General features: G+C 50.7%; 2 protein-coding genes across 6 annotated transcripts; both read left to right on the top strand.

Moving 5' to 3' along the window:
• The first annotated feature begins 7,431 nt into the window (after window positions 1–7,431).
• HDHD5 (haloacid dehalogenase like hydrolase domain containing 5) lies at window positions 7,432–36,549 on the top strand. 4 transcript variants are annotated; one of them, XM_025399910.1, is made up of 8 exons: window positions 7,432–7,502; window positions 25,136–25,339; window positions 26,623–26,735; window positions 28,592–28,685; window positions 30,594–30,627; window positions 32,520–32,694; window positions 35,339–35,527; window positions 35,713–36,549. In XM_025399910.1, the coding sequence occupies exons 2-8, from the start codon at window positions 25,232–25,234 to the stop codon at window positions 36,047–36,049; spliced, it is 1,050 nt and encodes a 349-aa protein (XP_025255695.1). In that variant the 5' UTR covers window positions 7,432–7,502; window positions 25,136–25,231; the 3' UTR covers window positions 36,050–36,549. The 4 variants fall into 4 exon arrangements, with proteins under 4 accessions (XP_025255695.1, XP_025255693.1, XP_025255692.1 ...); XM_025399908.1 differs by lacking the exon at window positions 7,432–7,502 and adding an exon at window positions 14,590–14,735 and having other exon boundaries at window positions 32,535–32,694; XM_025399907.1 differs by lacking the exon at window positions 7,432–7,502 and adding an exon at window positions 14,590–14,735.
• A 19,299-nt stretch (window positions 36,550–55,848) lies between these two features.
• TMEM121B (transmembrane protein 121B) lies at window positions 55,849–60,909 on the top strand. 2 transcript variants are annotated; one of them, XM_025399784.1, is made up of 2 exons: window positions 55,849–55,958; window positions 57,067–60,909. In XM_025399784.1, exon 2 carries the CDS (start codon window positions 57,148–57,150, stop codon window positions 57,820–57,822), a length of 675 nt encoding a protein of 224 aa, XP_025255569.1. In that variant the 5' UTR covers window positions 55,849–55,958; window positions 57,067–57,147; the 3' UTR covers window positions 57,823–60,909. The 2 variants fall into 2 exon arrangements, with proteins under 2 accessions (XP_025255569.1, XP_025255568.1); XM_025399783.1 differs by having other exon boundaries at window positions 55,895–60,909.
• The last annotated feature ends 4,978 nt before the right edge of the window (window positions 60,910–65,887 follow it).

Genomic DNA, 65,887 nt, shown 5'->3' with positions numbered 1-65,887 from the left:
GCTCACTGCAAGCTCCGCCTCCCGGGTTCACGCCATTCTCCTGCCTCAGCCTCCCGAGTAGCTGGGACTACAGGCGCCCGCCACCGCACCCGGCTAGTTTTTTGTATTTTTTAGTAGAGACGGGGTTTCACCGTGTTAGCCAGGATGGTCTCGATCTCCTGACCTCGTGATCCGCCCGTCTCAGCCTCCCAAAGTGCTGGGATTACAGGCTTGAGCCACCGCGCCCGGCCGGAAATATTATTTTCACATACATAATCTAGGTTACCTAATTTATTGTTTTGAGACAGGGTCTCACTGCCCAGTCTGGAGTGCAGTGGTGTGATCATAGCTCACTATAATCTTGACCTCCCGCCTCAGCCTCTCAAGTTGTTGGGACGACAGGCGCGCACCACCACGCCGGCTGTTTATTTAATAGAGATGGGGTCTCCTTTTGTTGCCCAGGCTGGTATTGAACTCCCGGCATCAAGTGATTTTCCTGCCTGGACCTCCCAAGGCTCTGGGATTACAGGCCTGAGCCACCTTGCCAGCCCAGTATGTTACTTTAAATAGCAGTCATCCTAAAAATAGCTTACCCTCCTCTGTCCTTCCCTTCGTGGAAAGGGTGTAAAAATAACATTTGGGGGCTGTAAATGCTGCCGAGATCTCTGGAGCAAGGTGGGTGCAGAGGTGTGATTTGGGTTTGGCTGTGCTCTGAAAAAAACCAGGCGGAGCTGCTGGTTTTGAATTTGTCCAGACTTTTTAGCCAATAGCCTCTTCCTCCGCCACTTTCCGGGGTGGGGGAGGGGTGGGACCCAGCCTTCCAAAACGCCTTTGCTGAGGAACCATGCACCTTGGATGAGGGCCCCAGCTCAGCCAGGCCACCCTGAGGCTAAGTCAGCCCTGGGTGGGGACTGGTGGAGGGACTACAGTTTCTTAGATTCACAGAATAGCAGAGCTGGGAGAGGCCTAAAGACCTTCTTATCGGCCGGGCGCGGTGGCTCAAGCCTGTAATCCCAGCACTTTGGGAGGCCGAGACGGGCGGATCACGAGGTCAGGAGATCGAGACCATCCTGGCTAACCCGGTGAAACCCCGCCTCTACTAAAAAAAATACAAAAAACTAGCCGGGCAAGGTAGCGGGCGCCTGTAGTCCCAGCTACTCGGGAGGCTGAGGCAGGAGAATGGCGTAAACCTGGGAGGCGGAGCTTGCAGTGAGCTGAGATCCGGCCACTGCACTCCAGCCTGGGCGACAGAGCGAGACTCCGTCTCAAAAAAAAAAAAAAAAGACCTTCTTATCTACGCGTTTGTGTTTCTGATGACTGATTTAAGGCCCAGAGAGGGTCAGTAACTCTTCCAGGTCGCACAGTGGGTGACAGCAGGTATGTGCTCGTCCTGGGACACAGAGCTGTTTTCTTCGCTGGTCTGGAGTGGATTTCGGGCGTCGGCACCTGCATCCCAGTGAGCTCTCGGCGCCCCTCACTCCTGGCTGAGTGAGGTCGGTCGGCCTCCATCCCTATTCTCCCCGGCTGCAGAGCCAGAGCGCACCGGCCTCCAGGGGGCGCCGCCTCGGGCCGCGCCGACCCTCCCGAGCCCTGCTCTCTCTGGCCGGGGGTCAGCCCCGGAAACAGCCTCAGTTTCCTGTCCCTTCCCTGCCCAGGAGCAAAGATGTAGGCGCCCAGGCCCCGCCCGCGAGCTCCCTTTGTCCGGCGTCCCTAGCGCCGCGCCCTGCCCCGCCGCCCCGCGGCTTGCGGATGGCTGCGGGGAAACGGGAGAACGCAGGCGGCGATTCGCTGGGGCCGGCGGCCGGCGGCAGGCGATGGCCCCAGGCTTGGCGCACCTGTGGAACTGCGCGGGCGGCGCGGCGCTGCTGCCCCCTGCCGGCCGCGCCCGGTCCCACCCCCGTGTCCACCCCGGCCCGGGTGCCCTCGGGGTCCCTCGCGTCACTGTGGGCAGCGCCAAGCTATGGCTTCCCTTGGCGGAGTGGGGTGGGGCCGCGGGACGGCACAGAGCTCCCCCGCCGCGAATACGCTGGTTTAGTTGCTTCCCACAGATCACACATGGCCTCGCCTGTTCGCAGGGTCCCCTCCCGGCCTCAACCCGCTGCCAGGCAGCATGGGCCGCTGGTGACTTTGGGTCATCCTGGCCTCTATGCGTTCAGAGTAGAGGCCGGGTGGTGGCGCCGCCTGTAGGCCGCCCCAGGAGGGGCGCTCGAGCCCAGGAGTTCTAGACCAGTCTGGGGAACACAGCGAGACTCTTGTCTCTTCAAAACAAAACAAAACAAAACAAAAACAAAAAAAGGGTAGAGCCCGTAGTACAGGATGAGAAGTAGCGCCTTAATGAATTTTACATTTTAATTGCATTTAAAATTAAAATGTGAATCTATATACAATCACATTTCAAAAATTCAAAAAGTATGAAAAGGAACACATTCGAAAGGCTTGTGTCCACCTCTGTTTTCCACCGTCCTCTTTCCCATCCCACCCATTCTCCCACCAGGCTTAGTTTCTTGTGTTTCCTTATGCAAAATAAACAAAAGCAAATATATATTGTTTTTCCCATTCTGATGCAAAAGGCAGCACGATATCCACACTGTTCTGAACTTTTTTTTTTTTTTTGAGACAGGGTTTCACTCTGCTGCCCATACTGGAGTGCAGTGGCACAATCTCAACTCACTGTAGCCTCTACCTCCTGGTTTCAGACGATTCTCCTGCTTCATCTGGACCACAGGTGCACACCACCATGCCCGGCTAATTTTGTATTATTATTTTTTTCGAGATGGAGTCTTGCTCTGTTGCCCACAGCTGGAGTCCAATGGCACGATCTCGGCTCACTGCAACCTCTACCTCCTGGGTTCAAGCAATTCTCCTGCCTCAGCCTCCCGAGTAGTTGGGATTACAGGGGTGCGCCACCACACCTGGCTAATTTTTGTATTTTTAGTAGAGACGGGGTTTCACCATGTTGACTAGGCTGGTCTTGAACGCCTGACCTCATGATCTGCCCACCTCGGCCTCCCAAAGTACTGGGATTGCAGGCATGAGCCACCACGCCCCTCCTAGTTTTTGTATTTTTATTTTTATGAGATGAAGTCTTTGCTCTTGTCGCCCAGGCTGACGTGCAATGGCACCATCTCGGCTCACTGCAATCTCCATCTCCCAGGTTCAGGCAATTCTCTTGCCTCAGCCTCTTGAGTAGCTGGGATTACAAATGCACACCACCACGCCTGGCTAATTTTTGTATTTTTAGTAGGCCAGGCTGGTCTCGAATTCCTGACCTCAGGTGATCCAGCCATCCCCCAAAGTGCTGGGATTACAGGCATGAGCCAACGTGCCCAGCAAATTTTTGTATTTTAGGACTTGAACTCCTGACCTCAGCTGATCCGCCCGCTTTGGCCTTCCAAACTGCTGGGATTACAGGCTGGAGCCACCACGCCTGGCCCGACAGAGTTCTAAGCATGTAGGAAGCATGCGAAGTTCACGCAAGTCCCTGGGCTCGGCTGCTAGCCTCCCTGCTTGGTACCTTGTGGCTGTTCTTCAGGAGGGCAGAGAGACGCCCAGCTATCTGCCCTCTTGGCATTGTGAGCTCCCTGGCCCATCCCTAGGCTGCACTGTACTTCCCAGTCAGGGCAGTGCCTGGACCCTCCAAATACAGCTCCTGCCACGGCCTCTCCCAAATCCCAGGGGCAAACGGGGCGTTGATGCACTTAGCTCAGCCCTCACACTCTCCTGCCACTGACCCTGAGAAGGGGCAGCTGGCACCAGAGAGTCTCTGAGCTGAACCTGGGCTCATCCTGCAAAGTCCTTCCTAGGGAGACTGGCATGCAGGCAAGGGGCTCAGCTCCTGAAGGCCCCCAGACGCCCATAGGAGGGGAGGGGATTCCAGGGACAGGCAGAGGGAAGGCTCCTGGGGAGTCAGTTGCCCTCCAGAGCCCAGGCTTACGGGTGGGTTGAGCAGATGGAGCTACTGCCCAGTGCTGTCTCCCCATGCCCTGACTCCAAGTGACCCCACTGACTGCTGCCCCTGTGGCTCCAGCCATGGATGGGTCCCAGCCTTTGACTGGCTGTACTTCATTGGGGTGATGGTTAATTTTCGGTGTCAACTTAAGTGGATCAAGGGACACCTAGATAGCTGGTAAAGCAGCGTCTTGTGAGGCTGCTTCCAGAGAAGACTGGCGTATGAGTTGGTGGGCTGAGTGGGGAAGGCACCCTGTCAATATGGGAGGGTACCATCCAATCAGCTGGGAGCCCCGATAGGACAAAAAGGCAGAGGAAGGGCAAATTTGCTGTCTCTGTCCTGGAGCTGGGACATCAGAAGTCTAAGGGTCTTGACCTTTAGAGCTAGGACTTGCACCAGCAGCCCGCCAGGTTCTCAGGCCTTCAGCCTCAGACTGAGTCACACCTTCAGCTTCCCTGGTTCAGAGGCTTTCAGACTTGAACTGAGCCATGCTCCCAGCAGCCCCAGGTCTCCAGGCGGCCTGTCGTAGGACTTCTCAGGCCTCCATAATCATGTGAGCCAATTCACCTAATAAATCTCTTCTCGTTTGTGTGTCTCCTATCTCTATCTATCTATCTATCTATCTATCTATCTATCTATCTATCGTCTGTCTATATATCTATCTATCTGCATGCTACAGGTTCTGTATCTCTGGAGAACCCTAATACCGTTAGGATGCAAATTGGAAGGGACACCACCTGTTAAATAGTCCTGCTGAAAGAATCAATCCTAAATCTTATCAAGACTTGAGATCCAGGTGGGGCGCAGTGACTCAGGGCTGTAATCCTGGCACTTTGGGAGGCCAAGGCAGGCAGATCACTTGAGGTCAGGAGTTCAAGACCAGCCTGGACAACTTGGTGAAACCCCATCTCTACAAAAATTAGCCAGGCATGATGGTGGGAGACTGTAATCCCAGCTACTCCGGAGGCTGAGGGGCGAGAATCGCTTGAACCGGGAGGCGGAGCTTGCACTGAGGCGAGATCGTGCCATTGTACTCCAGCCTGGGCAACAGAGTGAGACTCCATCTCAAAAAAAAAAAAAAAAAAACCAAAACAAAAAAACACAAAACAAACAAAAAAAGAACTCTGTCAGTTCTTTGGTTCTGACTGTGATCAGAACCAAAGAATCAGGCAGAGGTTCATATGCTTGTAATCCCAGCACTTTGGGAGGCCAAGGCAGGTGGATCACTTGAGCTCAGGAGTTTGAGACCAGCTTGGGCAACATGTCGAAACCCCATATCTGCCAAAAAATACAAAATTTAGCTGAGTGTGGTGCGGAGGCTGAGGTAGGAGTATTGCTTGAGCCCAGGAGGTTGAGGCTGCAGTGAGTTGAGACTCAGTCACTGCACTCCAGCCTGGGCAATGGAGGGAGACCCTGCCTCTAAAAAAAAAAAAGAAAAGAAAAGAAAAGAAAAAAAGAACTCTGTCTACTGGTGTTTCCTTCCTCCCTCCTCTTCATCTCTGTTGGGTTTTAAAATTTCCTTGATCAAGCTTCTCTTGCCCTTCCTTTTCTCTCTCTTTCTCTCTAGCTTCTCCTTTCTCCCATTCCCTCCTCTCCTTTTCTTTTTATTGCCCCTTTCCCACAAGAAACCAGCCTGTCTTCAACGTGGTACACTGGACTGAGTAGAAGGAGTCAGACTGGCGCACCTGGCCCGGGGGCAGCTGGGAGCCTGAATCTCTAGGGCTCTCTCCTCTGCCTGCACTTGGAGCCATGACCCAGCCTGACCCTCCACAGGGATTGTGCCAAGGGCTCTGTCCCTTGCCAGCATTTCAGGCACTTTGGGCCAGAGTTTCCTGGAGCAAGTGACGATGGGTGGGGAGATGACAGTACGGACATAGGAAGGGAACAGGGGGACATGGCAAAGGCAGAAGCTGGGCAGGGCTGGGATGGGAGCACCCCATCAAGAGCACTGGGCGGAGGAGAGCTGTCCGTTTGGCTAGGAAGCTCCCTGAGTTACTTTCTTTCTTTCTTTTTATTTTTTTTTTGAGACAGAGTCTCGCTCTCTCGCCCAGGCTGGAGTGCAGTGGCGCTATCTCAGCTCACTGCAAGCTCTGCCTCCCGGGTTCACGCCATTCTCCTGCCTCAGCCTCCTGAGTAGCTGGGACTACAGGTGGCGCCCGCCACCTCGCCCGGCTAATTTTTGGTATTTTTAGCAGAGAGGGGGTTTCACCATGTTAGCCAGGATGGTCTCGATCTCCTGACCTCGTGATCCGCCCACCTTGGCCTCCCAAAGTGCTGGGATTACAGGTGTGAGTCACTGCACCTGGCCTTTTTTTTGTTTTTTTTTTAAGAGACAAGGTCTCTGTCGCCTAGGCTGGAGTGCAGTGGTGCAGTCCTCCCACATTAGTTTCCTGAGTAGCTGGGACTATAGGCACATGCCACTGTGCCAGGCCAGTTTTTTTTTTGGAATTGGGGTCTCCCTGTGTTGCCCAGGCTGGTCTCAACTCCTGGCCTTAAAGAATCCTCCCGCCTCAGGCTCCAAAAGTGATTTATTCCTAAAACTCCTACAGCCTCTTTCTCCACCAGTCCCAGACTAGAGACCCCTACTGCACCTTCCCATCCCCCGCAGATAACCAGAATAACTGGCCACCTCTGTTGTAGTGAGTTCAGGTGCCCACGCGATCTCGGGACCATTCCTCCCCAACTCCCCAGGTCCCTTCTGAAGGCAGGAAGCACAGGGAGAACAGAGAATGCCAAAGGTTGAGCTCATTGCCTCTGTGGCATCAATACCTGACACTTGGTCCTATCCTGAATGTAAACTCTGCACGTGGTAAGGAGGGCAAGAGCAAGAGGCACTATGAGAATGACAAGGTGAAGCGACAGGCAGAGACAGGCCCAAGGGCTCCAGTGGCAAGCTGGAGGGCTCCAGTGGCAAGGTGGAGGTTGCAGTGAGCCGAGATCGTGCCACTGCACTCCAGCCTGGGCGACAGAGTCAGACTCGGTCTCAAAAAAAAAAGACAAGGTATGGTGGCTCACACCTGTAATCCCAGCACTTTGGGAGGTGGAGGCAGGAGAATTTCTGGCCAGGAGTTCTAGACCAGCCTGAGTGACATAGTGATACCGTGCCTAGACAAAAAAATTAGCTGGGCATGGTGATGCATGCCTGTGATCCCAGCTACTCGGAGGCTGAGGTGGGAGGATTGGTTGAGGTCAAGGCTGCAGTGAACTTTGATCGCGCCACTGCATTCCATCCTGAGCGACAGATACCCTGTCACACACACACAAAAGGAACCCAGGCTTTTCTGCTTAAATCTAAATCATTGAAAAATAGACAAGGGACAGATGAAAATAAAAATATCAGCTTTGTTACTGCTAAAAGCTTGTTGGAGAACACCACTTATTTGGGAGACAACACGGGCTTGCTGATGCTACCCTTGATTACAGGTATCTACCTGTCCTTGGCACAGGTATAAAGCCCAGCCCTCAGCACTGCAGGGACAGGCAGAACACACACTTCCGGTGGACCAGCTGGCTTCTAAAGAGGAGAGGGGACCAAGTCACATATGCTTGGTTCTTCCTTCCCAGCTTCTCTCAGGTAAGTCACGTTTCCTCTTCCCCAGGTAGAGAGAGGCCAGGAGTATTATTATTATTATTATTATTATTTTTTTTTTTTTTGAGACGGAGTCTCGTTCTGTCACCCAGGCTGGAGTGCAGTGGCCGTATCTCAGCTCACTGTAAGTTCCGCCTCCTGGGTTTACACCATTCTCCTGCCTCAGCCTCCCGAGTAGCTGGGACTACAGGCGCCTGCCACCTCGCCCGGCTAGTTTTTTTGTATTTTTTAGTAGAGACGGGGTTTCACCGTATTAGCCAGGATAGTCTTGATCTCCTGACCTCGTGATCCGCCTGTCTCGGCCTCCCAAAGTGCTGGGATTACAGGCTTGAGCCACCGTGCCCGGCCGCCAGGAGTATTATTAATAGAAGTCCCATTTTCAGGGAAACATGATGAGTAGGAAATACATATTCCTTCCCTACAGAGAACTCCACCTTCTCAGAATTCTCTCTTAGCAAGACTGAGTGTGTGTGTGTGTGTGTGTGTGTGTGTGTGTGTGTGAGACAGAGAGATGGAGAGAGATAGACAGAAAGAGAGAGAGAGAGAGAGACAGTGAGCAGTAAACCCTTCTGCAAGCCCTTCCTGACCCCCAGCCAGGGGGACCCACCCATCTCTCTGTGGCCTGTTACCCATCCTCCACCCCTGTTCTTCCAGCCACAGCTTCCCTGCCATTCCTGGGCTGGGAACCGACTTCTCTTTTCTTTTGTCTGCCTCCTACTGGTGTGAGGTAGGATATGCCAATTTCCCTCCTTTTATCCTTTATTCCTTCTCATGTGGAAAAGCAACCATGACTTTTAGCCAGGTATAAGGCTATATTTTCTAGCCTTCCTTGCTGCTAGGCATGGCCATGTGGTTAAGTTTTGGCCAATGAGGTGTAAGCAGAAGTGGTGTAAGAGACCCCTTGGAACTGCACCTGTAGGGAAATGGCATACCCCTTTTTGTCTCTTTCCTGGTGGCTGGCATGTGAACATAAGGGCTGGAGCCTGAGCAGCTATCTTAGACCACGAAGTAGCAGCTGTGCAGTGAAGGCCGTGAAGGAGCAAAATAGGAGCCTGGGTACCTAACAAGTTTGTGGAACCACAATACCAAGACTGTGTTGTTCTCTTCCAACTACTTTGTTTATGTGAGAGAAACACATTTCTTTCTTATTTAAGCCACTGCTCTTTGGAGGTTTCTGTGACTTGCAGCCAAACCTAATCCTAACTAATAGAAAATACGTGTGGGTGATAGCAGGTTTACAGATGTCTAGATGCAGACACATGTTTGCAAGTTTGTGGAGAAAGTAGGAGTATGAACAGTCATTCACCTGTTGCTTTTTTTTTTTTTTTTTGAGATGGAGTCTCACTCTGTCACCCAGGCTGGAGTGCAATGGTGCAGTCTCGGCTCACTGCAACCTCCACCTCCCGGGTTCAAGTGATTCCCCAGCCTCGGCCTCCCGAGTAGCTGGGATTACAGATGCGTGCCAACATGCCCAGCTAATTTTTGTATTTTTAGTAGAGATGTGGGTTCACCATGTTGGCCCGGCTGGTCTTGAACTCCTGACCTCAGGTGATCTGCCCACCTCCACCTGCCAAAGTGCTAGGATTACAGGTGTGAGCCACCACGCCTGGCCTCACCTGCCTATTAATGTTAACTGAGCACCCATCATGTGCAAGGCACCATGCATAACGGGACCTGTGAGGGAGACAGAGGTGAATCAGAGAGACACTGCCCTCAAGCAGCTTAGAGTCCAGGGCATCGAGCTTGTACATGCATGAGGTTGGAACTTCCCACAGTGTATCTTCTGTTCTGTCACCTTTCCTGAAAAGAACTGGCTCACCTCGTATTCCTGCCAGGAATGGCTGCTGTTTTATGGTGTTCGGGCCACAACAGAGGATGACTGAAAGCAAGGCAGGCCTGAGAGAAAAATATGGATCGTTTGAGATGAGCAGGGCCCACAGATATGAGTGCTGGGGCACCAGTTGAACAGAACTGTGGTCATATAGGTGTGGCTGGGGGCTGGGGATGGAGAACAGGGAGTAGTAGCATCTGTTCTGGGATGGGAAGCGCATGGTCTCCAGAACATACCAGTCCAGCGTCTGCTCAAAGACATACTAACTCCTAAAGCAGAACTTCCTAAAGTGGGTCAGCAGCATGAGCATCCTGGGGAGCTGATCGGATATGCACATCCAAACTCCAAGGGGCGCGCCATCAATCTGTGTTTTTAGGAGACCTCCAGGTGATTCTGATGGATGCTCAAGTTAGAGAATCCTGGACTTCTGAAGCCCGGTAGGAAGGCGGGGCAAGTCAGTGCACAGAAGGCTACGAATTCCAAATATAGTGTAATCCAAGCACCGAAGCTCCCTCTGAGACAAAAGCTAATTTAACAAACCCCACAAGTAACATGTGATTGAAAACTGGCGAGGCCCTTCTAATTAACATCCACGGTCCATTTGTACAGAGGGTACAAAACATAATCTGGATAAACTCAGAAGACGTGCTGATGTAAAGACTTGGGAAGTCTCCAAATTCAATCAAGTGAACGGAGCAAATATTCTGAACTTGAATGTGAAAGAACATCTTAATGTGAGTGTGTCAGCCATGAATGTCAGAATTAAGGTGATTTGTAGGAAGATTATTATAGAAAGGTAGAGTAACACGACTGGGAAACAAAATAAAGATGTGTTAAGTAACAGCAGGGCAAGGGGTCTGCTTACAATGTAAGCCACAGAGCCCGAGTTTGTTAGTGTTTATTCAGCACTGCCCAAAAGATAGAGCTAGGGGTTGCAGAATATGTGCTCCGTGCATCTGGCAGGATGGGAAGACACCTAGAACAGTATAGGGTAGACATGAGTGCCCTTGTTTCTGGAAGTGCAAACTCTTTAACATGGCAAGCCTTAGCTGTGAGATTTCTCCTTAGAGGATGGTTCTTACCTTTTTCTGGCTTATGAACCCAGAGAATCTAATAGACTTACCATATCCACACACAGTCTTTGATTCAATAATCATGTTGGAATCTCCCGAAGTGCACCTTTTGTCATCTTTCTCTGAAACAAACAGACAAACCAACCAAACCAACTAAAACAACAGCAAAACCCAGCCCATTTCTGGTTCCTGCCTTGGATGGGCTGCAACGGTCTTACGGCATTCAGTCCACAATGGAGGAAGGATGAAAGCAAGGCAGGCCCATGTGGGGAACACTGTTGAATTAGGCTGAGAACTCCTAAAGATTAATAACACTAAGTATGACACAGTCCTGATCACCAAGATATTAGTTGTCTTTTGCTGTGTAATGAATTACCCCAAAGTGTAATGACTTAAAACAACAAACCTTCATTATCTCCCTGTTTCTGAGGGTTAGGAATTCAGGAGTGACTTAGCTGGGTGGTTTTGCCTCAGGGTGGTTCATGAGGTTTTGGTCAAGGGGTCTGCCAGGAATGGAGGTTCCACCTCCAAGCTTATCTCTCCTGACTCCTGGTAGGTTGCCTCAGATCCTCACCATGTGGGCCTTTCTATAGGGCTGCTGGAATGGCCTCACCACATGACATCTCTGCCATGCGTCTAGCTTTCCTAGAATGAGTAATCCAAATGAGGGCAAGGTGGAGGTCACCGTATCTTTTATGACCTAGCCTTGGAAATCAACTACACTCACTTCTGTCCCATGTTATTTATTAAGAAGTCAGTGAAGCCCAGCCCACACTCAATGGGAGGGGAATTAGAATGAGACTCCAGCTTTTTTTTTTTTTTTGGAGACAGAGTCTCACTCTGTTGCTCAGGCTGGAGTATAGTGGCACACAATCTTGGCTCACTGCAACCTCTGCCTCCTGAGCTCAAGTGATCCTCCCACCTTAGCCTCCTAGAGTAGCTGGGACTACAGGTGTGTGTCACCATGACTGGCTAATTTTTTTTTTTTTTTTCCTATATACTTTTTGTGGAGACAGGGTTTTGCCATGTTGCCCAGGCTGGTCTGGAATTCCTGGGCTCAAGTGATCCACCTGCGTTGGCCTCCCAATTGTTGGGATTACAGGCATGAACCACCACACCCACCCAACTCCAGCTTTTTTTTTTGGAGACAGAGTCCACTCTGTCGCTCAGGCTACAGTGCAGTGGCTCAATCTCAGCTCACTGCAACCTCTGCCTCCCATGTTCAAGTGATTCTCCTGCCTTAGCCTCCCGAGTAGCTGGGATTACAGGCACACACCACCATGCCTGGCTAATTTTTGTATTTTTAGTAGAGACGGTTTCACCATGTTGGCCAGGCTGGTCTCAAACTCCTGACCTCAGATGATCCACCCACTTTGGCCTCCCAAAGTGCCGGCATTACAGGCATGAGCCACTGTGCCTGGCCTTTTTTTCTTTCTTTCTTTCTTTTTGAGATCGAGTCTTACTCTGTTGCCCAGGCTGGAGTACAGTGGTGCGATCTCAGCTCACTGCAACCTTCACCTCCCAGGTTCAAGCAATCCTCCGGCCCAGCCTCCCGAGTAGCTGGGATTACAGGCACATGACCAGCTAATTTTTGTATTTTTAGTAGAGACACGGTTTCACCATGTTGGCCAGGCTGGTCTTGAACTCCTGACCTCAGGTGATCCGCCTACCTTGGCCTCCCACAGTGCTGGGATTGCAGGTGTGAGCCACCGGGCTTGGCTAAGCTTTTAAGGAGCCGATTGTCAAAAAAACTGTGGGCATATTTAAAAGACATCATACCAAGAAATTTCTAATGACTAAATCAGTTTCTAGGTAGTTTAATAGAAGGAAGGGATTAGGAACATTGCAATCCTAGAGGGCTATGTCCCCTGGCAGGATTTAAGGGTTGGGCTATTGTGAGTTTGACTGACTTAAGTTAGTCTTCTAAATTCTGATCAACTGTAGTTGAACTGAATTAAGATCTTGCCCTTCAAAGCTGAGGACTAGAGGACACCACTAACTTATTCTTTTTATATTATTATTATTATTATTTTTTCGAGATGGAGTCTCACTCCGTCACCCAGGCTGGAGTGCACTGGCGCTCACTGCAACTTCTGCTGCCCGGGTTCAAGCGATTCTCCTGCTTCAACCTCCTGAGTAGCTGGGATTTAAGGTGCCTGCCACCGCGCTTGGCTAGTTTTATTTTTTTTTTTGAGACGGAGTCTCGCTGTCGCCCAGGCTGGAGTGAGTGAAATGGCCGGATCTCAGCTCACTGCAAGCTCCGCCTCCCGGGTTTACGCCATTCTCCTGCCTCAGCCTCCCGAGTAGCTGGGACTACAGGCGCCCGCCACCTTGCCCGGCTAGTTTTTTGTATTTTTTTTTTTTTTTTTTTTTGAGACGGAGTCTCGCTTTGTCGCCCAGGCTGGAGTGCAGTGGCGCGAGCTCGGCTCACTGCAAGCTCCGCCTCCCGGGTTCACGCCGTTCTCCTGCCTCAGCCTCCCCGAGTAGCTGGGACTACGGGCGCCCGCCACCACGCCCAGCTATTTTTTTTGTATTTTTAGTAGAGACGGGGTTTCACCGTGTTAGCCAGGATGGTCTCGCTCTCCTGACCTCGTGATCCGCCCGCCTGGGCCTCCCAAAGTGCTGGGATTACAGGCTTGAGCCACCGCGCCCGGCTGTATTTTTTTTTTTTTTTTGAGACGGAGTCCCGCTCTGTCACCCAGGCTGGCATGCTGGCATGCAGTAGCGCGATCTCGGCTCACCGCAATCTTCACCTCCTGGGCTCCAGCGATTCTCCTGCCTCAGCCTCCCAAATAGCTGGGATTACAGGCATGTGCCACCACGCCCGGTTAATTTTGTAGTTTTAGTAGAGACAGGGTTTCTCCACGTTGATCAGGCTGGTCTCGAACGCCTGACCTCAGGTGAGCCGCCTGCCCCGGCCTCCCAAAGTGCTGGGATTACAGGCGTGAGCCACCATGCCCGGCCATTTTTTTGTGTTTTTAGTAGAGACAGGGTTTCACTATGTTGGCCAGGCTGGTCTTGAACTCCTGACATCATGATCCACCCGCCTCAGCCTCCCAAAGTGCTGGGATTACAGGTGTGAGCCACCGTGCCTGGCCCCATTTTATTATTTTTAAAATAGAGAAGGGGTCTCCCTATGTTGCCCAGGGGTGATCTGGAACTCCTGGATTCAAGCGTTCCTCCCACCTTGACCTTCCAAAGTGCTGGGATTACAGGGGTGAGCCACGGCACCCTGGCCTGCTAACTTGTGGGATAGTACAGTCTCTGTCCATACCCTCAACTCCCTGCCTCTCTGCTAGTCCTAAATACATTGTAGGCTCCCGCGTTTTTAGTGTAGCTATACCTATGAACGGGCCAAAGAATCTGAGGGCATCCTACACATTTCAAAGCGTGGGAATGGAGACTTCTCTTTCTCCAGCAGAATCTCCCCTCATGACCGGGGACTACCAGATCCAGCTCTGCTAGGGGCCTCCATGGACGGAGTCGGCTTCCTCTCTCAGTGACCGAAGTCCATTCTTTGCTCATTCACCCTTGTGTCTACTGCGGGAGCCGCGCAGCGGACACAGTTGTGTTCCCTAAGTGTTTGCTGACTTAGTCATCCGGCCCTCTCTGGAGTAGTTATTTTGTATCGTGTATTACATTCCTGCCTCTACCTCTCCGCAGTGCGCGCGTGGGGGCGGGCTCAGGTGCGCAGTCTCCCTATGCGCGGGGAGGGCGTCAGCGGGTTTGCACACTTAAAGACTTAACAATTGGCGCGCGACGAACGTCCCTTGACTGACACGGGCCCAGAGGGCCTGACCCCACTAAGGGTCTGCCCCAGCGACCGGTCCCTGAAGTCAAGGTTGAGACCCCCGGCCCAGACAGTCCGCGAAGCTGAGGGAGGCCGGTCTGGGGCCTGCCGCGCGTGTTCCCGGGATCCGCAGGCGCCCCCGCCCAGGCCGTGCCCACCGTGCGCCGCGGCCCCCTCACCGCGATCTCGGTCTAGGAGGCGGCGGGACCTCGCACTTCTTCCTTACAACGTAGCCCCTGTGTGGCCCGAGGGTCGAGTTCCGTAGGCGCCGACGGGCTCCGCGCGCTTACAGGACTACAACTCCCGTGATGCCGCGCGCGCCGACCGCTGATTGGCTGCGCGGCGGGCGGACTCGCGGGCGGGCGGTACGTTGTGCACGTGCGCGCGGCGACGGCCGGATGGCTCCGTGGGGCTGTGTGGCTTCGCTCGGCGCAGCGCGCTGGCTTTGCTGGCGGGCGGCGCGCGCGGCTGCGGGGCTCCTGGGCCGCCCCTCCCGCAGGAGCTATGCTGTGGGCCCAGCTCAGGTGAGGACGTCCGGGTTCCGGCCGAGCCAGTCGCCACTCAGGGCCGGAGGCGGGGCAGGGAGCTGCGGGGAAGGAGGGACGGCCGGGCTGGCATCCCCGCCTCCTGGAAACTGCCTGGACAGTCGTCGAGCCCGAGTGCGTCTAGCTCTTGCCGGGGGCCCGATGTGCCCTCCCTCCCCCTGACTCGCCCGCGGCCTCGGAAACGCTACTCCCGCGGGAGAGCGCTGGTCAGGACGGCCTCGGCCAGGCTGCTCGTCAGCCCCTGCGCTTCCCGGAGGTGTCCGCGTCCCTGTTTTCCCTGTGCGTTTTCTGATTTCCACCATGAGGTCGTTTGGGCCGTGTTTTTCATCTGCATATGGAGGAGACGGGGCCCCGCGCCGGGAGCCGCGCCTGCGGGTGCGCCGCCCCCAAGTGCGTGTGGGTTTGGTGCGGGCCTTGGGATCAGTTCAGCTCGCGGTGACCTTGGCTGAGCGCTAGAGGCTCCGCGGGCGGGAGCAGGAGGGCTGGAGCCGGCGCCTCTTGTGTGTCCGGCACGATAGTGATGTGTGAGCCTCCCCGGCGCTTCGGAGGAGGTGTGACCTTGTGTGGTGAGGAAGCCACAGCGGGAGACGGCTGTCCCGGGACATTAAACCTGATTGGTCAGATCCACGGCTCTCACGCTCCCTTGGGCCGTTTTGCCTTTTCCTGTAAAAGGAACCACTTTGTCTTCGAAACCCACAAGTAATATTTTACGTTAACATACTGATTTCACAGTAATCCTTGCTTGTTTTTGTTTGTTTGTTTTTTGTTTTTTTAGACAGCGTCTCACTCTGTCACCAGGCTGGAGTGCAGTGGCGCAAGTGGCTCAATATCTGCTCACTGCAACCTCCGCCTCCCAGGTTTAAGCGATTCTTCTACCTCAGCCTCCTGCGTAGCAGGGATTACAGGTGCGCGCCACCACACCTGGCTAATTTTTGTATTTTTAGTAGAGACAGGGTTTCACCATGTTGGCCAGGCTGGTCTCCAACTTGACCTCAGATGATCCGCCCATCTTGGCTTCCCAGAGTGGTGAGATTGCAGGCGTGAGCCACTGCGCCCGGCCAAACTACTTACATTAAAAAAAACGCATAGTGCTTACTTTATGCCAGGTTCTTCACAGTTACTCGTATAATCTTTATAACAACTCCGAAGAAAAGCCGGGCGCGGTGGCTCAAGCCTGTAATCCCAGCACTTTGGGAGGCCGAGACGGGCGGATCACGAGGTCAGGAGATCGAGACCATCCTGGCTAACACGGTGAAACCCCGTCTCTACTAAAAAATACAAAAAACTAGCCGGGCGAGGTGGCGGGCGCCTGTAGTCCCAGCTACTCGGGAGGCTGAGGCAGGAGAATGGCGTAAACCCAGGAGGCGGAGCTTGCAGTGAGCTGAGATCCGGCCACTGCACTCCAGCCTGGGCGACAGAGCGAGACTCCGTCTCAAAAAAAAAAAAACAAAAACAAAAACTCCGAGGAAAGTACGATTATTAGTCTTCCCATTTTATAGAGGGAGCAGAGGCACAGAGAGGTTAAGCAGCTTACCCAAGGGCACACAGCTGGTAAGTGACAGAATCTGGAACTCAGGTAGTCTGGTGCCAGAGTCTAAGCTCTTAACAGCTGTGTTGTCTTTATGATTTTTACATATGGAGCAGCTGAGGTTCAAAGCAGCTGAGTGACTTGGCCAGTGTCACAGAGCTACAAGTGACCAAGATGGAAGTATGAAATGAGAATATGTTGATAAAAGGACTTACAAACTGTGAGGATATAAATATAAGGAAATATTGCCCTCATTTGTAACTATTATATGGGCTCTAGCATCTCCGCAGAGTCCGGAGATGTTTCCAAGTGACTCTTCGGTAGAGTAGAAAAAGAAGAATGCAGCATAGCATAGAGTTTGAGCACGAGCTTTAGAATTGAATCCTGTGCAGTCTGTTAGCAGCTTCACTTAAGGCAAGTTACTTAGCTTTTCAAGCTTCCGTTTCCCCATCTATGTAATGGATCTATTACTTGTAATCCCAGCTACTCAGGAGGCTGAAGCAGGAGAATCCCTTGAACCTGGGAGGGAAGTTGCAGTGAGTGGGGATTGGGCCACTGCACTCCAGCCTGGGCAACAGAGCAAGACTCTATCCAAAAAAAAAAAAAGAAAATTAATCTTAACTTAGTGTAACTTTTTTTGCTTTACCAAGTTTTTAATTTTTAAAACTTTTTACTTTTTTGTAATAGCACTTAGCTTAAAACACAACACATTGTATAGCGGTACTAAATAGCTTCATTTATATCATTGTTCCATAGCTTTTTTCTTTCTTTTTTTTTTTTTTTGTGACGGTGTCTAGCTCTGTCGCCCAGGCTGGAGTGCAGTGGCGCCATCTCGCCTCACTGCAACCTCTGCCTCACGGGTTCAAGCAATTCACCTTCCTCAGCCTCCCAAGTAGGTGGGATTACAGACGCCCACCACCACGCCCAGCTAATTTTTGTATTTTTAGAGGAGACGGGGCTTCCCCGTATTGGCCAGGCTGGTCTCGAACTCCTGACCTCATGATCCGCCTGCCTTGGTCTCCCAAAGTGTTGGGATTACAAGCATGAGCCACTGCGCCCGGCCAGCTTTTTTCTTTTATTTTCTTTTTCTTTTTTTTTTTTTGAGATGGAGTCTCGCTTGCTCTGTCACCCAGGCTGGAGTGCAGTGGTGTGGTCTCAGCTCACTGCAAGCTGTGCCTCCTGGGTTTACGCCATTCTCCGGCCTCAGCCTCCGGAGTAGCTGGGAGTACAGGCGCCTGCCCCCACGCCTGGCTAATATTTTGTATTTTTAGTAGAGATGGTGTTTCATGTGTTGGCCAGACTGGTCTCGAACTCCTGACCTCGTGATCCGCCGGCCTTGGCCTCCCAGAGTGCTGGGATTACAGGCGTGAGCCACCGTGCCCTGCCTTAAAAAAATTTTTTTTGAACTTTTAAGTGAAGACACAAACATATACTAGCCCAGGCCTACACAAGGTCAGGTCAGGTAATCCATATCATTGTCTTCCGCCTTCACACCATGTCCCATTGGAAGGTCTTTAGGGCAGTCATATGCATGGGACTGTCATCTGTGTTAACAGTGCTGTCTTCTGTATATCTTCTGAAGGACCTCTCTGAGGCTCTTGAGGTGTCACTCTTACCAGAAATATGTCCATTGTGGTTTGCTTGGTTTCTTTTTTTGTCATAGGTTTGCTTGTAAGTGGATAACGTACCACAAACATTCTTCTCTAGTAATGAAAACCTTTTGGTGTTGGAGTTCATGTTTCAGACTTTTTAAGAAACTTGAGGTCTGTAAAAGCTTCTGCTGAACCCTTCACTGTGAATTTTCTTGAATGTTCTTTTCTTTCTGCAGCTACCTTTTCTCTTGCCTCTTCTTCAGCTATGAGTTCCTGTTCCCTTATAATCTTAAGGGACCATTGTATATGCAGTGTGTCATTGACTGAAACATCGTTGTGGTGCGTGACTGTATTACCATCTTGCATTAGTGTGGTACATTTGTTATAATTGATGTACACCTTCACTTTTTATGGTACTGGGTGCCTGGTTCTCTGTGTACATCCTGAAGGTTGGGGAGGGGTTTGTAGTGATGGATGAGGGAGCCTTATGGATATTGCTCAGTTTTCCTGAAAACTTTGCTGTTCTAATTACAGGGGCTATGGATTCTTATTTTTAAAAAGAAGGCAAATCTTGGGCCAGGCGTGGTGGGTCATGCCTGTAATCCCAGCACTTTGGGAGGCCAAGATGAGCGGATCATGAGGTCAGGAGTTTGAGACCAGCCTGGCCAATACGGTGAAACCCCGTCTCTACTAAAAATATAAGAAATAAGCCAGGTGTGTTGGTGTGTGCCAGTAGTCCCAGCTACTTGGGAGGCTGAGGCAGGAGAATCGCTTGAACGCAAGAGGCGGAGGTTGTAGTGAGTCGAGATTGCACCACTGCACTCCAGCCTGGGTGACAGAGTGAGACTCCTCAAAAAAAAAAAAAAAGGCAAATCTTACGACTTTACGCAATGACCATTAAAACTATGTATGGTAAATTTTGCAGCCATTGTACAAATGAGCTTTTTTTTTTTTAACTATGTAAGTTTTCAGAAATTCAAAAATTGGAATAATATGAACCCCTGTGCCCATCTCCCAGATTGATTAATGTTTTTCCACACCTGCTTTGCTTATCTCCCTCCTCCTTTTTTTGTGGCTCTGAGATTTTAAAGTAAATCTCTGATTTCTTATTATTTCAACCCTAAATTCTTCTGTGTGTACCTCTAAGAAAATAAGGACATTCTGGCTGGGTGCCATGGATCACACCTGTAATCCCAGCATTTTGGGAGTTGGAAGGATTACTTCAGCCCAGGAGTTCCAGACCAGCCCAAGCAATATAGGGAGACCCTGCCTCTACAAAAAAAAAAAAAAAAAAAAAAATTAGCCAGGCATGTAGTGGCACATGCTTGTAGTCCCAGCTACTTGGGAGGCTGAAGCAAAAGGATCCTTTGAGCTCAGGAGGTTGAGGTTGCAGTAAGCTGAGATGACACTAGTGCACCCAGCCTTGGTGACAGAGTGAGACCCTGTTTTGTCTCAACCAAAAAAAAAAAAAAGAAGAAAATAAGGACATTCTGAACATAACCACAATGCCAATATCATACCTAAAAACATTAGTAATTCCTTAATATCACTTAAAATCTAGGCCTTTAAAATTTTTTAAATTTATTTTTTATTTTTATTTATTTATTTTTTGAGATGGAGTTTACCTCTTGTTGCCCAGGCTGGAGTGCCATGGCGTGATCTTGGCTCACTGCGACCTCCACCTCCTGAGTTCAAGCAATTCTCCTGCCTCAGCCTTCCAAGTAGCTGGGATTACAGGCATGTGCCACCACACCCAGCTAATTTTGTATTTTTAATAGAGACAAGGTTTCTCCGTGTTGGTCAGGTTCATCTCAAACTCCCAACCTCAGGTGATCTGCCCGCCTCAGCCTCCCAAAGTGCTGGGATTACAGGTGTGAGCCACGGCGCCTGGCGCCTTTTTTTTTTTAAACCAAAAAAATTGAGATAAAATGTAGGCCTTATTAAAATTTATCTGATTGTCTCCAGATTTTGAGCAAATGAGTTTTAAGTTTAAATTTTCAGAACAGTATGCTCTGTTCATAACGGTACAAAAAAGAGATGTTAGAGCTGGGCATGATGGCTCAAGCCTGTAGTGCCAACACTTTGGAAGGCCGAGGTGGGAGGATCCCTTGAGCCCAGGAGGTTGAGGCTGCAGTGAGCCTCGATTGTGTCACTGCACTACAGCCTGGGTGACGGAGCAAGGCTGTTTCTTAAAAAAAGTGTTGGCCGGGCACGGTGGCTCATGCCTGTAATCCCAGCACTTTGGGAGGCCAAGGCAGCAGATCACTTGAGTCCAGGAGTTCGAGACCAGCTTTGAGACCAGACCAATATGGCGAAACTGCATCTCTGCCAAATACAAAAATTAGACGGGTGTGGTGGTGCGCACCTATAGTCCCAGCTACTTGGGAGGCTGAGGTGGGAGGATTGCTTGAGCCCGGGTGGCGGAGGTTGCAGTAAGCCAAGATCACGCCTCAAAAAAGTGTTGGAATCGCCCAGTCCTTACCTCCAGGGACTTACTTTCTAAGGGCCACTCTTTTCCTTCAGGAAGGGATGGGGTGGTCAGGAAGTGCTCATGTCTCCCTAACCGTTTATCCTTTGGGTCATTCAGCATCCAGTCAGCCTTTGTCAAGCACCTGTGAGTCTAAGCACTGTGCCAGGTATGGGGGTAAAGGGCAAATCACATCCACTCCTCCCTTTAAGCCCAGGCAGTGATTCTCCTTGAGAAGAATAGGAAAATGAAATCCGAAAAGTGCTGTGGTTACTTTTCCCAGAAAGAATGCATGTAACGTTTAAAGAGGCTTTATGAAATCTATCTGTGGGCCTAGGTTAGGACCCCCATTCTAGTGAGATTTCTTGGGGAATACGGAGGGACTCCAGGGATCCTTGAGGGTACATGAGTATGTTGACGAGAGAGAAGAAATGGAGCTCACAGAGGGGGGCTAGCAGGAGGTGGGGGAAGCAGTCCTGGGGTCCCCTGTTTTCTCTGAGGTGCTGCTGAGTTGCCAGCTGAATTTGAGGCTGAATCCTGAATCTAGCACTTGTGAACTGGGTGACCCTTGCTGAGTTCTCTCTGAGGTTGGTGTCTTATTTGTCCAGTCAGGTAATTTAGTGCCTGTATATTGAACACCTTGTATAATAAACCAGGCACATTTTGCTAGGCAAGGCCATTTGGAGATGCTGACACTTCCCCAAAGGGCTGCCAAAAAGAATACATAAAAATGCCTTTGTCTGGCTGAGTGCTTGGGACAGTGACAGGTCTGGGTGCAACAGCATAATCCTGTGAAGCCAAGGGTTAGAGGCACCATTTGTCCAGGCATTTCCTGTGTGGCATGTGGGGCTTGGTCCCTTTTCTCTTGGCAGCTATTTTTTGGTGTTCAGGTGTGATATCTTGTTGGCTCGAGGTGCTTTCTCCTGTTTTTCCAGGGTCCCTGCCCCCCTCCTGCTTGGCTCTGTAGCTGTCAGTGTCCAAGCTTGGAGGGCTGGTGTACAGGCTAGCATGGAGGAGCTGGAAGACTGCCTCTCCCGGGGGTCTTGCCTGTTCAGTGGAAGGGAGATGGGATCATTACAGCCACTCCAGTCCCTATTTTACTGGACCCAGAGGAATCCCTCAGCTTCCTTGACCCCACATGCTCTTGGTTTTCCTCCTTGCACTGTCTTTTGCTGGCAGGTCTTGTGTGGTCCCTTATTAAGTGGTATTGTTCTTCCTGGTTCTCTGAGAGGAGAGACCTTCCACATTTTTCATCTCCAAGACCTGTCCGGTGCTGATGTCTCCACTTGCCTGTCTCCTGGTCCAAAGTGGGACTTAACTTTGTATCCTCCAATGACCTCTCACTGCCTGCTCCTACTGTGCCCTTGGGTTCAGTGACTCATACCAGCATCCATCCTCCTGGGTTCCCAGACCAAATTAAAAAAGCATGGGAGTCCGTGTGGCTCCCTCTTCCCTCCACCCCTGTATCTGGATGGTTACCAAGTCATGACTGTTCTGTCTCTGATAATGCCCCCTGATCTCCATTCTTATCCTGCTCTCCCAGGTGAAACCTCCATCTTCTCTGTCTTGGATTGCGTTTGGTCCCACCTGGTCTTCTTTGAGTTAACTCCTTTCAGTCTATCCAATGTGGTCTTTTCTCTGCAGCCAATTTTTTTTTCTATAGTTCGGGTCTCATGATACCACTTTCCATTTTCAAACTCCTTAAATTGGCGTAGGAGACCTGTGATGGCCAATCTTCCCCACCCCTGTGGGTCAGGTGCCCCTGGTGTGGGCTCATCTCTTAGTGCAAGGCTCCCTGTAGACTGTCCTGGGGCTGCTTGTCTAATTGTCTTCTCATTGAACCATGTAGGCAGGCAGGAACCACTCATCTAGTCTGGGGGTGACCGGGGGGTGCAAAGAGTTTTGTTACAGGATATATTTAACACTTTCATTGCCTGGCACAAAATTCTCTTTGAAGAAACTGCCTTTGTTTAATTCTATTTATTTATTTAGAACTTACCTAGAATTGATTTGCACTTGCAAAAATGCTGCTGTTTTAGAGTTTGCTTTCTAGGCTGGTTGCTTGCTCTGTCACCCTAGCTAAGAAACTAGGAACTGGAGCGCTATTTCTTTTCCTTTCTTTCTTTCTTTCTTTTCTTTTCTTTCTTTTTTTTTTTTTTTAATAGAGTCTAGCTTTGTTGCGCAGGCTAGAGTGCAGTGGCACGATCTCGGCGCACTGCAACCTCCGCCTCCCAGGTTCAAGTGATTCTCCTGCCTCGGCCTCCCGAGTAGCTGGGATGACAGGCGCCCAACACCACGCCTGGCTAATTTTTGTATTTTTAGTAGAGGCGGGGTTTCACCATGTTGGCCAGACTGGTCTTGAACTCCTGATCTCAGGTGATCTACCCTCTTGAGCCTCCCAAAGTGCTGGGATTACAGGTGTGAGCCACCACACCTGGCCTGGAGCACCATTTCTGTTTCTGGTTGCTCTTTATAAAGGGAGCTCTGTGCATAGAGTAGGTGTGTCAATAAGAATGACTTGACCTGGTTGGCACCAACAAAAGAAGAATAGCAAACAAGTTAGGTTAGATTTGTTTTGACGATTGAAGAATATCTTGTATGTTAACAGGCAGTTTATAAAACGAGAAATGGAATGATTTTTAAAAACAGCATTCAACTTTATAAATCCAGGAAATGCAGATCAAGAAGAGATAATTTTTTACCTTTAAATTATCAAAAAGTTTGATAATTAACAAACAGTTGTGAAAATCAATACTGTAAGGGTAAAGTACGTTGCCAGTGGACATGTTTTTGAACAGCAGTTTGTCAGCAGGTGTTTGCGTAATTACATTTGCTCTCTCTGATTTATTACTCCTATTTTTAAGAATCTAGCTCAAGGAAATACCCATAATGTGGGAAAAAAAAATCAGTATTCCTGAAGAGATTCCTTGTAGCATTATTTTTCATAGCAAAATTGTGGAAAACTCCAAAATACAGAGAACAATATTAGTGAATCATTCACTCAGAATAGTATGTAGCCAGAAATGATGTTTAGGAAATAGAGCTATGCATAATTAATATGGAATGGTAGGGCGGGGTGCAGTGGCTCACGCCTGTAATCCCAGCACTTTGAGAGGCCAAGGTGGGTGGATCACCTAAGGTCAGGAGTTCGAGACCAGCCTGGTCAACATGGCGTAACCTCGTCTCCACTAAAAATACAAATATTAGCTGAGCACGGTGGGGTGCACCTGTAATCCCAGCTATTTGGGAGACTGAGGCAGAAGAATCACTTGAACGTGGGAGGCAGAGGTTGTGGTGAGCTGAGATCGCACTGCTGCTCTCCAGCCTCGGCGACAGAGCACGACTCGACTCTGTCTCAAAAAAAAAGATAGCCAAGAGATACCAACTAAAAAAGTAAGATGGAAAACAAAGTCAACATGATTCTATGTGTGTGTTAAGATTAGAAAGTTAAGGCCGGGCGCGGTGGCTCAAGCCTGTAATCCCAGCACTTTGGGAGGCCGAGGCGGGTGGATCACAAGGTCAGGAGATCGAGACTATCCTGGCTAACATGGTGAAACCCCGTCTCTACTAAAAATACAAAAAACTAGCCGGGCGCGGTAGCGGGCGCCTGTAGTCCCAGCTACTTGGGAGGCCGAGGCGGGAGAATGGCGTGAACCCGGGGGGCGGAGCTTGCAGTGAGCCGAGATCGCGCCACTGCACTCCAGCCTGGGAGACACAGTGAGACTCCGTCTCAAAAAAAAAAAAAAAAAAAAAAAGATTAGAAAGTTATATATACTATGGATTTAAGCCTTCTGGAAATTAGGCAAGACAGGAATAGGACTAAGTAAGTTGGAGACAAGAAACTTCTGAAACATTTTTATATTGTCTGTAGTGATTGAGGTTATATTTTTTTTAACTTTTTGCTATAATAAAATCTTTTTTTTTTTTTTTTTTGAGACGGAGTCTGGCTCTGTTGCCCAGGCTGGAGTGCAGTGGCCGGATCTCAGCTCACTGCAAGCTCCGCCTCCCGGGTTTACGCCATTCTCCTGCCTCAGCCTCCAGAGTAGCTGGGACTACAGGCGCCCGCCACCTCGCCCGGCTAGTTTTTTGTATTTTTTAGTAGAGACGGGGTTTCACCGTGTTAGCCAGAATGGTCTCAATTTCCTGACCTCGTGATGCACCTGTCTCGGCCTCCCAAAGTGCTGGGACTACAGGCCTGAGCCACTGCGCCCAACCAACTTTTTGCTATAATAAAATCTTAAAAGATGGTTATAAAGGCTATTGTAATCCATAAAAATATTTATGATATGTCAAGCAAAAAAGAACGAGATGATGCAAAATTGCATATAGTACAGTTGTAGCTACAAGACAAATGTAAGAATAGATAAAAGGGAAACTATTAATTGGTTGTTTTAAAGTGTTGGGGTTAGGCCGGACTCGGTGGCTCACACCTAATAATCCTAGCACTTTGGGAAGCTGAGGCGGGAGGATCCCTTGAGCCTGGTGGGTCAAGGCTGCAGTGAGCCATGATCACACCACTGTACTCCAGTCTGGGCGACAGGAAGACTCTGTCTGTAAAAACAAATGATTAAAAATAAGTGTTGGGATTATATTTTCTTTGGATTTCTCTATGTTCTAATTTAAAAATTACCCTATCAGAATCCCGTCTTCATTTTTTTGTTCTTTCTGACAGGTTTTCAAGGGACATGAGTGACCCGAGGATGGTGTTGAGCCTCTCTTTGTAAGGGTTGTTTCCTTGTTCTCTTCCTACCTCTTGACTCACATACTGGTAATTATCTTACCATCTCTGCAGAGCCCGCCCACCTTTGGGTTCCTGTTGGACATCGATGGAGTGCTTGTGCGGGGCCACAGAGTGATCCCTGCTGCTCTGGAAGCCTTCCGAAGGCTGATGAACTCCCAGGGGCAGCTGCGGGTGCCCGTGGTTTTTGTCACAAATGCTGGGAACAGCTTACAACACAGCAAAGCCCAGGAGCTGTCAGCCCTGCTGGGGTGCGAGGTGAGAAGGCAGCCAGAGGCATGGAAGCCCACGGACCTGGTTCTTAGTGGACCCCCCGCCCCAGCTCCAAGTCCCTTTCCCTTGGGTTGGGATATGGAATCACCTGGTCCTAGGTCATGGCCACAGCTGAACACAGAAATCCTGCCTGTGTATTTGGTAGTTGTAGTTTATGTCCTTGTATCTGTTTCTTTTCTTCTGGGTATTGGGGGTGTGAGTCCCTGGAAAGCAAAGGTCACACACATGTCTGGAACTCTGCATAGCGGGAATAGCAGGTGCAGCTCTGAAGTCACACCTTGGCTTTCCTGAGTGTGATGTGTACACCTGAAGGAGTGCTGTCCTCTTCAGCCACCTGCAGCCCTGCACCATATCCCGACTTTGATGCATTCTTGTTTGTTGAGGGTGAATTCAGCTTTTGGAAAGAGTCCTTTGGAGCCAAGAGAGTAAATAAAATGGCTGGTGTATTAGATGATGCTGCTCAAAGTTGCATGTAAAGTGTGACGGAATAAAATTGATTCCTTGCTGTGATTTCCAGAGAGAATTCCAAAAACCTTCCAACTAAAGGCTGCATTGTTAGGGTTAGTATAAATGTTAAGCAGCTAAGTCTTAGCAGAACTGAAAATAGAAAGTAAAAGACCGGCCGGGCGCGGTGGCTCAAGCCTGTAATCCCAGCACTTTGGGTGGCCGAGACGGGCGGATCACGAGGTCAGGAGATCGAGACCATCCTGGCTAACACGGTGAAACCCCGTCTCTACTAAAAATACAAAAAAACTTAGCCGGGCATGGCGGCGGGCGCCTGTAGTCCCAGCTACTTGGGAGGCTGAGGCAGGAGAATGGCGTGAACCCGGGAGGCGGAGCTTGCAGTGAGCTGAGATCCGGCCACTGCACTCCAGCCTGGGTGACAGAGCGAGACTCCGTCTCAAAAAAAAAAAAAAAAAAAAGAAAGTAAAAGACCAATTTCTGTGACAGTGACAGGGAGCACACATGAACCCTGTGGCTTCCAAATGGGGGCTTGGGAAATCCAAACTGAACCTGACGGGATGGCGGTGGCGAGTGGTCAGAAGCCACATCTGTGGCATTTCTGGTCTCTTGTTTTGTGTGGCAAGAACCAAATGAGACAGGTTCTTCTCACATCTTTTTGGGTGCCTTTTAGAAGTGCTGCTGGGTGCTAGAAAGGGCTTTGCTCACCTTTTTCTGAGCAGGCTAAAGGACCTGCCACCTGTCTCATTATTTCCCTCAACAGTTCTGTCTTCCTCTGCCCTCCCCTGTCTTGGCTGTCCCTACAGGTGGATGCAGACCAAGTTATCCTCTCTCACAGCCCCATGAAGCTCTTCTCAGAGTACCATGAGAAGCGGATGCTGGTGTCTGGGCAGGGGCCCGTGGTGGAAAATGCCCAGGGGTATCCTTTTGGTCTTAACTCTGGCTGAAGGGAAGGGGCAGGGCTGGGGCGTTTCCTCCCTTAGCTGAGTGGGGACTGTAGTGAGGAGTGCTGGGTGCTGGAGTACACAGGCGATGTTGTGGGCTCAGGGGAGGGAGGAAAGCTCCCGATTGTGGTCAGTCCTCATGTCTGGTGGTTTCTAGAAGCCAGTCCTCATACCCCTGCATCAGAATCCTCCGGGGGGCTTAAAATACAGATTCCAGGGTATCTGCGCTGGAGCCTTAATTCACTAGGTCTAGGGTAAAACTCAGGAATCTGTATTTTTTAAGAAAACAAAACACCTCTCTTAGTGGTTCTGTAACTAGGTTTGGGAACCCCTGCTCTAGCCTCTTCCTTGGGGTGCCCAGTCAGTTTATTAGCCAGTGGTAGTGAAGCAGCTATGAGGAGCTTGTCTCTGGGAGCCTGCGGAATAATACCTGGCCCCTGTTTCAAGCAACTGAGTTGTGCTGAGCACGTCCTGTGTACCAGTGATCTGCCGCACACTCTGAATGGGATGAGGACTGGGATGAGGACGTGGGGCTTACGAATAAATCAAGGGTTTGTGCTTGAGGAGGCAAGAATAACCCCGTGTGCAATAAAGGAGCGTTTACGATGGTGTATGATGGAAGTCCTGTAAGCTCACAGGAGCTGTGCCACAGGCGTTGAGGGGAGGGGTTGGAGTATCCCTGGGGCAGGAGTTGCCTGTGGCTTCTTGGAGGGGTACAGTGGAGCCCCGGGAGATGGCTAAGCTTTCTTAGGCAGGGGAAGTAGGAGGTTGGGAATGGGATAGGGAGAGGAATGAAAGAATAGGAAGGGTGGGTGGTGCCAGGGTGTCGGGAACCTTGGAAGTAAACTTGAGGAGTCTGACCAACTTCTCAGGGCAATGGAGGGCAGAGCAGGCTTTATTACTGATGGGGCAATCTGATAGAATCAGGATTTTGGAGAAATTCATTTTGAAAGTAATCTGAAACCATGTCCAGTTAAGACTGCAAGTTGGAATTGAGGACAGGAAGATGGAGGCAGCTGAAGCTGGCTTGTCCCTCCCCAAGGCCTCCTCTTCCTTGCTGATTTGGGTTCATCCTTTAAGATTTTAGCTCCAGCCCTACTTCTCCATGACTCCTCTGGACTCCCCAGCCCACTGAAGAGTCTCTTCTGAGCTCAGCACTGACTGGCAGCACTGTTCTTAGAACACTGGTTTTAATGGGCTCTGAATGTGCTCGGCTCCTTGGGGACAGAACCTTTTTTTTTTTTGAGACAGGGTCTCACTCTGTTGCCCAGGTTGGAGTACAGTGGTGCAATCATAGCTCACTGTAGCCTTAACCTCCTGGGCTCAAGTGATCCTCCTGCCCCAGCCTCCTGAGTAGCCTCCTGAGTAGACTACAGGTGGCTACCACCATGCCTAACTGACTTTATTTGTAGAGACAAGGTCTCACTACGTTGCCCAGGCTGGCCTGGAACTCGTGGCCTCAAGCCATCCTGCTGCCTCAGCCTCCCAAAGTGCTGGGATTTCAGGCATGAGCCACTGCACCCAGCTGGGGACAGAGATTCTTACGTGCCTTGGCCCCGTGGGCTGTGCCCAGTGTAGGACCTGGTAGCTGGCATGTGCCTGGTGACTGCTGGTGGGTTAGCCAGGAGCTGCCCTCTCTACTCTGGCTGTGCAGTTATAGCCTGCCTGCCAGCACCTGCAGGATTTGTGCCATCCTTGCTGAGCTCTGCTTGGTGCCCTCCTGCCTGGCTTGATCAGGAGTGGGTTGTGTTCCCTTCACTTGTGATTTGATGCATTCAGAAAGGCTTCTTCCCCAAGAACTGTCCAGCATTACTTCCTGAGCTTGCTCCAGGCTGGGCTTCCGAAATGTTATTACCATGGATGAGTTGCGGATGGCCTTCCCTCTGCTTGACATGGTGGACCTGGAGCGGCGGCTGAAGACCACGGTAATAAGGAGCACGGGTTGGGCTGTGTCATCCTTTACTCCTCCCGTGCCCTGCATTGGCTGTGTCGCTGACCTTGCAAGCCCTTCTGCAGAGCTGTGATTTGTCCATTCTTCTGCATGTCCATTGTCTCTTTGGAGACACATCTGGCTAAGGGTTTTGTTCCCTGAATTTATGAGAATGGCCCAGAGGCTGGTTGCGGTGGCTTATACCTGTAATCTCAACGCTTTGGGAGGACTGTTTGAGCCCCGGAGTTCAAGACCAGCCTGGGCAACATAGTGAGACCCCGTCTCTACAAAAAAATTTTTAAAAAATTGGCCAGGTATGGTGGGTCACGCCTGTAATTCCAGCACTTTGGGAGGCCAAGGCGGGTGGATCACCTGAGGTCGGGAGTTCCAGACCAGCCTGGCCAACATGACGAAACCCCATCTCTACTAAAAATGCAAAAATTAGCCAGGAACAGTGATGGACGCCTATAATCCCAGCTACTTGGGAGGCTGAGGCGGGAGAATCACTTGAACCCAAGAGGCGGAGGTCGCAGTGAGCTGAGATCACGCCGTTGTACTCCAGCCTGGGTGACAGAGTGAGACTGTGTCTCAAAAAAAAAAAAAAAAAAAAAGCCAGATATGGTGGCGCATGCCTGTAGTCCCAGCTACACAGGAGTCTGAGAAAGGAGGGTTGCTTGAGCCCAGGCGCTGGAGGCTGCAGTGAGCTGTGATCACTGCACTCCAGCCTTGGCGACTGAGTGAGACCCTGTCTCCAAAAAAAAAAAAAGGAAAAAAATAGCCCAGAGAAGTGAATGGCTTTACTCCCTGTCCTCTCTGTATTGTTTGTCATTACCTGGGAACCCCTTTCAGAGTTGCAGCATCCCTTCCAACACGGAGTTCCAGACATACTGGCCGGCCTTCCCAGTGCTGCCCAGGAGAGCTGCTGGCCATTGTGAAGTGAGCAATCCTGAAGCCCGGCACTGAGCTGCCCTTGGGAGAGGCGGCTTGCTTGCAGAGGAAGCACTGGCCAGTCTGCACATCTGCCCAGGTGCCCTGTGTGCTGGGCTCATTTTTGAGCACTGACTTTGTCCACCGTCTCATCTGATCCCTGGTGATCCTCTGCAGCATGACTGCCATCTCTCGAGGTGCCCATTGGCTCACTTTCTCCTCATTGCACTGTCTACATATCACATGGCCCAGGTCTTGAGTCCGACCATTCTCACAGTTTGACGACATGCAGTTATAAACAGATAACTTACTTTTATTTGCAGATGTAGCTTAAGTCCTTCCTCCTCCAGAGCTTTCTGATGGAACAGAGCACTTCCTCTCCTGTGAGGGCTTTCTCCCTGACCTGGGCAAGTTCTGTGGAGAACCAGAATGTCAGAGTTGGAACAGATCTCAGAATAGCTCAGAGGCAGCCTCACACAGGGGAGTGACCTGTCCTGGGTCACATAGTTGGTTGGTGGCAGAGCCAAGACTACCATGGCCTGGGGATGGAATGGACCCTCGAGGCTGGTTGAGTGAAGCCACCTGCTCGAGAACCGACAGGAGGAGAAATGGCCCATCAGGCCCCGATGCCACCTTCATCTCCACGGGCTCACCTGCATCCTTAGCTGCCTGATTCTAGACTCTTACTTGGCTGTGTCTTGTGTCCTCTCCCACCGGAGAAAGACATCTGACCACCCTTCCTCCTGGTGACTTCACATGTGGTGTCCTGCCTGTTCTGTGGCCCCACCTGGCCGTTGTCTTTTCGCCTTTCTCGCATCTTCCTCAGTCCTCTCCAGCTTTCCCTTGGCTTGGGCTTGGCCACGAGTGTGGGGTCTGTGGAGTGTGTCTCCCCTCCCAGCACCCCGGAGGTGGAGGTGTGGTTCTCCAGGAGTGGACGGTGACTTGTGTTTATAGCCTCTCATTTATCTCTCTGCAGCCCCTCCCGAGGAATGACTTCCCCCCCATTGAAGGTAAGAGAGGTCGTCTTTGATGAGTTGTGAGGTCTTTTCTCCCTGTCCTCTCTGGCCCTCAGGCTGTCTCGGTGTGACTGCCTGCAGCCTGGTTCAGCAGCAAGGGGGCCTTGGAGTCAGGACACCCGGGCCCTGGTCTGGATCTGCCACTCACCACCTCTGAGACTGTTGTTAATCTTTCCTTCCCCGTGCCACTCACTATTGCAGGAAAACCGTAAGCTTAGAGACTTTTAGCAGTAGAAAGGCACCTAGAGGTGATCTGCTGTAGTGTTTCTCCACTTTCAAACCTAGTTCTCCGCTTTTTATAGCAAGAACGTTGGGATATCCCCTTTATTATTCTGAAGCGAAATTCATAGGTAATATAACTTCTATACACACATATTAAAAATTAGTTCAGTATAAAGCCCTAACTGTAATAGGGGGATATAAAAGGAGACATTTTTAGTAAGAAGATAATGTATTTCAGTATGTAGTACTTATCCAAGAAGTAAAATGGTTGCACTGAACAGCATCACCATGAATGTTAACAGCTACAAATGCAGGCTGATGTTAGTGTGTTCATAGGTGTGATAGGCGTGTTTTACAGGTGACCCAGAAATCAGGGGCAGCATTGCCATTGGTCAAGTAATTTTCCAAAACAGGGAACAACTCCTGGTAGAGTTTTCAAAAGGCAACGTACAGTCTTCTCTTGACTTACAGGATAGTTGTATTTTTGGAACAATCTGGTTTATTTTTGGAAAAATCGATGTTTATTGAAACTGTACAAAAATACTTTGTGATGATATGTAAAATAGAATTGTTCAAGTAATTCTGAAAAGGTTGTTCACCTATGTGGATATCAGGATATCAGGTGGGACATTCAAATGTTATTAGGACATGGGAAAGATTTTCCTTTTTCTTTTCGTTGTTTTGTAGAGACGGGATCTCACTATGTTGCCTAGGCTAGTCTCAAACTCCTGGGCTCAAGCAGTCCTCCCACCCTGGCCTCCCAAAGTCCTGGAATTACAGACACAAGCCACCACACGCAGCCATGGGATGGTTTTTTTAAAAATTAATTTTAATTTTACTGTGGGATAGTTTTTGATTGCGCAGGATTGTCCTGAGTGTGTAGCATCCCTGGCTCCCTCCCACAACCTTCACTTGCTAGGTTTTAGTCATTGTGACAATTAAAATTGCCCCTGATTTCTAAAGCACCTCATAAGGGGTGGTGCTGCCCCATTGAGAATCACTGGTCTGGTGCAGTTCACCAGCCCTGTACCTTAGTGTCAGCAGAGTCCTTTGCCTAGTGCTTCCTGTGTGTCTAGTCCTGGGCTGTTTACTGATGATATAGTTCATTTTTATCCTCACAACAGCATTATAAGTAGTGTTGCTGTTATGTAGTTGCAGTTGAGGAAACTGGGGCTTGGAGAAGAGAAGTTACTTGCCCACAGTCATACAGGAAGATCGGTGGAGTTCAGGTTGGGGTTCAAGTCTGTATCACTCCACACCCCCTCTCCTGGCTGTTAGATTCTGCTGGTCCCTGGGGCTCAGAGAGAAGTGACTGAGGGAACAGGAGCCCTTGCTAAGTCGTGTGAGGGAGAGCGTGGTGGCAGAGCCCCAGTCAGCAAGGAGAAGTAGGCCTGAGACATGCTGCTTTTGTCTTGTAACCTCTTCTGTGAAGCACCAGTGGACTGAAGTCAGAATGGGAGCCCTCAGGAATCTCCTTCCTGGGCCCTGGGCCTTGTGCACCCAGGGTGGATGGGTAAGGGGCTCTACTAGGCTTGTCGGGGAGCTGTGCCCTGCCCAGCTGGGTGCACCATGGGTAGAGGGCTTGAGGGCGGGTAGCCCTAGCTGGCATCCTGAGGGCCTGCCACCTGCCCTGCAGCCCTCACCTGCGCCTCTGTTCTTTAAAGGGGTGCTCCTCCTAGGGGAGCCGGTCCGCTGGGAGACCAGCCTGCAGCTGATCATGGATGTCCTCCTCAGCAATGGGAGCCCTGGGACTGGCCTGGCGACACCCCCCTACCCCCACCTCCCCATCCTGGCCAGCAACATGGATCTCCTGTGGATGGCTGAAGCCAAGATGCCCAGGTGAGGACACAAAGCTCCCAGCCTTGGTCTGGTAGTCCACTCCTGGCTGCTGCCTGGGCAGTCCTGCAGGCAGTTCCCACCCGTCATCCTGACACCGGGGTACTCGGACCTTACTTAGGTAGGCCCTGTTGTTGCTGCAGTAAGCTGGCCTTTGGAAGGGCTTTCAAGGATCACTCTGCGTATTCGTTACTAAACCTAAACTACAGATTACAGTCTGAGGATGTATTAAGAGGATGTTTCACACATGACCCCTGCCCCTATAATCTTAACAGAACATGCTCTTTGTGTCTGTGGACCCAAACTGTGGATACTTTTTGTGCTGTATCAGTGCACATTCAGTTGCCCTTCCTTCCTTGGCTCCACCCTGTAGCATTGGTTCTTTCACTTTCTTGTTTCCTTTTACCCTTAAGACATAGGGCAGGAGGAAGCAAGCATTTGCTTTTTGTGTGCGTGTGTGTGTGTGTGTGTCTGTGTGTGTGTGTGTGTGTGTGTGGAGATAGGGTCTCACTCTCTTATCCAGGCTGGAGTGCAGTGGTGCAGTCATAACTCACTGCAGCCTTGAACTCTTGGCCTCAAGTGATCCCCCTGCCTCAGCCTCCAAAAGCGCTGGGATTACAGACGTGCACCATCATGCCAGCCAAGGATTGTTCTGTTGGTTGCACAGACCAGACAACTGAGACCCAGCGGATAAGTGGCTTTCTCAGGGGCATGCAGGTGCCTACACTCCCTGCTCAGCTGTGTTGGTATCATCTGTTCTGTCTTATTCTGGGGATAGCACAGATAGAGGCAGCCCTTTTTTGGCCCTCAAGGTGCTTACTTGAAGGCCAGCTGACAGCTGCTGTGTACTGTTTGGTTGCTGTTATCTGCATGGCCAGACTCTTGAGTCAGCCTGCTGTTGACCCCCAGTCAACAGTGCTCGTCAGCAGAGGGTGGGCACGGCCCAGTACTGCCTCAGGGCCCATCTCAGTAGTCCTAGAGAGACAGGGGTATGGGATGCTCTTGTCACTTTTAAAGTGTATGTCTGCCGGGCGCGGTGGCTCACGCCTGTAATCCCAGCACTTTGGGAGGCTGAGGCAGGCAGATCACGAGGTCAGGAGATTGAGACCATCCTGGCTAACACGGTGAAACCCCGTCTCTACTAAAAATACAAAAAATTAGCCAGTGCGTGCCTGTAGTCCCAACTACTCAGAGGCTGAGGCAGGAGAATGGCATGAACCCAGAAGGCGGAGCTTGCAGTGAGCCAAGATGGTGCCACTGCACTCCAGCCTGGGCGACAAAGCGAGACTCCGTCTCAAAAAAAAAAAGAAAAAAAGTGTATGTCTGTGGCTCGAGGCTTGGCCTTGTCTCCGAAGTATTATTCCCAGAGGAGGGATGCTGACACTAGATCAGTGGGCTTGGTTGGTTATGTCGCTGTGAACTGAAAAGCAAGGGGCAGATTTCAATTTATAAACCAGATTTTAGATGAACTTTTCTAATTAAAAATAGAATTCTTTACATAAATGACACTGAAAAATGTGGTGGCTCACGCTTGTAATACCAACACTTCGGGAGGCCGAGGTGAGTGGATCACCTGAGATCAGGAGTTCAAGATATCAGCCTGGCCAACATGGCAAAACACTGTCTTTAATAAAAATATAAAAATTAACGGGGCATGGTGGTGCACACCTGTAATCCCAGCTATTTGGGAGGCTGAGGCAGGAGAATCGCTTGAACCCAGGAGGTAGAGGTTGCAGTGAGCCAAGATCGCACCCAAGTGCCAGCCATCATATCAGCATTCCAGGTGTCAGGAAAGAGTTGGGGAGGGCAGAGAGGGCAGAGAAGAATACCCTACCCCAAGTTTTTTTTTTTTTTTTTTTTAAGACGGAGTCTTGCTCTTTCGCCCAGGCTGGAGTGCAGTGGTGCAGTCTTGGCCCACTGCAGCCTCCACCTCCTGGGTTCAAGTGATTCTCCTGCCTCAGTCCCCCAAGTAGCTGGGACTACAGGCATGTGCCACCATACCCAGCTAATTTTTGCATTCTTAGCAGAGACAGGGTTTCACCATGTTGGCCAGACTGGTCTTGAACTCCTGACCTCAGGTGATCCACTTACCTTGGCCTCCCAAAGTGCTGGGATTACAGGCATGAGCCACTGCGCCTGGCCCCCTGTCCCCAGTTATAAGGATGCTTACTAAAAGCTTAGCCCAGCATTCTGCTTTCCTTGACTGTAGCTTAGTCACATGGCCACATCTCGCTGGAAGGGAGGCACGGGAAGGTCTTTTTCACACCTAGTGGCAATATGGTCGGCTGAAAATGGACACCAGCAAAGAAGGGAGAAGGGCAACCATAGTCTGCCCCAGCTCTGCAGCAGGATTTAAGCTCTGGAGTCAGACTGAGTTGTAATCCTAGCTCTGCCATCTTGAACAAACTACTTAATCTTGCTGTCCCTTGGTTTCCTCATTTTACAAATAGTGTCATCTCATAGAGTTTTTCTGAGAGGGAAATGTGAAATGCTGCCTCCAGTGCCAGCACAGTGTCTGCTACATGTCAGCTCTTACCCTGGGGAAGAGGCTGGTCTGTGTGGTAGCTGCTTAGACAGTGGCAGTCCTATTCTCTAGAAGAGCCTGGAGATCAGGAAGACTGAACTGCTGCATGCTCGTTTCTGGCAGGTTTGGACATGGCACCTTTCTGCTGTGCCTGGAAACCATTTACCAGAAAGTGACGGGCAAGGAGCTGAGATACGAGGGCCTGATGGGCAAACCCAGCATCCTCACTTACCAGTACGCCCAGGACCTGATCAGACAACAGGCAGAGAGGCGGGGCTGGGTCGCCCCCATCCGGAAGCTCTATGCTGTGGGGTAGGCTCTGCTCCTCCTCCTTCATCCCTTTTATGACGTCCCCTTCCCTCCCTCCCTCTCTAGTCTTACCTCCGTTTCCCTATATCTCATTCACTCTTCTGCCCCGAAACTCTGCTCCCTTTGCTTTGCAACATTGAGTTAGGGTTTTCTCCTTTTTCCTTTTCCGGTGTGGCTGCCCCTGCCAGTGACAACCCTACGTCTGACATATACGGCGCCAACCTGTTCCACCAGTACCTGCAGAAGGCGATGCGTGACGGGGCGCCAGAACTAGGGGCCGGGGGCCCACGGCAGCAGCAGCCCTCAGCAAGCCAGAGCTGCATCTCCATCCTGGTGTGCACAGGCGTCTACAATCCCAGGAACCCGCAGTCCACGGAGCCTGTCCTTGGAGGAGAGCAGCCTCCATTCCACGGGCACCGAGACTTGTGCTTCAGTCCAGGGCTCATGGAGGCCTCCCACGTGGTGAATGACGTGAATGAGGCTGTGCAGCTGGTCTTCCGCGAGGAGGGCTGGGCCTCGGAGTGAGGGCAGTGCGGAGGAGGCGAGGGGGGTGAGCCTGGACCTGTGGGCGAGTCCCGTTGGCTGGGCTGTGGCCTGATCACTGGGCTCAGGTCAGGGCTTGGTTCCCTTGCCACCATTCCTGCTGCCCCATGAGTGTGGCATTACTGGTCACTTAGAAGAAGACAGTGGCTCTTTTTCCCTGCTGGGTAGCATTTTGTATGGAACTGTCAGAATTTTCTGGGCACAGTTCCCTTGTGCCTCTCCTGGCAGTCTAACCCCAGGCCATTCTCTTCACCTGTGTGCCTCAGTGTCCTTCTCGTTTCAGTAGGAACTTCTGAAAAGGGGGAGGCAGTGTGGAATACTGTGGACGTCTGTGCAGAGCCTTTGCCGGCACTGAAGGCGTGCAGCCTGTCGGCAGAGTGTCTAACACCAGATGCTACTTTTTACTGTATTGTAGTTTATTGCCCAGAGATTTGGGGCTTTTTTAAAAATTAAAATAATTATAATAAATATTCATGATGCTGTCTCTTGTGAAGCTCTGTCTGGAGTGCACTAAAAGTCCTGTGGGAAAAGGAGAAGGAGTGAGTGGTGTGGGCAGCCCAGGGGCTGGGAGATGGGTGGCATTTCAGCTCCACGAGGTGCCCACATCTCCTTTCCTACCTCCCGCCCCCAAAGCCCATACCCATTCTGGGCTGTGAAGCTTGAGGTTGTCTAGGAATGAGTTTGGCATATACTTAGCTGTACTTGGCAACTTCCCTGGAATGGAAAAGGGGGGATCTTGTTACTGATTGTTCTAAAGGAAGCAGCTCTTCCTGCAGTGATTCTAGAAAACATGCCGCTTCCTGCATCCCTTCCTCTAGGAGTAACCAACTTCATTTCTTCATTTGTGTCACCCATGGCCTCAGCATCTGCAAATCCCCCACTCAGTTCTCGTCCTTATTTTACTCCAGTAGCCGTTTGCGTTTGACACAGCTGATACCTCCCTCCCTTGTTCTTTTTTTATTTTTTAGAGACGGAGTCTTGCTCTGTCATCCAGGTTGGAGTGCAGTGGCACGATCATGGCCCCCATGTACCTCCTGGGTTCAAACAATTCTCCCACCTCAGCCTCTTGAGTAGCTGGTACTACAGGCACACACCACCACGCCTGGCTAATTTTTTTATTTTATTTTTTATTTTTGGTAGAGACAGGGTTTTACCATGTTGACCAGGCTTGTCTAAAAGTCTTGGCCTCAAATGATCTGCCCGCCTTGGTGTCCCAAAGTGCTGGCATTACAGGAGTGAGCCTCCATGCCTGGCCTCCTTCCCTTATTCTTAAAGCCCTCTTGGCTCTCTCCGCCTGACTATTTGTTTTTGGGGGGATGGAGTCTCACTCTGTTACCCAGGCTGGAGTGCAGTGACACGATCTCAGCTCACTGCAGTCTCCACTTCCTGGGTTCAAGCAGTGTTTGTGCCTCAGCCTCCTGAGTAGCTGGGATTACAGGCATGCTCCACCATGCCTGGCTAGCTAATTTTTGTATTTTCAGTAGAGACAGAGTTTCACCATGTTGGCCAGGCTGGTTTCGAACTCCTGACCTCAAGTGATCCGCCCTCCTTGGCCTCTCAAAGTGTTGGGATTATAGGCGTGAGCCACTGCTCCCGGCCTTAACTGATTTCTTTCTTTTTTTTGAGATGGAGTTTTGCTCTTGTTTCCCAGACTGGAGTGCAATGGCGCGATCTTGGCTCACTGCAACCTTCACCTCCTGGGTTCAAGCGGTTATCCTGCCTCAGCCTCCTGAGTAGCTGGCATTACAGGTGTGCGCCACCACGCCCAGCTAATTTTTTGTATTTTTAGTAGAAATGGGGTTTCACTGTTAGCCAGGCTGGTCTCAAACTCCTGGCCTCAGGTGATCTGCCTGCCTCGACCTCCCAAAGTACTGGGATGACAGGCATGAGCTACCGCGCCCGGCCCTCAACTGATTTCTTGACACCTCTGCTTGGATGCCTCAGAGGTGTTTAGAGGTCAGGGAGCAAAGGAGGTGGAGAGAGTGGCTGTGAAACAGGAGAACCAGTGTCTTGGAGGCTGAGTGGCTGAGCACTGAGGAGCTGTGCTCATTCCCTCAGTGTAAGTGTCTCTGTGTCCACGACCAGACACTGAGCGCAGTCCACACCTCCTGCTTAACTGTCTTCCCCATCTTAGGTGGCTGTGGCAGCTCCTTGCTCTCCTTGTCTAGGCCCCAGGGCCTGGCATCCTGCTGAGCTCCTCTTAATTTCCCAAGTGAGCTCTGCTACCCACCACGCCCCACCCCAGCTAGGCCCGTGGCCTCACCTGAGCTGTTGCAGCCACACTTCTGGCCTCCCTGCCTCCGCCCTTTTCTCTCCCACCTGCTCTGCTCACTCATTGGCAGATCACGTGGCCCGTTCTGTGATGAAAGCCCTCCGGTGACATCTGACTCAGAGCAAAAGCAGTGATTTCTTACCTTGGTACAAATCCTCTTCATCCTGTCCCACCGCTCCCCCCGGGACCTCACCTGCTGCTTTCCTCATTATCATTCACACCCGCCACCCTACTCCACGTTCCCTCCTGCCTAGGGCCTCTCGCAGCCCCTCTGCCAGGCCACAGTGTCCACGTGGCTCGTGCCATCCCTTCCCTTTTTTTTTTTTTTTTTGAGACGGAGTCTTGCTCTGTAGCCTGGGCTGGAGTGCTGTGGCCGGATCTCAGCTCACTGCAAGCTCCGCCTCCCGGGTTTGCGCCATTCTCCTGCCTCAGCCTCCGGAGTAGCTCGGACTACAGGCGCCCGCCACCTCGCCCGGCTAGTTTTTTGTATTTTTAGTAGAGACGGGGTTTCACTGTGTTAGCCAGGATGGTCTCGATCTCCTGACCTCGTGATCCGCCCGTCTCGGCCTCCCAAAGTGCTGGGATTACAGGCTTGAGCCACCGCGCCCGGCCTTTTTTTTTTTTTTTTTTTTTGAGAGGAAGTCTCAATCTGTCCCCCAGACTGGAGTGCAATGGCGCAATCTCAGCTCACTGCAACCTCCGCCTCCTGGGTTCAAGTGATTCTCCTGCCTCAGCCTCCTAAGTAGCTGGGACTACAGGTGCGTGCCACCACACCCAGCTAATTTTCGGATTTTTGGCAGAGACGGAGTTTCATTATGTTGGCCAGGCTGGTCTCAAACTCCTGACCTCGTGGTCCGCCTGCCTCAGCCTCCCAAAGTACTGGGATTACAGGCATGAACCACTGTGCCCGGCCAAGCATCTCTTCCTTTTTTCCCAGACCCACTTCTTATGGGTCTGATGGATGTGCCATTCCAATTTCCTTGACTTTCTGTAAACATAGCACCATCATCCTTACCCTACTTAATGTTTTCATGGTACCTACCACCTCATGACCCACATATACTTGCTGATTCTGTGTCTTCTACTACTCCATGAACTCTGTCCGTATTGCATCATAATTGTGTCCCCACACCTGCGTGCCTGGCACTTGGCAGTCTTCAAAAGATGATAGTAGACGGCCCCTGAGACCCTCCTATGGTGAGTCCTCCACAGGGGCCCTTGGACACAAACACGCCTCCCTCTGCTTTCACTCCCTAGGGAGTGTGGCAGAAGTGAAAGGGCTGCAGGCCTGGCGATGGAGTCCCAGCCTGGCCATCCACTAGCTATATGGCCTTGGGCAACTTCCTTCACTTCTCCAAGCTTCCATTTTGTCACCCGTGAAATTGGCGTTGGCAATGTTTATTTCATAGGACTAGCTATTATACAGAGAAGTAAGTGAGCTATTATACAGTTCTGTATCATTTCAGATTATGTTCTGTTCCTAACAGAAATCTTTTTGGTCTTTTTCTTTTAGAGTCTGGGGTCTTGCTCTGTCACCCAGGCTGAAGGGCAGTGGCACAATCACAGCTCACTGCAGCCTCTACCTCCCAGGCTTAAGTGATTCTCCCACCTCAGCCTTCTGAGTAGCTGGGAGTAGAGGTGTGCCCCACTGCCCACTGCACCCAGCTAATTAATTTTTTTTTTTTTTTAAGAGATGGGGTCTTGCCATGTTGCTCAGACTGGTCTCAAACTGGCATCAAGTGATCCTTCCACCTTGACTTTCCAAAGTGCTGGGATTGCAAGCATGAGCCATGGAGAGCATTCTTATCTATGCCATTTTCAGAAATGAGGGCACAAGGTCAGAAACCACTCATTCTTTCTAATTTAATTTCACTTATTTATTTATTATATTTTGAGATGGGGTCCCGCTTTGTTGACCCAGCTGGTCTCGAACTCCTGGGCTCAAGCGATCCTCCCGCCTCAGCCTCCTGAAGTGCTGGGATTACAGGTGTGTACCACCACACACCACACCCTCTGGCTGGAATGCAGGGGCGTGCTCACAGCTCACTGCAACCTTGACTTCCTTGGGCTTCAGCAATCCTCCCACCTCATCCTCCCAAATAACTGGGACTATGGTGTGCACCACCACACCCAGCTAATGTAATTTTTTTTTTTTTTTTTTTTTGAGACGGTGTCTCGCTCTGTCGCCCAGGCTGGAGTGCAGTGGCGCAATCTCGGCTCACTGCAACCTCCGCCTCCCGAGTTCAAGCAATTCTCCTACCTCGGCCTCCCGAGTAGCTGGGATTACAGACATGTGCCACCACACCCAGCTAATTTTTTGTATTTTTAGTAGAGATGGGGTTTCACAATGTTGGCCAGGCTGGTCTTGAACTCCTGACCTCAGGTGATCCACCTGCCTCGGCCTCCCCAAGTGCTGGGATTACAGGCGTGAGCCACTGCGCCCAGCCTGTAATTTTTTCATTGAGGCAGGAACTTGCTATGTTAGCCAGGCTGGTCTGGAACTCCTGGGCTCAAGTGATACCCCTGCCTCAGCCTCCCAAAGTGTTGGGATAACAGGCATGAGCCACAGTGCCCAGCCCCCTATTTATTACTTGTTTGGGTTTCCTAAGGATATCATAAGCTATTTCAGGCGGGTGCAAAAGAGCAAGTGTCCTGCCACATGACTTATGCAAATCTAGAGAGCAGGACCAGCTACTCAGCTCTGATTCCAATTTTGTCCCTTAGGGGCTTTGTCTAAACCCTGGAACCAAAACTCATCCAGCTGCCTTCATTTGCTCGATCCCAAATGAATGAAAATGTTATCTTTTTTGCGTTTTGATGGAGCCAAATGAATGAAAAAAAAAGACTGTGAGTGCATCGAATAGGAGGTAAGGCCATATTTTTAATGAAATTATTAACATGGGACAAAACTTCATCAGGTTTCACGTTGAACAGATAAAAATCCCCTTGGGTCTGAGCCATTACCTTGGAATCAGAACATGGGCATTTCCTTGGTGTTCCCCTTGGCGGCAGCCGCCTGCTCTCAGCCTGAGGCAGGTGCAGGGAGCCTGCTGGTAATCGGGACACCCTGCAGAGCTGGGGTTGCTGTAGCAACCAGATGCTGCCTGGAGGGCGGAATTTTAAAATATCTCAGCTATAATAGTTTTTTTCACATTCTGTCACTTCCCCAGTGCTGCATCATACTGCTGAGGTGGGCCACGCGGGGACACCGGAGCCCTTGGGAGGCAGCTTCTGTGGGTGTTGGAAGTGGGAAGATGGTCTCAGGGTGTTAACTGCTGGGCAGCTGACAGCCTCAGCTTTTGCCTCCAGGTTCCTCCAGCTCTTGGTTCGAAAGCCTCGTGTCATTTTCTCTCTTTTTGGGGTGAGAGAGGGGGTGGAGAGAGAGAATAGGAGTCTAGCTTGAAATTCCTTCCCTACCTCCTCCCACTCTGACTTGGGCTTTCTGGCTCTGCATCCCTAGGCGAGCAGACTTGGCATTCCTGGAGCTGTCTCTTTGGAGAGGGGAGGGGCGTTCCTTCTTCCCTTCTTGTCTGCTTCTTCCTTCGGTCTTTCTAACTTCCTCTTTCAGCTTCATTTATTCACATATAAATGACTGTTGCTGCCCTACCAAACGCAGTGTTAAGAAATGAGGGCCAGGCTCGGTGGCTCATACATGTAATTCCAGCACTTTGGGAGGCCGAGGCAGGGGAATCACTTGAGGTCAGGAGTGTGAGACCAGCCTGGCCAACATAGTGAAACCCTATCTCTACTAAAAAAAAAAAAAGAAAAAAAAATACAAAAATTAGCCAGGCAGGTGGCACGTGTCTGTAATCCCAGCTACTCGGGAGGCTGAGGCAGGAGAATTGCTTGAACCTGGGAGGCAGAGGTTGCAGTGAGCCAAGATTGCACCACTGCACTCCAGCCTGGATGACAGAGTGAGACTCCATCTCAGAAAAAAAAAAAAAAAAGAAATGAGAAACTGCCTTTATTCTAGAGGGGTTCATCCTGTCTTGACCCTGGGCTTGCCTATCAGATATCAAGCAATTTTATAAAGTTACAGTCATTAAGACACTGTTCTACTGGCAGAGGGAGAGATACAAACCAATGGGACAAAGTAGAGTACCCAGAAATAGACCTACACATGGATGAAAATGTGGCTTCACAAAATCTTTCTTTCTTGCTCATTTCATAGCCTGATATGGGTCAGGTGGCTACTCTTGACCTTTTCCCTTCAAATGGTGACTCAGGGATCCAGGCACCCTCCAGTTGGTGATGCTGTCATCTTCCACACACGGCATCCAAGGTCTGTGGGAGAGAGAGTGAATGGATGACCGTGAAGCGATTTATGGCCGAACCAGGCTGTGGTGGATACCACGTCTGCGTGTTTATTGGCTAGCCATGTGGTTCTAATGTGACTACAAAGAGGATGGAAAATGTGGTCTTCCTCTGTCTAGGAAGAGGAAATGGGATTGGACAGCGTCTAGTCTGTCTCTGTTGCCATATTACCATTTACTAGGAATAAAGAAATTCTGGCCAGACTTGGTGGCTCACGCCTATAATCCCAGCACTCTGGGAGGCAGAAGCAGGAGGATCGCTTGAGTCCAGGAGTTCGAGACCAGCCTGGGCAACACAGGGAGACCCTCTATCTACAAACAAACAAAAAAAATAGCTGGGTGTGGTGGCACATGCTTGTAGTCACAGCTACCTGGAAGACTGAGGCAGGAGGATTGCTTGAGCCCAGGATTCAAGGCTGAGTGAGCTGTGATGGTGCCACTGCACTCTGGTCTGGACAACAGAGCAAGACCAATAGAGCAAAAAATTCTGTTTTGCTCAATTTTTGTTAAAATTCATGAATAGATATTAAATGTTTGTTTCTCTGTATTTGTTGAGTTGATCTTAAGTGTTTTTCTCCTTCAATCTGTTAATATGGTAAACTATATTAATATATTTTGTTTTCATCTTTTTTTTTTTTTTTTTTGGAGACAGGGTATCTCTTTGTCACCCAGGTTGCAGTGCAGTTGCGCAGTCCTGGCTCACGGCAGCCTCGACCTCCCAGGCTTAAGCAATTCTCCCGCCTCAGCCTCCCAAGTAGCTGGGACTACAGGTATGTGCCGCCACACCCCAGCTAATTTTATTTTTTATTTTTTGTAGAGGTGAGGTCTTGCCATGGTGCCTAGGCGGCTCTCAAACTCCTGGGCTTCAAGCGCTCCTCCCACCTTGGCCTCCAGAATGTTGGGATTACAGGCGTGAGTCACTACGCCCAGCCTGTTTTCATCTTTAACTCTTTCTTTCATCCCTGGGAAAAAACCAAATTGGTTATGTTACATGTTGCTGGCCGCTACTGCTGGTAATTTGTTCAGGAGTTCTTTGCCTATGTTCATAAGTGCAATTGGTCTATGTCTTAGTCCATTCAGGCTGTTAGAAGACCATAGACTGGGTGTCCTATGACAACAGAAATTCATTTCTCATACTTTCGGAGACTGGACAGTCCAAGATCAAGGCATCAGCAGATTCGGTTTCTGGTGAGGGCCTAATTCCTGCTTCTTGGTTGGCCTGGACCAGAGAGGTGGCCAGCCTTTGAATCTGCTCTCACTGTGGGTCCTTGCACTCTGGGCCGGTGATGGGAGTGCCAGCTCTCATGATCTCTGAATTGCCTTCAGGGCCCTTCTTCCATTATCTTGGAGAATAGCTCCTAGCTTCTGTTGCAATGGCTGATCCATACTAATCTTACTAAAGGAGCTTGGCAACACAGCAACACCCTTAGTGTTCTCTCCAAACGGGTTCTCGTTCTTTTCTATATGGATGGGCCGATCATTTTTCAGAATTTCAAGTTCTCATTACTTTTTGCTTAACAGTTCTGTCTTTAAGTCATTTATGTCTCTCTTGAATTTTACTGGAAGCAGTCAGAAGGAGCTAGGTAACTCCTTCAATACTTTGTTTAGAGATTTCCTGAGCCAAACATCCAATTGCAGGTTTCATTGCTTGCAATTTTTACCTCCACAAAATGATAGAACATGAACACAATTTAGCCAAGTTCTTCCTAACAAGGATGGCCTTTTGTCCAGCTTCCAGTAAATGTTCTTCATTCATATGTGACCCCCTCAGAATGGCCTTACTGCCCGTAATCCCAGCACTTTGGGAGGTCAAGGCAGGTGGATCACTTGAGGTCAGGAGTTCTAGACCAGCCTGGTCAACATGGTGAAACCCCGTCTTTACTAAAATACAAAAATTAGCCAGGTGTGGTGGCATGCACCTGTGGTCCCAACTACTTGGGAGGCTGAGGCAGGAGAATCACTTGAACCCAGGAAGTGGAGGTTGCAGCAAGATCATGCCACTACACTTCAGCCTGGGTGACAGAGTGAGACTCTGTCTCAAACAAATCAAAACAAAACAAAACAAAACAAAAGAATGGCCTTACTATATATTCCTACTAACATTCTGTTCAGGATTACTTTGGTACTCTCTAAGAAGATTGAGGTTTCTCTACAGCTCTCCTCTTTTCTTTCTGAGTCCTCATCAGGATCACCCTTAATGTCCACATTTCTAGCATATACCTCAAAACTCTTTCAGCCTCTACCCGTTACCAAATTGGAAAGTTGATGCCTTGGCCTCCCAAAGCGCTAGGACTGCCGGGTGTGGTGGCTCACACCTGTAATCCCAGCACTTTGGGAGGCCGAGGTGGGCAGATCACAAGGTCAGGAGATCAAGACCATCCTGGCTAACATGGTGAAACCCTGTCTCTACAAAAAATACAAAAATTAGCCGGCATGATGCCACGCACCTGTAATCCCAGCTACTCAGGAGGCTGAGGCAGGAGAATTGCTTGAACCCAGGAGGCAGAGGTTGCAGTGAGCCAAGGTCGCACCACTGCACTCCATCCTGGGTGACAGAGTGAGACTCCATCTCAAAACAAAACAAAACAAAACAAACAAACAAAAAACAAAGTGTTAAGATTACAAGCATGAGCCACCATGCCCAACCATATTTCCTTCTTTGTGTTTTCATTATACTTGCTTTTCTTTCTCCAACTTTTTTTTTTTTTTTTTTGAGACGGAGTCTCGCTCTGTCGCCCAGGCTGGAGTGCTGTGGCCGGATCTCAGCTCACTGCAAGCTCCGCCTCCCGGGTTCCCGCCATTCTCCTGCCTCAGCCTCCCGAGTAGCTGGGACTACAGGCGCCCGCCACCTCGCCCGGCTAGTTTTTTGTATTTTTTTTTTTTAGTAGAGACGGGGTTTCACCGTGTTAGCCAGGATGGTCTCGATCTCCTGACCTCGTGATCCACCCGTCTCGGCCTCCCAAAGTGCTGGGATTACAGGCTTGAGCCACCGCGCCCAGCCTCTTTCTCCAACTTTTTAAAATTTATTTTGAGACAGGCTCTCACTCTGTCGTCTAGGCTGGACGTGGTGTGATCATGGCTCACTGTAGCCTCAAACTGCTGGGTTCAAGAGGTGATTCACCTCAGCCTCCCAAGTAGCTGGGGCTACAGGCATGTACCATCATGCCTGGCTAATATTTTAATTTTTTATAGAGACAGGGTATTGCTGTACCCAGCTGATCTCAAACTACTGGCCTCAAGTGACCCTCCTGCCTTAGCCTCCCAAAGTGCTGGGATTATAAGCCACTGTGCTCAGCCAATTTAAGTTGGACGTTTACCTTATTAAATGTTCAGTTTTCTCCTTTTGTAACACAAACATTTAAGGCTATAAATGTTCCTCTTCTGCTTTGGCTATATCCCATCCATTTTGACAGGCGATATGTTCATGTTCATTTAGTTCTAAATATTTTCTAATTTTTGAATGATTCATTTGGAAGTATGTGTTTAAACTTCCGAATATGTGGGGGGCGGTTGGTCATTATCCATTTTTATTGATATGTTTTAGGGCTATGTTATTGAATACATACACATTCAGAATTACAGTCTTTCTGGAACTTGGTCTTTTTACAGCAGCAAATATTTATATAGCACTTTGTGCTGAGCACTTTCCATATATTAATTCATTTACTCCTTATAACAACTCTATGAAGTGGGTACTATTATTTTCCTCATTTTCTAGTGGGAAAATCAAGGAAAGAGAGATTAAGTAATTTACCTAAGGTCACTCAGCTTCTAAATGGTGGAGTCGGCCGGGCGTGGTGGCTCACGCTGTAATCCCAGCACTTTGGGAGGCCGAGGTGGGCAGATCACCTGAGGTCAGGAGTTCAAGACCAGCCTGGCCAACATGGTGAAACCCTGTCTCTACTAAAAATACAAAAAAAAAGAAAAAAAAGTAGCCGGGTGTGGTGGCAGGTGCCTGTAATCCCAGCTACTTGGGAGACTGAGACAGGAGAATTGCTTGAACCTGGGAGGCAGAGGTTGCAGTGAGCCGAGATTGTGCCACTGCACTCTAGCCTGGGTGACAAAGTGAGACTTCATCTCCAAAAAAATAAATAAATAAAAATAAAATAAAACTAAATGGTGGAGTCAGGGTTTGAATCCAGGTAGTCTGGCTATAGAGTGTGTGCCCTTCACTACTATGGTGTACTGTCTTTTATCATTATATAATGAACTTCTTTATCACTAAGAATATTCTTTGTCATATAGTTTATTTTTTCTGGTATTAATTTTGGCAAACCCACTTTTTAAAGTTGATATTTGCCTAGTTTAATTATATACATGCGTTAAATTATATTTGTGTATTTTTTCTTCAGCCTTTTTTTTTTACTTTGTCTTTATATTTTAGGGACATTTCTCTTTTTTATTTATTTATTTTTGAGACAGGGCCTTGCTCTGTCACCCAGGCTGGTGTGCAATGGCGTGATCATAGCTCACTGCAACCTCCAACTCCTGGGCTCAAGGGATCCTCCCACTTCAGCCCCCTGACTAGCTGGGACTATAGGCATGTATCACCACACCTGACTAATTAAGAACATTTTTTGAAGGCTGGGCATGGTGGCTCATGCCTGTAATCCCAGCACTTTGGGAGGCCGAGGTGGGAGGATCACTTGAGGTCAGGAGTTCGAGACCAGCCTGACCAACATGGAGAAACCCCGTCTCTACTAAAAATACAAAATTAGCTGGGCCTGGTGGCACATGCCTGTAATTCTAGCTACTCAGGAGGCTAAGGCGGGAGAATTGCTTGAACCTGGGAGGAGGAGGTTGTGGTGAGCTGAGATCTTACCATTGCACTCCAGCCTGGACAACAAGAGCAAAACTCCATTTAAAACAAAACAAAATAAAACAAACAAAACAAAAACACTCCCCCACTGCCCGAAAGGAAAAAAAAAGATTTTTTTTTTTTTGGTTGAAATGGCATCTCACTTTGTTGCCCAGTTTGGGCTCAAGGGTTCCTCCTGCCTCAGCCTCCCAAAGTGCTGGGATTACAGGTGTGAACCACCGTGCCAGGCCATGGGATATTTCTTGTAAAAGCCTATAACTGGACATTTAAAAAAAGTCCAATCTGATCATCTGTTATTTAATATAACATCTATTGTGATTACTGATTATTTAGCTTTATTGCTACCATCCACTGCATTCTGACTTCTGTTATTTCTGATGAGAAGTCTGCCACTAATCTAACTGTTGTTTGTTGTAATTTGTTTTTTACTGTTTGATTTCCCTTAAGATCTTTTTCTTGTCTAGAGTTCTACAATTTTACTTGAAAACATCTCAGAGCCTGTTTATTTTTATTCATCCTGTTTAGGATTCATTGCAATTCCTAAATCTGTGGGTTGGAGAAGTTCTTTCACCAATTTTGGAAAATTCTCAGTTCAAATTTCTTCATTGTCTTTCCCTTATTCTTTTATATTCTCCTTCTGGAGCTTCTGTTAGACATATTTTGGATATTCCAATCTCTCTCTCATGTCTCCTGTCTCTTAGATATTTTCAGTCTCTAGCTCTCTGTACTACATTCTAGAGAATGTCTTCATATATATTATTAAATTTACTCACTTCACTCACTTCAGTTGTGTCTAATTTGCTGTTGAGTTCATCCATTAAATTTTTTTCAGTGACTATACAGTAGTCTCTCTCATATACAGTTTCACTTTTCATGGTTTCGGTTCCATGGTAAAACACTCTGAAAATATTAAGATATTTTGAGGCAGAGAGGCACCACATTCACATACACTTTTATTATAATATATTGTTATAATTGTTCTATTATGTTACTATTCTTTTTTTTTTTTTTTTTTTGAGGCAGAGTCTTGCTCTGTCGCCCAGGCTGGAGTGCGGTGGCGTGATCTCGGCTCACTGCAACCTCTGCCTGCCGGGTTCACACCATTCTCCTGCCTCAGCCTCCCGAGTAGCTGGGACTACAGGCGCCTNAAGGTGGGGGCATGTTGTAAAGCATATTGTTAACCAAAGTAGTTTAGACTTTATTCTATAGTAAAGAGTAAGTCATTGGAAATTTTAAAAACAAAAATAACATAGTAGGCCGGGCGCGGTGGCTCAAGCCTGTAATCCCAGCACTTTGGGAGGCCGAGACGGGCGGATCACGAGGTCAGGAGATCGAGACTATCCTGGCTAACACGGTGAAACCTCGTCTCTACTAAAAATACAAGAAAATTAGCCGGGCGAGGTGGTGGGCGCCTGTAGTCCCAGCTACTCGGGAGGCTGAGGCAGGAGAATGGCGTGAACCCCGGGGCGCGGAGCTTGCAGTGAGCCGAGATTGCGCCACTGCACTCCAGCCTGGGGCACAGAGCAAGACTCCGTCTCAAAAAAAAAGAAAAAAAAAAAGAAAAATAAACATAGTATTTGTATATCTTCAGTTTCAGGCATCCACTGGAGGTCTTGGAATGAATCCCTCATGGATAAAGAGAGGACTACTATATACTAGAAATCTGAAGGTTTCTTTTTTCTTTTCTTTTTTCTTTTTTTGAGACAGGGTCTTGCTCTGTCACCCAGGCTGGAGTACAGTGGCATGATCATAGCTCACTGTAACCTCAAACTCCTGGCCTCAAATGACCCTCCCATTTTAGCCTCCTGGGTGGCTAGGACTACAGGCACATGCCACCATGTCTGGCTACTTAAAAACAAAATTATTTTTATGGCTGGGCGTGGTGGCTCACGCCTGTAATCCCAGCACTTTGGGAGGCCAAGGTGTGCAGATCACCTGAGGTCGGGAGTTCAAGACCAACCTGACCAACATAGAGAAACCCTGTCTCTACTAAAAATACAAAAATGAGCTGGGTGTGGTGGCAGGCGCCTGTAATCCCAGCTACTTGGGAGGCTGAGGCATGAGAATCGCTTGAACCCGGGAGGCAGAGGTTGCAGTGAGCCGAGATCGCACCACTGCACTACAGCCTGGGGGACAGAGCAAGATTCTGTCTCAAAAAATATATATATATATATTTTTAGAAATGAGGTCTTGCTATGTCGCCCAGGCTGATCTCGAATGTGCCCAGCCAGGTTTTTTGTTTGTTTATTTTTGAGCACCTCAGGTAGGACTGAAGTGTTTGTTTGTTTGCTTGCTTTCCCCACCAGACAGAGTATTAGTGAAACACCATGTTGATCAGGCTGGTCTTGAACTCCTGACCTCAGGTGATCCACCCGCTTCTGCCTCCCAAAGTGCTGGGATTACAGGCAGGAGCCACCACGCCTGGCTAGGTATTTTTTTTTTTTTTTTAATATTTCTTTTCTCTTTTGTATTGAGTGAGTTTTCGTAGTGTAACATTTTAATTCCTTTAATGATTTCTAAACTACTTTTTGAGTTATTTTCTTAGTGTGGCTCTAGGGCTTATACATATTAACTTATCAAAATTAACTTCAGATTTATACCAACTTAATTCCAGTGAGATAAAGAAACTTCATTTCTAGATAGTGCTATTCCTTCTTTGCCTTTTTGGTGCCATTATTATTATACATTATACATATATAACTTTTTTTTAAGACAGGGTCTTGCTTTGTTGCTTAGGCTGGAGTGCAGTGGCGCAATTGGGGCTCACTGTAGCCTCAATCTCCTGGGCTCAAGTGATCCTCCTACCTCAGCCTCCTAAGTAGCTGGAACTACAGGCATGTGCCACCATGCCTGGCTAATTTTTTTTTTTCGGGATGGGGTCTCATTCTGTTGCCCAGGCTGGAGTGCAGTGGTGCAATCTCGGCTCACGGCAACATCCACTTCCTGGGTTTAAGCAATTCTCCTGCCTCATCCTCCCAAGTAGAGTAGCTGGAACTACAGGTGTGCACCACCACGCCTGGCTATTTATTTATTTATTTATTTATTTATTTTTGATGCCTGGCTAATTTTTTTTTTTTTTTGAGACAGAGTCTCGCTCTGTCGCCCAGGCTGGAGTGCAGTGGCGCAATCTCGGCTCACTGCAAGCTCCGCCTCCCGGGTTCATGCCATTCTCCTGCCTCAGCCTCCTGAGTAGCTGGGACTACAGGCGCCCGCCACCGCGCCCGGCTAATTTTTTTTGTATTTTTAGTAGAAACGGGGTTTCACCGTGGTCTCGATCTCCTGACCTTGTGATCTGCCCGCCTCGGCCTCCCAAAGTGCTGGGATTACAGGCGTGAGCCACCGCGCCCGGCCCGCCTGGCTAATTTTTAAAATATTTTTTGTAGAGATGAGGTTTCATCATATTGCCTAGGCTGGTCTCAAACTCCTGAGCTCAAGCAATCCACGTGCCTTGGCCTCCCAAAATTCTGGGATTACAGGTATGAGCCACTATGCCCGGCCTATATATAATATATTAAAAAATATTTATCTATATCTGTATTTTACCATTTCTGGTTGTCTTCATTTATTTCTGTGGATTTGAGTTACCATCTTATGTCATTTCCTTGCCTTAATACAGCTTTGCTCTCAACTTCCTTTTTTGTGCTGTTATTGTCAAATCTATTACATTTCTATATGTTAAAGGCCCAATACAAACAGTTTTATGCAATTGCTTTTTGAATAAATTAAAAGAAAGGAGAAGAAATATGCAAGACACTTTTTTTTTTTTTTTGAAACATTTGTTTTGAGGGGATGGAGTCTCACTCTATCACACAGGCTAAAGTGCAGTGGCACCATCTTGGCTCACTGCAACCTCTGCCTCCCGGGTTCAAACGATTCTCCCATCTCAGCCTCCTGAGTAGCTGGGACTACAGGCCCATGCCATCAAGCCCTGCTAATTTTTGTATTTTTAGTAGAGACAGGGTTTTGCCATGTTGGCCAGGCTGGTCTCAAACTTCTGACTTCAAGTGATCCACCTGCCTCGGTCTCCCAAAGTGCTAGGATTACAGGCATGAGCCACTGCGCCTGGCCTAAATGTAAATTTAGAGAGCCACATGTGGCCAGTCCCCACCATATTAAACAATGTGGCTAAGTGAGGCCCACCATATTAAACAATGTGGCTAAGTGAGGCTGACTACATATCTGAAGGCACTCGCAGCTTCATTTACTTCACTTTCCAGTCTGATTTCCTCTTCATTTATGGTTCCAAGAGTTTCCCTTACTCTTTGAGATTAACTGTGCATCTAAAGAATGTTATATTTCGGCCAGGCGTGGTGGCTCACGCCTGTAATCCCACCACTTTGGGAGGCTGAGGTGGACGAACCACAAGGTCAGGATATCGAGACCATGGTGAAACCTCGTCTCTATTAAAAATACAAAAAAAAATTAGCCGGGCGCCTGTAGTCCCAGCTACTCGGCAGGCTGAGGCAGGAGAATGGCATGATCCCGGGAGACAGAGCTTGCAGTAAGCCGAGATCGCGCCACTGCACTCCAGCCTGGGGAACAGAGTGAGACTCCGTCTCAAAAAAAAAAAAAAAGTTATATTTCACTGAGTGTTGTTTTTTTGGTAAGCTGGGGAGTTTTTACATGATTTAGTTCACAGTATTGCCAGAACCAGAACATAGTCTCTGTACCTCCATTTTTTATTCCCTGTAATCCACCGTCTGCACTACAAAGCAACTTTTCTAACATGCAAATCTGTGCTTGGTATACTTCCGCTTTCGAAAGTCCTTTCCTGCCTTAGAACGCAGCCCAGGTTCGGCTTGGAGTCAGGCCCATTGTAACTCAGCCCTACCTGTTTTCCTCAGCGGTGCCTTTCATTGCATGCTCTCCTGTGCTTCATATTCAAGCAGAGCCAATATTTGTAACTGTATAGCGCCTGCTACTTTATGCCTTAGGCCCTTTGTCCATCTTGCTCCTGGAATGCTCTTCTGATCCAGCTCTACCTCCTATCTGCTACCCAACACCTGCTCAGCCTTCAAAACAGCTCTCTTGTCTTCCGTGAAGGCTCTGCTGCCCCACTCCTATTTTGTATCTCTCCTGGACTCTGAATTTGGTTATAATATTCTTAATACTTCATTGTGCTTAATTGGTTCTATATCTGTCTCCCTCCTAGGAAAGAACTTGGTTTATTTATTTTTTTAGTTATTGAGAAGGAGTTTCGCTCCTTTTCAAAGGGAGGAGTTGCCCAGGCTGGAGTGCAATGGTGCGATCTTGGCTCACCATAACCTCCGCCTCCCAGGTTCAAGAGATTCTCCTGTCTCAGCCTCCCGAGCAGCTGGGATTACAGGCGCAGGCTACCATGCCCGGCTAATTTTTGTAGTTTTAGTAGAGACGGGGTTTCATCATATTGGTCAGGCTGGTCTCGAACTCCTGACCTCAGGTGATCCACCTGCCTCAGCATTCCAAAGTACTGGGATTACAGGCGTGAGCCACCATGCCTGGCCGGTTTATTTTTTACTTTCTGTTTTGTTTTGTTTTGTTTTGTTTTTGAGACAGGGTAGGGTGTGGGCTGGGGAGTGGGAGGGTGCTCTTCCCTGGCTGTCAGAAGTCCAGCTCTTCCTTCATCAGCTGCTTCCTTTTTTTTTCTTTTTTCTTTCTTTCTTTTTTTTTTTTTCACTCCGTTGCTCAGGCTGGAGTGAAATGGTGAGATCTCGGCTCACTGCAACCTCCGCCTCCCGGGTTCAAGTGATTCTCCTGCCTTAGCCTTCTTGAGTAGCTGGGATTACAGGTGCATGCCACCACGCCTGGCTAATTTTTGTATTATTAGTAGAGGTGGAGTTTCACCGTGTTGGCCAGGCTGGTCTCAAACTCCTGACCTCAGGTGATCCAGCCGCCTCTGCCTCCCAAATTGCTGGGATTACAGGCATGAGCCACTGCACCCCACCAGCTGCTTCCTTCTTCCACTACTTTACTTAATTGTGCAGGAGGCCTGGGCCAGCTTCCGTGTGAGCTGCCGGCTGGTGTTCCCCTGGAGGGATTGGGAGACTGCTATAATCATCCCCATTAGCAGTTGGCAGCCCCCCAGTAAGATACTCTTTGACCTGGACTGGCTTAGCCCTGATAGCTGCCAGGCCTGCTGTGTTGCTCACCCTGAGTGGTGACTGCACCTGTTAGACTGTTCACTTCCCACCCTGCCCCACATGGGTGGACCCTGGCCCCAACTGGCACCCTGGATGTCTCACACTGTGAGCCTGAGAAGACCGGCTCCAAGAACAGTGCTCCTAACTATGGCAGCTTTGCTCCTGGGCACTTACCGAAGTGCAGTGCTGTGGGGGAGCAGAACTCAGAGTCCAGGCAGAAAACAGCCATTGGTGGCCCCTGCTGTGAGTCGACATTCCCCGGGAGGCTAAGGCATGGCCAATGGAATGACGGTAACACAGAGACCTTTAACTGAGCATGGACTCTGAGCCAGGGACTGGCTCTGTCATCGAAGAAAGATTATACAGATGATCTCTCTTTATACTCACAACAACCCCTTAAGGTAGGAGTGGGGTCCGTTTTTTTTTTTGAGATGGAGTTTTATTCTTGTTGCCCAGGTAGGAGCGCAATGGCGCAGTCTCGGCTCACTGCAACCTCTGCCTCCCAGGTTCAAGTGATTCTCCTGCCTCAGCCTCCTAAGTAGCTGGGGTTACAGGCATGTGCCACCATGCCCGGCTAATTTTGTATTTTTAGTAGAGATGTTTAGGTCTCCATGTTGGTCAGGCTGGTCTCAAACTCCTGACCTCAGGTAGTCCACCCGCCTTGGCCTCCCATAGTGCTGGGATTACAGGTGTGAGCCACCTTGCCCGGCTGGAGTGGGGTCCTTTTTACAGATCAACATTCTGAGGTGAAATATTCATCCTAAGACCACAAAGGTGTTAAGTGGTACAGCTGGGATGGCGGCCCCAGAATTCCTGCCCTCACCACCATGCCAGCTTTCCAAAGGTGGTGTGTGCGGGGAAGGTGGAGATGGTGCAGGTTCTAAATTGTGTATTTACCAGGGATTGGCTGTGCAGACTGACCTCCAGGGAACTGGAAAACGCAGGTTTGGCTGAAACTGACCCTTATTCAAGAGGCGGATTTAGGGGCGAGGCCTGACTAACCCCTGCGGCTCCACTGCGTGTAGCTGCCTCACACTGCATGGCATTATCATGCTGCAAGCTGTTACCTAGGGGAGATGAGCCAGCAGCAGCAGCTTCAAAGGTCATGAAATCAGGGAGCCCACAGGCCGCAAAGGGTGTGGAAGTGAACAGGGCAGGCAGGCTTTCTGCCTTGTTTTCATGGGGCTGGGAATGGGATGTCTCCATTATTGGTGAACCTCAGATTTTTTTTGAGCCCCAACTACTCTAGTCATTTCCTTCTCCCTTAAACCCCTAAAGGCAGCAGTCTACCTTCTGCCTTCCAGAGTTGCTGCATCGACATCCAGCCCCAGCCTTGGATGAGTCCTGTCCTGGGGTGAGCTGGTGTGCTCTCTCTTGAGCCTGTCTAGGCAGGGCCACTGACTGCATTCCTTCCTTGGTGTCTCTGTTATTGTGATGGGCTGTAACCCTCACCATTATCCCTTTGGAGCGTTTGTTTTCATCCAGGTGCCCACACCTCTAAATGCCCCCTTTATTTTCCTCTCCGCTAGACACATCTTCCTATTATGTCCCATTCTGCTTTAAAAACCGTTGAGAAGCCCGCTGGGTGGATGCCATTTGCCCAATCCCGTTCCCTAGTCTCTCCTCCCAGGCAGATGTTTTCAGGGAACTTCTCCATCCGCTGGAATCGGGTCGTCCCTGAGATGGCTCGTGACCCCGGGGTTGGATACATGGAAATTTAGGACTACAGGTCTGGGGCTGCTGCCCTGGCCCTTTTTGCCTGACTCCACTGGTTTTTACTGCCTTAGGGAGAGGCGGATGGCCCCGTGGGAAGGGCGCTGGACGGAGGGTGGAGGCGAAGCTGCCCTCCGCCTGCCTCAGAGCTGAGAAGGCCAGGTACAAAGCCCGCCCTATAGCTTGAGCCCATCGCTTGGGGACACCGAAGCCATCTAGGCACTAACGCCCTGCGGTGCAGCCGGTGGGACTCCCAGCGACTTCCTTAGGATTCGGCGCTCCCTGGGAGGCCCCCCACACGGGGTCGCCTCGCCCTGGCGGCTGCTCGCGCCTCCTGCTTCCTCTAGGCCACGGGGCTCCCCACCCGACCGTGACGCACGGCACCCCCGCCCCTTCTCTTCCCGCTGATCCAGTGTGCCGCGCTTTCTCCTCCTCTGGTCTCGCCGCCTCCTCTCCCCCTCGAATCCAGTCCTGGTTTCCCCGCCGCCAGCCTCCCTCCCTCTCGGCGGGACTAGCTCCCCGCCCCGCCCCGCCCCCGCCTCGCCCGCCGTCACCGCGGTCCGCTAGGCTCCCCGCCTGCCCCCGCTCCCGGCCGCCCGGCCCGGCTCGCCCAGTCCAGTGGCTCCAGTCCGGATCTCGCCGCCGCCCGGCCCAGGTGCGAGTCCCCGCTGCTGGGGAGGCGGCGGGCCCCGGCTCCCCTCGGCCGCCTCGGCCGCCTCGCCCGCCCGGGGTTGGCGGGGAGGGAACAGCTGGGCGGCCCCAGAGCCCCTCGGAGGACAATGCGCCCGGCGCTCGGCCACCCTCGCTCGGTCTCCTCCGCGTCCGGCTCCTTCCCGCCGCCCCCGGCCGCCGCCCGGCTGCAGCCCCTCTTCCTCCGCGGGGGCTCCTTCCGCGGCCGGAGAGGCTCGGGCGACAGCAGCACCAGCACCAGCACCAGCCGCGGGGGAGGCGGCGGCAGACGCGGCGGGGGCGGCGGCTCCCCGAGCAGCAGCACGGGCGCCGAGCGCGAGGACGACGACGAGAGCCTCAGCGTCAGCAAGCCGCTGGTGCCCAACGCCGCGCTCCTGGGGCCGCCGACTCAGGTGGGCGCCGCGGCCGGCCCAGCGCCCGCCGCCTTCTCCTCCTCAGCCGCCACCTCCTCCTCCACCTCCACGCCCACCTCCTCCTGCAGCATGACAGCCGCGGACTTCGGCGGGGGCGCCGCGGCCGGGGCCGTCGGGGGCCCCGGGAGCCGCTCGGCGGGGGGCGCGGGCGGCACCGGGACCGGCAGCGGCGCCTCCTGCTGCCCGTGTTGCTGCTGCTGCGGCTGCCCAGACCGCTCCGGCCGCAGGGGTAGGCGCCGCGGCTGCGCCCCCAGTCCCAGGTGCCGCTGGGGCTACCAGGCGCTGTCCGTGGTGCTGCTGCTGGCTCAGGGTGGCCTGCTGGATCTGTACCTCATCGCCGTCACCGACCTGTACTGGTGCTCCTGGATCGCCACTGACCTGGTGGTGGTGGTGGGCTGGGCCATCTTCTTCGCCAAGAACAGCCGGGGCCGTCGGGGCGGAGTGGCCAGCAGCGCGCACAACCACCACCTGCACCACCACCACGCCGCGCCGCCCCTGCACCTGCCCGCCCCCTCGGCTGCTACCGCTGGGGCCAAGGCGCGCGGAGCCCGCGGGGGCGCCGGCGGCGCAGGGGGCGGCCTGGGGGCGGCCGCGGCAGCGGGCGAGTTCGCCTTCGCCTACCTGGCCTGGCTTATCTACTCCATCGCCTTCACTCCCAAGGTGGTGCTGATCCTGGGCACGTCTATCCTAGACCTCATCGAGCTGCGCGCGCCCTTCGGCACCACGGGCTTCCGTCTCACCATGGCGCTGTCGGTGCCCCTGCTCTACAGCTTGGTGCGGGCCATCAGCGAGGCGGGCGCACCCCCGGGATCGGCAGGACCCCTGCTGCTGCAGCCCCAGCGGCACCGCGCGGCTGGATGCTTCCTGGGCACGTGTCTAGACCTGCTCGACAGCTTCACGCTGGTGGAGCTGATGCTGGAGGGCCGCGTGCCACTGCCCGCGCACCTGCGCTACCTGCTCATCGCCGTCTACTTCCTCACCCTCGCCTCGCCGGTGCTCTGGCTCTACGAGCTCAACGCCGCGGCCGCGGCGGCGGCGGCATCCTGGGGCCAGGCCTCCGGGCCCGGCAGCTGCAGCCGCCTTTTGCGCTTGCTGGGCGGCTGCCTGGTAGACGTGCCCTTGCTGGCGCTGCGCTGCCTCCTGGTGGTCAGCTACCAGCAGCCCCTCTCCATCTTCATGCTCAAGAACCTCTTCTTCCTCGGTTGCCGCGGCTTGGAAGCCCTGGAGGGCTGCTGGGACCGGGGCAGTCGGGCCTCCCCGAGTCGGGCCAGAGGGGGCTATGGTGCTCCGCCCTCCGCCCCTCCACCGCCTCCGCCACCACCTCAGGGAGGCTCCCAGCTGGGCCACTGCATCTCGGAGAACGAGGGGGGTGCCCATGGCTATGTCAACACCCTGGCTGTGGCCTCCCATAATTGAGGGTGAAGGGCATGGGTCCTTGGTTTTGGGTTGAGAGTCCCCAACCCCCTTGTCTTCTACCTTCTGTCGCCCAGATTTGATCAGGCTGTATTTGGAAGAGGTAACCCTTTTCAGGGCTAAGGGCCAGGGTGTCCTTCTGCACCCCTGGGGTGAGGACAGCTTGGAGGGAAACCAGCAGTTAATGGTGAGGGAGGTAGGTGCAGTTACTCTCTCCTCCTGTCCTACCCCAATCCTGACCTCCAAGGGGCTGGTACCTCTGCTTCTTGCTTTGCCCACCTCCACTCTAATTCCCATCCATTAGGAGGAGAGGGGTGCTGGGCCTTGGACCTTCTCCCTTGCTTAGAAGTGCCAGCCTCTTTTAGGCTGTGGTTAGTGGCCATTGTCACATGCCTTGAAATTGACCCAGAACCTACTTTTCCACTGATGTGTCTATTGGATTTCTTCCAGGTGATAGATACAAAGTGTATGTCTCTCTGTGTGTAGTGTTGTTTTCTTGTGTCCACCCTGTGGCCCTTTGCAACAGGTAGGAGATCTGGGGAGGCCCTGCCCCCTACACCATACTTACCACCACCCTCCTCTTTTCTGCCTGGATTTGTGACCATGAATTCCCAGGAAGAGCTGGGCCCCTGGGAGCTGCCCAGGTACTCCCCTTGAAGGGAGAAGCTCACCCAGGATCTTCCTCAATCCTGCTCCTCTCTTCTCAGCTCAGGGAGAGGGGGGGATCAATTCTCTAAGGACCAAACTGCACCCTTTCTTGGGTGAGCGAGCATTTCTACCTCCGTGCTTTCAACTTTTGTTGCATCATGCACCGATGCTGCTTGCAAAAAATGAAGACAAAATACTCAGAAGTTGCATTTGCCATGGCCACTGGCTCCAGCTGGGGTTCGGTGCCAGTGTTATTACAGGGTCTGCGGAGTATCAGCCATTGGCTTGGCCTCTGTCTGTTCCTCCCTCTGCACCTAGAACTCTTATCCTTCCTGTGGTTTGGTGCCAACTGGGTCGGATCTGGGCTTAGAGTAATAGCTTTGGTAGGGTTCCTGGATGGCTGTGAAGTTGGGCCTCTCATGGGCCCAAGGGAGTAGGAAGCCCCATTCCCCACCTGTCCTTCCTCTAGGAAGTGTAGATCAGAAAGTGAGATGGTGACCTCCCGCCTGTGGTCTGGTGAAGAGTCTCACTAGGGCCAAGGCAGGCTGCGGAACTTTTCCCTCTTAGAATTCCTCCCACTGAGGGTGATGACAAGAGACATCCGGGGACTGTGCACTTACAGTCTTGGTGTGGAATGTCACTGTTGCCATCTTTGAGGCAGGATAAGTATTTTTACATATTTTAAGGGTGCAGGAGGACAGCAGCTAACAAGGCCAGGAAATACTCACTTCCCTCCACCCTCAACAGGATGTGGTGGGGGTGAAACTTGAAGAATTTTTGTTTCCCCTTCTCCCTTCTTACGTTTGGGAAGTTTTATGTAGCGTAATAAACTCTAGACAAGTTACCAGAAGATGTGGATTCCAGTTCTGATTCTGTCACTCGTTGGCTTTGAGTGACATATCATTTTTATTTTCTGGGCCTGTTTTCTCACATTAAAAAAGTAGAAGTTAGATGAGTGATCTCTAAGGTTGAAGGTAATTTCAACTCTCACATTCTTTGAGTTTGTGGCTCTTGAAAGCCCTGGTCCTGATGCTCCCTGTAAAGGTGGCCAGGAGAGAAGCCAGCCAGGCTGCACCGGCAGAACATTCGCTGCTCTGCACTGGGTGTGTGAAGCCCCAGCAGAGAAGGCCAGAGGGAGGGCTTGGGCGCCTGGGCTGGCTGTGGGGCAGGGCCTGGCACAGCTGCAGAGTGCACAGGGAGGGCCGGAAGTGCCAAGTCACTAGCCGTTAACTCAGCACCCAGGCCAAGCCCCCGCCTCCTGCTGGAAGCCCCCTCTTCCAACTGCTCCGGGGCTTAAGGTAGAAGACACCCATGTAGACAGACGTAGGAGGGGCAGAAGGCTGGACCAGAGTTCTCTTGAGCCTCCTCGTGCTCTCAGAGCAGGGAACAGCGGGGGAAAATGTTTACACTCCACACACAATCTGTGCTTCCAGTCCCTCACCCTATGTGGCCCAATAGCTGGCTGAATTTCACACTTAATTGGTTTTTTTCTGCCTTCTTCCTCTGCTCCCACTGACTCCTCTCCTCTCCCTTTGATTGTACTCAAGGTTCTGGGGCCTAGGCCCTGGGTGGGTACCAACAGCTGCTCCCTGTTCCCATGTCCTCTCTCCAGCTTTGCTCTGTTTCTCTGCTACCTAATCTCAGTGACTGTGAAAGGACATTGTGTCTGAGCCATGGCCAGCTGCTGGCTGGCCCCCTGACTTGTCCCCTTTCTGTTGTTTGGATGGCCATCTCCTGCTGGGCCTCCCTGACTGTAAAATCTCTGTACTGTTAGGTTTTTGGTGGGAGGCTGTGATAAGTTCCAATGAGCTGCCACTTCCTTGGATATGTCAAGAGGCTGATGGCAACTGGGCCAATTCTGGCAGACACCAGGCCCCCAGCTCAGCCCCAGTCACCCTCTTCTCATACGTGGGTCAAGCACCGTGAGCTCAGAGGGTCAGTCCCTTCCTCTGCTGTTTTTCTTGAGTCCTTGCATTCACTTTCCCTGCCCCATTCACGATGACCCCTAAAGCTTCCTTTGCCTTGCTTTCTAGGGCATCCCTAGTGAAGGAGCAAACGTGAGATTTCCCCATGGGCCTGACAGCCAAGGCGGTGCACTGTCTTCCGAGGTCAATGCCAGCCCGTGCATAGTTCACAGAAAAGGATCCTGGGCTCAGAATTTCGAGAACCGCCTACCCCTAACATTTCAGCAAGTCAGGGCCTTCCTCTCTGTGAGTCCCCAGATCCTTACTTATTTTCAAAAGACTAGACCCTCTCTAAAGACTGTTCCATTTTAACACGCCCTGATTCTGCATCCGTGGGTTTTGTGAAAGAGAGCTAGCTGGCGGTTAGAGCCTGGAAGAAGGAGGGAAGTGGCACCTCACTAGCATTTATCACTTTTTTCCTTCTCTTTTTAAAAATAAAACCAGACTCTGTTCTGAAAATAAAAAACTTGAGGCTTGTGACAAGCTTCCTGTGTGGTTTGTTTCAAGATCTTTTCTGTCCTGGTTTCCTTACAAAATTCTTCAATGTCACTGTGACATTCGCCATTATTTTTTTTTTTTTTTTTTGAGACGGAGTCTCGCTCTGCCGCCCAGGCTGGAGTGCAGTGGCCAGATCTCGGCTCACTGCAAGCTCCGCCTCCCGGGTTTACGCCATTCTCCTGCCTCAGCCTCCCGAGTAGCTGGGACCACAGGCGCCCGCCACCTCGCCCGGCTAGTTTTTTGTATTTTTTAGTAGAGACGGGGTTTCACCGTGTTAGCCAGGATGGTCTCGATCTCCTGACCTCGTGATCCGCCCGTCTCGGCCTCCCAAAGTGCTGGGATTACAGGCTTGAGCCACCGCGCCCGGCCCATTCGCCATTATTTTATAGGTTTGTGTTCACATTAGGGGTACACCTTGGCCCTTTCCTTCTAGGCAGTTGGCATGTTTTTGAGGGAGGCAGTGAGGCTGTGGCCTGGAGCTGGTGAGTGTCTGACAGGCTTTGTTGGCACAGCCAGCTCGGCTCTAATGGACTCAGCCTGAGAGTGATTTTTTTCTCACTGCCCTGGGCGCTCTCGCACTTTTCTTTCTTTCCTTCCTTCCTTTTTCTTTTTGAGACAGGATCTCACTCTGTCACCAGGGCTGGAGTGCAGTGGCGCCATCGTAGTTCACTGCAGCCTCAAACTCTTGGGCTCAAACAATCCTCCTGCCTTAGCTCCCAAGTAGCTGGGACTACAGGGGTGAGCCACCACGCCCGGCTTCCTATTTCTTTTTTTTTTTTTTTTTTTTTTGAGATGGAGTCTCGCTCTGTCGCCCGGGCTGGAGTGCGGTGGCGCGATCTCGGTTCACTGCAAGCTCCGCCTCCCGGGTTCACACCATTCTCCTGCCTCAGACTCCCGAGTAGCTGGGACTACAGGCGCCCGCCACCTCGCCCGGCTAATTTTTTGCATTTTTAGTAGAGACGGGGTTTCACCGTGTTAGCCAGGATGGTCTCGATCTCCTGACCTCGTGATCCACCCGCCTCGGCCTCCCAAAGTGCTGGGATTACAGGCGTGAGCCACCGCGCCCGGCCCCGGCTTCCTATTTCTTTCTAAGAGTAGCTTTCCAAAGGGGGAACATCTTGAGAAACTAATTTTTAAATACTGTGCCCTCCTCTTATCACTCTTGCCCCAGCCAGAAGCACAAATTCTTATGTATGAATAAGAACAAAGCCACCGGTTTTTGTTTGGTTTTATTTTAACATGAAGGGTAGTATTAAGTCTAAGGAAGAACATTGGGTCTGCACCAAAATAAACACAGAGTGGTCTTCTTAGCACAGAGGCAGCCAGTATCACACGGCCCCTCTCTGTGTTGTGACCCTAGCTTGCTGCTTCTGGCTGTGCCAAAGGCTACACAGCGGTTTGACTCAGGAGAGCCCAAGAGGCAAGGTCTAAGAGTGGAAGCTCCTGGGAGCCTGGGCTCTCGCCTCTCGTTAGCTGTGGCTTTGGCCATCAACTGGAACTTCGTCATTATAAAACAGGAGCAAAAACAGGGCTGTGGTGAGAATTACATGAGGTGACACATGTGAAATGGTCCTTTCCCCTAAGACACGTATAATTGTAACAAGCAACAACATTTACATAGAAAATAATTACAGAGCAACATACGACCATGTCTTCATTTGTCCCTGGAGTGGATGCAAAATTAGGTGATTAATTTGACCAAGCATGTCATGAATGTTTAGAAATGTCTTCTAGGGAAGTAAGCTGGCGCTCACCGATTTTGGTTTGCCAGGCATATCAGAAGGCGCTTTGTGACAGGTGCGGTAGGGACGCGGAGTGATCTCTTCATGTGTAGGCCATGCCCAGCCCACACCTAGGCCTTGCCTGAGTCTGGCCATGCAGTTCTCGCCCTAAGGAAGAACAGGAAAATATAGCATGTGGTTGACTGTCAGGCCCTCTGCACATTAGCCCCTTCCCTCCTCACAGCCACCTTCAGGGCTGCCTTCTCTCCATTTTCCTGAGGTCCAAAAAGAGGAGGTAGCTGGCACAATGCCGCACCGCAGTCAGGAAGAAAAGCCAGTGTGCACCAAGACCCTTCTTCCTCCCCCATCTGCACTGCTCCATGCAACCTTTAGTGGTCGGCTGTTGCTTGGGTCCAACTTCCTTTCCATGAAAGCTCAGCCGTGCTAGCAAAAAAGCAGGGGCTGTCTTCATCTTCTGTGAGAATCCCCTGACACTGGTGAGCAGAGGCGGCCAGTGGGACACCCATGCAAGGAAGCAGGCAAATGTAGGGGCCAGCCAGCCACCCACCTGCGTCCCTCCTTCTACTCCCTCTCCTCCGGTCATTGTGTACCTTCTTCCTGTCTCATCAGAGAGGAAGGATCCAGTGAGCGAACTCATCGTACGGTCAATGACCTAAGGGGCTATTCCTCCCGGGAAGGACTCCAGGGAGAGGTGGGCTGGGCCAGGCTTCCTGGCACCCTTCAAACCACGAGACAGGAGACTGCACGTTCCTCTCACCACAGGGAAGACTGGCACCCGGATGACTGCTCGCCTTCATCCATCTAAATGGATAGGGTGAGAGTGTGGACCCAGTGCTAGGATCTGGGAGAGGCGATGGGGCATAGAGAGCCATGCAGAGGCGCAGGGCAAGATGGACCTGGATGCCACTGCAGAGTGAGGGGAGGCCCCGTGGACAAAGTGTCGGGTACAGAATTAACATTAACAGCTTGTGCCATGGGTTTAGGGGTAGTTGCTTTTCTTTATCTTCTGTAAAATATACCCATGGAATCCATATTGTTGCCATTTTTCCACAATGGACATGTTCACTCAGCCACATACCTCCCGAGCTCCTAAGAGATGCCAAGTATGGGAACACGTATTACTTTTATAATCTGAAAAGGCAAACACTGGAGGGAGAGAGCAATACCTAGTAGCAGGGAACGAGGCTTGGTGGTACCTCAGGGGGCACAAACTGCTCTGCCCCAGAAGCAGGCTGGTGCCACTCAGGGATACTGCAGGCCTCCCAGGACCCCATGAGGTGGGAACTCCTGCCCCACCCAGTTTACAGAGGAGCAAGCTACCTAGGGCGGATGAGCAGCTGGCCAGCCCCCAACCCTGCTGCCTCTTCTTTGGAAGGACCCTCTGTCCGACACACCTGACTTGTGGGATGCAGGCCTGGCTGCTGGAGAGCGGCCCTCCATCTCACTCTGCCCTCAGGTGCCCCGGGTCTCGCTGGAGTCCCAGCTGGCAGGGCGCTAAGGCAGAAGAGGGCCCTGCATACCCCTCGTTTATTTAGGAAGAGGAGCACCAAGCACAGAGCCCAAAGGCTATAGAGTTAAAACAGCCCACTGCATTGTAAGTACATCTTCTCTCTTATGCCCTATTTAATTTTCAAAGATAAACAGCAAAGGCCCGGCACGGTGGGCTCATGCCTATCATCCCAGCACTTTGGGAGGCCGAAGCGAGCAGATGGCTTGAGCCCAGGAGTTCGTGACCAGCCTGGACAACATGGTGAAACCCTGTTTCTACAAAAAATACACACATACACAAATTAGCCAGGCACAGTGGTGCGTGCTTGTAGTTCTAGCTACCAGGCAGGCTGAGGTGGAAGGATTGCTTGAGCCTGGGAGGTCGAGGCTGCAGTGAGCCATAATTGCACCACTGTAATACAGCCTGGTGACAGAGAGACCCCGACTTAAAAACTAACAAAAAACCAAAACACAACAAAAGCAAGAAAGAAGTATATCCGTCATACCCTTGCATTCAGAGATCGCAGCTCAAACTGCTGAATGGATGTTTCAGAGACTGAACACAACCCTTTCTAGACCCTAAACACCTTCAAGGACCTTCCTACGCAGAAAAGAGAAACTGGTTTTGAATCAATTATTCCTTTTTAAACAAACAAACAAACAAAAACTAGGATCAAGACAGTAGGCAGGAAGAAGTCATGAAACTTTCTGTGGGAGCTGGGAGCTTGCTTGGTGGCCTCATGCATAATTGGCCTGGACACAGGCATGGTTAGATGCTCTGCTGCTTCTCTCCCAGTCGGAACCAGCTTTGCACACTGTACTTAAGAGAGGAGCTGAAGAGGTGGGAGGGGCACAGCGTGGAGGGCATTTGTTCTTAGAGAGACATTTCTTGGTGAAACAGAATTTACTAGCCATGGTTCAGAATAATACAAAAATAAAGGTGTGGCTTTATTTATACACATTCTTGAAGCTCTTGGCATTCGGCTGAGAGCAGATACCATACTCAGAGTGATGGAATTAATAGCATTTAGGGTAAGCAAGGACCAGTGTGAGACTAGGCCCAGGAAACGGGGAGGGAATGTAAAGGAGAAACAGGGAATGACATTAAAGAAGAAATAGACGCCCTGGAGAATTTATGACTCCTTTCTATATGTCATGTCCAGAAGAGGCAAGTCTACAGAGATCAAAGTAGCCTAGGGATGCGGAGGCTGGGGTGGTGACTAAGGGGGCTGGATTTCTTTTGGGGGTAATAAACTCTAAGATTGATTGTGCTGATGGCTGCTGAACTGGGACTATATTAAACAGTATCAAATTGTGCGGGGTCAATTGTGGATTGTATGGTAAGTGGACTGTATTCCAATAAAGCTATTAGGAGAACAAAGGCAGCTGCCCTGGAGATAGTGGGCAACGTCCATCGGGACATTTACTGGCATGAGCTCAAAGGCCAGAAGAGCTAGAGTTCAAGGCTCGTGAGGAATGGGAGCAGATGGGAACATGTGCTCTAGGCAGGGAAGAGTGCATCGTGGTATCCTGTACTCCGGACGTCGAACAGGTATTTATTGGAAGCTAGGGAAAGGTCACAGAATGCATGGTAGGTGCCCAGACCCAATGAAGCCCCTCTCCAGGATTACTGGAGAAGAGATTGAGCCCAAAAGGCTAGTGGCTGGTAGGCCTCTGCTCCTGTTCTCCCTTGCCTGGTCCTTTGATGCTGTTGGGTGGATTATGGGC

The sequence above is a fragment of the Theropithecus gelada genome, chromosome 10 (genome assembly GCF_003255815.1).
Source record: "Theropithecus gelada isolate Dixy chromosome 10, Tgel_1.0, whole genome shotgun sequence".
Lineage (NCBI taxonomy): Eukaryota > Metazoa > Chordata > Mammalia > Primates > Cercopithecidae > Theropithecus > Theropithecus gelada.
This window is presented reverse-complemented; position numbering and strand designations above follow the sequence as displayed.

Excerpts from the sequence above, each read along its gene's own strand:
- HDHD5 (XM_025399907.1), top strand. The coding sequence starts at position 14,610 with ATGGCTCCGTGGGGCTGTGTGGCTTCGCTCGGCGCAGCGCGCTGGCTT. Across the intron at positions 26,736-28,591 it reads GTGGTGGAAAATGCCCAGGG|GCTGGGCTTCCGAAATGTTA; the intron begins GTATCCTTTTGG and ends AGCTTGCTCCAG. Across the intron at positions 32,695-35,338 it reads GCTGAAGCCAAGATGCCCAG|GTTTGGACATGGCACCTTTC; the intron begins GTGAGGACACAA and ends CGTTTCTGGCAG.
- TMEM121B (XM_025399783.1), top strand. The coding sequence starts at position 56,083 with ATGCGCCCGGCGCTCGGCCACCCTCGCTCGGTCTCCTCCGCGTCCGGC.